The sequence below is a fragment of the Buteo buteo genome, chromosome 19, assembly GCF_964188355.1.
Source record: "Buteo buteo chromosome 19, bButBut1.hap1.1, whole genome shotgun sequence".
Lineage (NCBI taxonomy): Eukaryota > Metazoa > Chordata > Aves > Accipitriformes > Accipitridae > Buteo > Buteo buteo.
Window position 1 is genome coordinate 1,037,159 of NC_134189.1, and position 66,538 is coordinate 1,103,696.

Consider the following 66,538-nt stretch of genomic DNA (forward strand, 5'->3'; position numbering starts at 1 on the left):
ATCTGTATGGTAATGTCCCCAGTAGGACATTACTCAGTAGGCATCCAGGACATTGAACAAACATGAACACTAGGGCATATGCATACCAGAGAAATGTTAACATTCATTTTCACTTTAAATGACTACTGCAATATAAAATTATAGTCTTCCCACCTCAGCTGATGTCACCATGGGGAGATGGTTGCCAATGGGTAAAAGCCATGCAGCCAGCAATCATATGGTCTGGATTTATCTTGCTGTACCTGGCAGCAAACGGAATACAGCAATGCAGATCTTGAGTTAAGTCTTGCTAAAAAGGTGTGGTGTTTTCAGAAAAAAGATGACAAACGTGGTGCAGAATAGAACATACGTCTGCATGCTTATTTAATTAATATTTACCGATTCATGTAAGCAGATGCATAATACCAACAGTGGGAAGGAAGTGCATTAAGAGATCTCCAGCATGCTTCGCAAAGTGAAATTAGTGATGGTGTTCCCTAATACTCCTGCGCTTCATAAAAAGGTCTGAGCTACCCTCTTTACTGTACATGAAATAATCTGTTTTCTGGTGATTTTAGTGCCATCTCTGATTTCTTTCCTCCTTGGAAAAGTGCAGCCCCTCAGTCCTGTTTTCCCGCTCTTAAGGCTATATGTTATAGAGAGGTGTCAGCAGCTGCTGCAGAAAGAAAGGCTGCAGCTTTGAAAAGCATCAGCCTCAGAAGAAATGTAACACTGTGGTCCAAATTGCCAGGGATGCTTTGAAGAATGGATCATTTTTCAAATCACCAGGACACGCAGGGGAAAGAGAGGAGACTGCCAAGCTGAAAAGGCAGGGAGGGAGACAGACTAGGTGACACATGACAACTGCTCTGAATACGGTTAGTCCCAATTAAAATGAGACAAACTCCCTCTCCTAGTTGTCAAAAGCTGTTCCAAAAGGCAAGGCAACAACAACCTGGTGACTCTAGTGCAATTACCTTCCAAAACCAGTCATCTTGGTCATTGCCCTTCTCCTTTACGTTCATTCTGTCGGCAATTTTTTTTTTTTTTTCTGCAGCCACCAACATTCTCCTATGTGGGATTTATACCCTCCGGCCCAATACATGCCCCCTTTGAACGTGTGTGCCTGACTGGGCTGCCGTGTTGGTGCTGCTGGAGGGGCAGCTGCTTGCAGCCCCGGCTCTCACGGCTGCACCCACACGGGGAGCAGGCGGAAGGTCTGGTAGTGGTGGTACTGACAAAACTCGTCCCTCCAAGGCACCAGAACGGAGGGATCCCCACGGCAGCAGGAGGATCCCCCAGAACTAACTGAATCAGAAGGAAAATGCGCGCAGGGAAGGTTGCTTTGCTTTCCAGTCCTTGCTGCCCAAGCCTTTTGCATTCCGTGTCCCAGCCCCGCAGACAAGATGAGGGATGTATCCTCTGTTATCACGACTCATCCTCAGTGTGCACACCGATGGCACGGGATCTCTCTGGGGGACTTGGGTCACTCTCAGGAATGAAACTGTTCTGAAAGTGAGGAAAGAACTGCAACAATTTCAAACGCTCTTCAGAGCAAACCCTTTCTTTTACTGTGCAGGCAGGAGAGTGGGGATGGGCCTTCCAAGACTGCCAGGAGCAAAAAGTGGGGAAAAAAGGGAGGTGGCCCCTTTCTTTCTAAGTGCTTACAAACCTCAAGTTTTTCTGTTGCCTTTCTGTGCTTCACCCTCTCAGTGCTGCCTGCTTAAGGTGCGGTTTCAGTGGTGCCTCAAGCAGGAATTACCTGGTGTGTGAGACTAGGTCCCATTCAGTGGTTGCAAACCAGGGAGTAAAAATCAAGTGCATCTTACTACTTTCTAAAGAAGTGTAGGGCTGGCTGGCTGCCCTCCCTTCAGCTGCTGATGCTACTAAAACCATTTGAATTGACGAAGTGGGGATTTCTAGCCCCCTTTGCTTTTGGATGCCCAAACCCACAGAGAGCATTCACACATTACTATCAATCAGGACAAAACTGAATCTACTGTCTTTCCGTGCTGCCAGAAAACTTCTCAAAGTTCACAAAGTAAGCGAACAACCTCCCACCAAGGCTCTGTAGCATGCCCAGCTGATTCAGTGTGCTTGGCATAGGGAAGCTGAATTCAAAGAACAGAGCCAGAGGGGTAGATTAAGCAATATATCCCATAGATTTTTGGACCAGACTGTGCTTGGTTTCTGCAGAAACCCAAACCCCCTGCCTCTGTGCCTGTCTTCCAGATGGTGGTCACATTATAACCCGTATAGTACCCCTGGCTTTGCAATCCAGTACTAAAATCTCAGGAGAGAAATGGAGCCTCCAGCCCCCAATAATCTAGCTAGAAAGAACAGATGAGATTCTGAGAGAGGACCAGGTTGTAGCATTTAATGGGATGGTGACAAATTGTTACTCTTCCTTTCTTGTGGCATTTTACCTAAAGCTGCTTGATAACTTGCAGATAAAATAACATATGGCCATCGTGGCAGCCTGCAGGTAAGTAGGTGCTTGCAAAAACCGTGATACTTAACGACTGTGCCCAATCTCCTGCAGACAGCCTTTCCCCACACATGAAAAAAAGCAGCTGAGGTGTAGGTCTAGGCTCAACAAATGACCCTGTCCCCACAGTGGGCATCTCAGCCCCACACCACACCTGGCAATCAGCTGCAGCTGACAGAGAAACGCAATCAGGATAGACGGACCCCAGTGCATTACGGTGAGGATGTTGGGCTGATTCCACTCCCCCTCCAGAAAGGGTTTGAAGCTATCCCTCCTACGCAGCAACACCCCCGTGCTCCCCATCCTAATCCTCACCCCCAACTAAGGAGCTCCACCTCAGAAGGAATCCAACACCAAACCCACCTCCTCCCCTCCGCAGTTCTGGGCGCCAAGCTGCAGATGCTTGCAGAAGCACATCTGGCTGTGCTTGTCACCTCCCGAGAGAAACCAGCGTCCTGGCTTCTTCTGCTCAGAGGAGAGGACACGTTCTGCAGCCAGGCTCCTAGCCTGCGTAGAGGTCCCCAGGAGAGCCAGGGCTCTCCGTGCTGCCCGTAGAGACAAGACGAGTCACCATACCTCTAGGTCAGCTGCAGCCCGGCCACCTCGTTTATTCACAAGGCTGAAGAAGAGGTGGGAGGGTGAGACTGCCTACAGCAACCGAGACCAAAAATGCACACACGGGAAAGAGCGAGGGCTTGGGAGAGAAAGAGTCCTGCTTTAACCTGAGCAGGGATCCTGAAGAGATGTCGGAGACAGAGGCTGAGATTGTAATTCAGAGAGAGGGCAAGTCTTTCAGAGGGTAACAGGAAAGTGGTAGCAGGGGAGTGACTGTTTTTAACCTGAGCATCCCAGAAGAACTGCATGAGGTGACAAGAAGCTATGGGGTAGTCCAGGAGCAGGAGACAGCCCCACTAACCACACCAGAGACATCATCTGAATACCAGGTCACAGTCTAGATCTCCTTCCTTGCTTAGACAAGAGTATTCAGAGTGCCTTTTATCCTTTTAAGGAGGATGCAAAAAAAGGGAGAATGTTATGATAGCCCGATACAAGTAGTTCTATTCATCTACTACTGCATGTAAGCAAAGTTGGAAGATCTGCCAGGGTAATTAACAGTAGCCAGGAAAAACCACAAGAGTAACCAAAGTAGTATTGCAAGCTTGCCTGCATATAAATCCATGAACTCCTACTGATTTGGGAAATCCATGAACTTTCAGTAACACGAGGAGACGCAGTTCCAGACTGCTGTGTGGGAGACACTAAGACACTGTTTACAGATATTCTTATCTATGACTTCTCCCTGACAGTCTTGAATGTGGGGAAAGAGTCACAGAGAGGGAATAAACACTAAATCAGAAAAAAACATTATCAACAAAGGGAGGTCTGGAAGCTACATCCACTGAGTCCAAGGTTTTGATGCTGTTTGAAAGGAGGTGAGAACCATCAAGCTACAGCTTTGCATTTGTTATCTCCCATTAATTCTTTGTCCTTTTTCCAAAAAATATAGTATCCCCAAATTCCTCCAAAGATCTCTTCTAACTGAATCAGGTTCCTAACTGCAGGCCCTGCTCAACAAGACACAATTTGTTAGCCTTTGCCATCCTTCTTTGTCACAATGGGAGAGATGCTGCTATCAGTAAAAGCATTTTGTTGAAGCCCGTGGTAGTCATAGCAAAGGCACCATTTGGCAATTGAAAACTGTAAAAATCCAAATCCAAGCTTTTTTTTTTGGGGGGGGGGGGGAGTTTGAGGGTGCAGTGGGGCAGATTTGAAGGTGGAGTTCACATGTGATTTCACGGCAAAAAAATAACTAATTTTATACCACTACTGCTTGGAAAGACACAAAGGAATGGGAAAAACAAGTTAGGTGGCCCACAGACGTGGCAATTACTGGTGCAAAAACTATATGGATATTATAAAAGAAGCCAAGAGCGAGGGAGCCAGCAGTCCCCTGCCTGCCATACCAGCATAAGCAGGAACAAAAAATTGTGGTACCTGACTCAGTTCTCAGAAGACAGGATTTCAAGTATGTCTGGCATTTAACTGCTCTCTGTCATGAATGCCTAGATAAAGACACAATATACTGAGTTTAGCCTTACTTTGGACTCCACTGGAAAGTTCGTTATGGCATCTAGGTCAGTGAATCCCACAAGAGATGGTCTACCTGCCAGTTCTATACTGAACAATAAAATAAATTAATAAACTGTCATACTTCTCTGCAGGTTCATATACCTTGAACGTATCTCTCTGTGTCAAATATCCTTTCCTTTAATTTCAAAGCTCAGCACAACTGGATCTCTGGAAGCCCAATGGAAAGAAGGGCCATTTGAAGCAGCGAGCCTTCACTGATCAGAAAGCACAAGCTCCCCAACCCTGACAGCTTCAGAAAATGCAGAAAATAGGAGCAAGCAGAGAAACAAGTGTAAGGCGTAGGGACTAGTGCTGTGGTAATTTTTGCTTTTGGTAATTTACCACTGCAAAGTGATGTAGTCCCTTCTTCTCCCTCCTCCAGTCACTTTGGATTTTTGGGGTTTTTTTCTTTCTGCCTCTGCTTACCACACTCATAAATTATATTTCTCAACCCAGTTTAAGTATTCATTGATTCCTATCTGGGCTAGGAGAAAGAGGAAAGCGCCATATCCAGCACTAGGAATACTCTCCCACCTGCCTGCAGTATCAACAAGACTTAAAAAAAAAAGAACAGAACAAGACACAACAGCTTCAGGGAGGTTTTAGCAAGACACACAGAAAGTTCTACACTGGGTGAGAGTTTACCACAACTACCGAGGAATTAACTCCTTTACCTCAATATATAGAAATACCCATGAGTTTATCATGGAAGATCCTTATGTTCAAGTTCATTCACATCCCGTAACCTTCTTTTGCGCGTCTGCAATCATTCAAGACAACCAGTTGCACAGGTCTGAATGGAAATATTGTAATTAATTTTGAGGAACCAGGAAAGCTGGAAAAAGACAGGGGCCAGAGATTTGGCAATACCACACACATCCAAACCAACAGCAGTTACCAGACCCATTTCATTCCCTGGAGGATTAAAAACCAAGCCCCATTCTCTTACCTTCCTTTGTTCATGCAAGGAATGACAAAGTACCTACCTTTGCATTTAGATACCGTTCTCCTGCTGGGGGTTGGACTGGCAGAGACAGCTTCTGCAGCAAATGCCCATCAAACAGCAGCTGTTGGTTAGAAAGGGGCCTGAAGCCAAGGCAGAGCCCTTAAAACTCTTCTTTCACACAGCAAAACTGTCAATTAATTAAAACGTTTTGGAGAGTATAAGGAAAACTGTTCACTTTCTCTTTCTTCAGCTCTAGGACAGGGGAAGTTGGAGCAGATGACAATTTTTCTGGTTACGAGTGGGGTGGGGAGGTTGAGGGACCAATAGCCCCCAGAAGCTCAACTCGCAACTGGCATTCCCATGTTATCTGATTAATAATGTAGTTGCTTATGCTAAACCAGTTTTCCCTCAATTTACCTTACTGTTTCCTACTCTTTACTCCCTTCACCCCTGCTTTCTCTCACAGTGTGTGTTACTGTACGATTCTATGATTATATGTTTGTATGTCACTGTATTTTTAAACTCAATCATTAAAACCCAGGTTGCAGGTTTGCTGGTGTGTAGAAATTATCAGGTAATCTTTCCCTTCTCCAAATACCCATTTCATTCTGTCTCATTTGCATTACGAATCAATATGGAGTATGGTTCATTTCGCAGCTCCCATTTCTTTGCTGCAAGAGCAAAATCTCTGAAATTCCCCTGTAGACTTACGGGTTGTGAAGATAAAGGGGCTTCTCCGCAGTCCTGCGAAGGTCTTTGGTGAGGTTTCGGGAGGGAGGAATAACGAACGCTGCGAAAACATCAGAGCTGCTGTGAAGGCAACCTAACCTTTAGTGTCCCAAGCCCTAGCACACACAAACTAGAGGAGATTTCCTTTAAACTCACTTCAGATCTTTTTTAGCCTCTGCGATATGGAGGAGGCTTCCTCCTGCCAGAGTCAGGCGAGCGGTGGTATTCCTGATGCCACCCGTCTTGTCCACTGCAGTTAGAGCTGCCAAGAGAGACAAGTGAAAAACACACATCATTTCACAGTGAACAGGTTTAGAAAGGCAGCTTTCAGCTGAACCTCGGGTGTTTGTTTGGAAGCTCCTTACTGCGGTTTTTAGTCGCCCCCCCTTTCCTGACAGGGATAAGCAGATTCCACTCCATTAACTGTATCTCCCTCGGGTTCTCTGTTCAAGTTAAAAAGAAAGTTCTCAAAGAATTTGGAGGGCACATTTGGGACTCGCGTACAACACGACAGCGGTTTGTTTGCAGCAGCTTAATTTAAATTGGATTTCACATCAATTCGTTGAACAGCTGAGGAACCCTGTGTGGACACACTTACTTGCCTTAAGAGTTGGCTTAAAATCAGTTCCTAATCGATTTAAGCTCCACTGATCAGATTTAAATATATATTTAAAAGGTCAACACAACCTTTTGCATTGATTTAATGAAATGATATTGAAAGCAGTGCTTGAGTAAACTGGTGCAGCTCTGTGTAAAAGCTGTCCGAATTAGTGTAATATGGATTGTCAAAAGATGGAGAAACATTTCTCCCCCTCAAAGCTTGCAAATTCAATCTCCTGATTGAATGCTAGCAAGATAGAGGCTGATGGATCTCTCCTCTGACGGAGCCGTGCATTGATTTTATCATTAGATATACAAAACAAATGCCTAATTCAGTAATAGGCACATCTTATGCCTTTCCTTGATGGTGTTGATCCTCGCCCTACATATACGTATTTTAGCTCAAAATCACATTTAGTCCCTCTTCAATATGACAGTTCAAAATTCAGGCCTGGGAATGTTTTTGAAATTATGATCTTTAAAAGATTATAATCTGGAAAGATAGGACCTTTTTAAAAATTTAGATAAATAACAGCATGAAAGGATCATTTATGTCAGGAGCCTATTTCACTGTTTAACAGGTGCAGATATTCACTATAAATTAAATCTCATTTGTGCTGAGTTGTTGAATTGCTGAGGAATCACTTTATTGGTATGTGAAATATTTACTATGTATAGCTGGACAGCTTCCCAGGAATTCTGATGAAACACATTAATGCACAAGAAGGAACATCCTGTCTTCATAAGACTTGTGAAAACGTAAGCTTTGCTCCTCTCAGTATCTTATACAGAGCTTTTAAAACTATTTGAATTGTCCATACAAATTTACCTAGAATAACGGCTAAGAAGGATCTTTTTAGGTAGAAAATTATTTCTCCGTTGAGTAAAGCTGCTGTTATAAACATGAATATAAAAAAAAATACTCTTTTATTTAAATTACATTTTTCTTCACCCTATTTAGAAATTGCCTTTTTCTTATAGAAGGGTGAGAAATCACATACTGCTTTAAACAATTTCAGATGCCCAAAAGAGAAGGGTGATATTGGGATCACTCCAAAAAGCACATGAACTTAGAAGCCAATAACTAACATTTGGCTGGGAATTATTTGCATGTGTCCTTTGAATAAGAAGCATTATTTGCTAAGAATGATTTATTTAGACAATTCGGCTATGGATTTCTTTATCTGTGTAACAACCGAAATATGGTACAAAGGTAGGAGAGACTTCCAGCTACTACCTAAAAGTTCTTGGTTCCCACCTGTAATATGAGATCCGGGTTTGCTGTGTAGAGTAATGGATCTGCATGACAAATACAGACAAGTTTAGCTCTTAGAGTGTTACAATATGCAAGAAAAAAGGACATCAAGAGCAGGTTTACACAGACAAGAAAAGTTTCAAACAAGTGTAGGCCACATTCCTTGCAGCTGAGGAGCCACATAAAAAACCCAACCTAAATTAAACAGCAATAAAAGCCAATATGAACTGTGTTATATTAAAAAGCTAATACTGAGAGCCATGAAAGCTCAAGAGTTTACATGAGCAGCCTATAAAACACTAATGTAACTAACAGGGAACTCTGTTGAAACCATCCCTCTACAAATCCAAAACTATATTAAAAAAAAAAAAAAATCAAACTATTTCCAGGACCAGGAATAACAGATGTATACAAATTTGCAAGGTTAAAATTTGTTCTCTGTTCCTGATTCACAGGTGTATGTCACCAAAATAATTTTCAAGGCTATGTTTCTCTCAGATGAAAGCGAGTCCTCCGTCCCACCTGGTATAAACTGCCTCTGAGTTTAAGTTCAGGGAACCTGAACACCAGTAGTACAATCACCTTTCCATCCTCGAAATACAATGGCTATGCAGTGGACTGCTCACGATAGTCTGAAGAACTCCTCCAGACTGGCTGTGAACAACAGTATTTATGTTATTTTTGCACAGATCCTTGTAACAGTATTTTGAATATTCATGCTTTATTCCAGTTACATGGAAAAGCCCAGGTGCACAGGGCAGCGTGTGTATGTGTGTGTGGGCTTTGGCTCCAGAGTGAGGACACTTTGTTCTCTGAACAGTCAGGGAAAGAGTGTGAAAAAGAGGCAACAGTTTTTTATTTATTTACTATGATGCACAGAAAACTGCTGGGAAGCAGTCAAGGGTCAAATCTTTCAAGTTTTTTTTCCCAAGAAGATACAACTGCCCAAGTAACAAGTGGATGAAGCCATGAACACTGCATACATCAGGCTAAAACCATTGTGCTAGTTTATTTTGACTCTACAATTGCAGAATAAGTGAAGAAAGTGTCTTCTTTATTTTAACATTGAGTATTTTAATTGAAAGGGGAATTGTAGCTTCTGCCATTAGTGCTAGCACATTCACAGAGATTTGCAAAAAAGAACTTACTTTCTCACAGAATGGGAGTTTCTTTCCGGCCCCATATGCAAAAGCTCTTGTAGAGCTTCTAGTCTCAGTATATCCACCTAAGCCAGCAGCAGTCACGTGGAGAACGGTCCTTCGAGTAAAGGAGTGGCCAGATCAGCTGGGAGACATTTTTTCCATAACTCGAGTGCATCGTTAATACTTAACGTTTCACATACTCGTTAGAGCATGTCAGGAACATCAGTCACTTCCATCAAGACTGGAATTCACAGGAGCAAAAGTCCTACCCTACCAGCTAAACCACTGCTGGGATAACGCCGGGAACAAGTGTTCCTGTTTCCACAGGCTCAGCAATACCTCGGCTGGCCTTTTTACGAAGATCAGCTGAGGGTACGATATGCAATAGCAGACCATACAGGAATCATACTTCCAGTCAGAGACTGGACCACGCCAGCTCAAGACTGGTCTAATCTCAGCTATTAACTCAGGAGATTTTACACCTGGGAGCAGGGAAAAGGACGCTTTAAAACTTTTATATATTAAACAGTTACAAAATTAATTACAATTCGTATTGTTAACTTTTCCATATCAGTTCATCTTCTACTTAACATTTTGTTCTTTTTATAAACGTGTTTCTTGAATAAAAAAAGCTAGAAATAAAGAAACAACTTCTGTCTTGCCTCAGATTTTTATAGTAAAAAAATGTTTTTAATCTTCTAATTTATGTAACTATTTCAAAGTTGGGGGAAGAGGATATGACGTCTGCAACAAACATAAATTTCAAGAATGCTTCTAGTTGCCATGTGGCTGTTAAACAACACTTTTGAAAAAAATAACACACATAATAAAGGAGATAATGCGAACTGTTGTTCTTTGACACTGGCGACCTCTAAAAACTTCCTGAAACAGATTAAAAATTATCATCAGTCCAGTCTCCTCCAGATAAAATGAAATAATACTCTGCAGCATGATCACGTTACGAGAGACTGAATGGAAGAGCCTGAGCAGAGCAAAATTCAAAATGGAGCAAGGCACACTGAGAGCAAAATAACGATACGACTGACTTGAAAAGAGAGAGGAAATAATGAATTCAAAATAAGCAACAGAGACTGCCCATCACTGTGCGCTCACTTTGCAAGTGCTACTCAACCCAGTCACTTCTCTTGGATTAGTTACGGAAAAGAGGAAAGTCGGTGTGTATCTACTTCCCCCTGTTTGAATGGAAAAGGCAGCATGCAGGAAAGCACACAGCGCTGTGCAGGGCTGGCTGTACGCAGGCTCACACCCCTTCTCCTCCAGGCACGGAATAAAGCTCTCACGGAGACATCCTCCTGGTCACTGCTTGGGGTTGGGACAGGCTGCCTGGGTCAGTCTCCTCCAGACCTTCTCCAAACTTTTTTCAGGGCAAATCCAGGTTATGGACCCTGTAAAAGGTCACCTCTTCTTTTAACTACGCTCAGTGGCATTCGTATCTTCCAGCATGCAATCTGGAGCAAGCTTTCCAATGGAAACGTTGTTCTGAAAACATAGGGTGACAGGACGGACACATCTCCTGCCACAGTATGTTTATTCCCTGTTAGATACACTCTAGCTGGATCAGTACAAGTTTACCAAGCGGGATGGAAAAAAGTTGGAGGTACATGAAATCTGTATTGTGCCTGTTAGGCTTCAAATATGAAGCAAGAGCAGCAACCAGACATTGAGGATTTCAAGGGAAGACCTTTGCTGTTGAAGAGGTTAAAGTGATCGAAAGTAACAGCACACAAAGAGTTTCGAGGATGGGCCTTTTCTAAAACCCGCGATCCTGAGTCCAGAATGTAACCTAACAGGCAACCTCGATTCACAGGATGACTCAATTCTCTCCTTTGCACTTACTCCTCAGGATCTGGGTTTTTTCTTTCACTTTGCGTTGGCACGAGTAGTCCAAGCTCTGCAAAGCCAGGTGATTCAGGGAATAAATGGAAGACTTAGGTAACATCTGGACTATGCTCATGTCCTGCACAATTGCTTATTTTAAGGGAACAGACTTGGTGGCAAAAAGAGGGGCAGGCCCCAGTGTAGTATGGATCCAGGGCCAGAGGAGTCACTTTGCAGCCCCTTTTGCAATTTTACATTTAATTTTTTAAACATACAACAATTATATTAAGTACTGGGGGAAAAAGGATAAAAAGGAGATGGCACTATTTACTGGAAGAACTGATTTTCTTTTGTGTGTGTGTGTGTACGTGTCCAAGACCTTTTCTAGCAGAAGAGAGTCATGCGACGCGTATGTCTCTTCATCGCTTATCTTCTTCCTTCCCTCTCTGGTTCTTTGTCCTTCTGGGTTTGCTCTCCTTGCTAAACTGTGAATGGCCCCGTTGGGCAGCTCTGGGGACCCTGAGAAATGCAACTGAAGGAGGAGATGAAGTTCAGAGCCGTAGACATTTTTATAGAAGTACAGTCATCGTTCCACTGTCGAGGCTAAACTGAACCCACAGCAGGTATCCAAGCTGTTCATTAAACATATGAAGTTGCTCCTCATCCTCCTTATAATGCCTGTTGGGGCTGTAGGGGGCAAGCAAAAAAAGATGCATAGATTTTTAATCATGGGGTTGTTAACAGCTGGAGCAAATGACTGAAAGAAACAATTCTCCACCTCATCCTTCTCCCTCCCCCAACCTTCAGATCAAGGCTTGATGCCTTATTGAGGGATCTGCTGCCGTCACACACGGGCTACCAGGCTCAGCACTAAATTGAGGAGGTAAAATGCAATGGCTTTAATAGGAAGGCGCTCAAACTACTCGATCAAAGGGCCTCCTACCCTTTCATTCAGTGACTCTATTAACCGAAGATAGGCAATATTCTAGAGGATTTTCAACACTCCTCTATTAGCTTGTGACTCATTAAAAATGGAGTCCTTAAGAAATGTAGCATTTGGTGCATTTCTTGTCTTAAATGAGCTTAGAGAAACAGCTTATCAGTCGTTTAATTTATTATTAACATTCACTAAAATTTCAGAGAGAGTTGCACACTGGAGTAAAATAGCTCTCATATCTAATTGCTGAGATGAATTTGCAGTTATCAGTATATTAGGAATTCAGGTTTGCACTACAATCCTCCTTCCCATTAATCGCTACACTTGTTCTATTTTATTTCTCTAAGAAACTAAGTTAGAATGATACATTTGGGTTCAAAACTCACATAGTTTACAGTTTTGAATTTCAAGAGTAATAATCACATCTTACAGATAGCACATTCTCACCTTTTTTGGAAAGGCACTCCTCAGGTGAGAATCACAGAATGCCATCTCCTCAAAAGCCTCATACTGCAGGGAAATTACATTATAAAACTGAAAAAACCCTCGAAGATGGAGGCAAGGTTAAGGTTACGTGGCTGTGATTTTCAGTAAAATATATTACAGAGATAATGCAATTATTCAAACTGCAAGAATTATAAACCCTGGAAATTCTAAGGTAAAATCAAATTTAACAAGAAATCCAAATAAAGCATAAAGAAATGAAGAGTCAAATATCTAAACAATCTTAATTATGCTTGGAGAAAATCTCTTCTAAATCTCTAACTAGCTAGAAGTCACATCATTTGTTTGCATAATATGCGTGTATTTGCATATATAGACTAATACACACATGCTTCTGAAGATGAATCATACCTTTCCACTTTATAGTGTGGAACTGAAAGTTCATGAGAAACCTCTCCCTGTTCTGCAGCGAAGGGCAAAAAACACAGCATGCCTTTACAAATCTCCTAATCACATCCAAGTCCACAAATGTAGAACTATCTCAATACGAACTGTATGTTTTTGCCTGGTTACAGTCACCACAGTAACACCCATGTAGCTGTTAAAAAGCTTATCTCCTGGAAAAAAAAGAACAGGGTAAAAGCATAAATTAGAAAGCGATATACATACCAGATATCCGCAATGCATCACAGGAACCTCGGCGGTACCTTATGGAATCTGACAGCAAGTGAGAGGTCAGTGCAATGAGCACGCCGGAGGCTACGGCTCCTTCGGCTGCAGGCTGGTACCTCTGCAAGTCTGGAGGGAGAACTCAGAAGGACACTTGGAGATTTACGGCCTCCGTGACAGGGGCAGCTGCGTGGGGATGCCAGGACCGGAGATTCCCGAGCTGTCGGTCGGGCCGCATCTCTCTGCCCCTCTGAGAATGAGAAGACACGTGCAACTGGGCTGAGGGAGCGTAACTCTCCTAATCCCTGATGCCACACCAAACCTTGTCCATCCAAGAAGCGATGTTAAAAATGTTAAGCGGTTACCAGATCAAAAGGGGATCCTGATGGCGCGTTAGGACAACAGCGCAGAAATGCCAACGCAAATGACAAACTTCACGGAGGCCGCTACATAGAAACGATGGGCCTGCCAAAAGGGGGTACGGAAGGGTGTTCGTAGGCAGTATCATCTGCCTGCTTCTGTGGCCTGGTAAGAGACCCGCGCTGAGAAAGCTGACCCCCCCACCCCTTCTGTACCATTAACAGCTGCCCTGTCTCTGAACGACCACAATGCTGGCAAACATGTCCACGACCGAGATGCAATACCATTAATTACAGAGGTATTGCTTGTAGCTCCTAGAGGCAAAACTGATTTTACATGTTGCCCTTTGTGTGCACATTAGACTAGAAAAAACAAAGTACATTATCCCCAAACTTAAAGCATTACCTTTCTGAGTAAAAGATTCACATGAGAAGAAGTTACCTGACATCTGCTAACTATTTCCTGGGACAAGAGTCAGACTGCTTAATCTTAACTTGGGTCAGTGGCCAATCCCATTTTGCGTTAATCTCTCAAAAGGAGACATAGAGGCAGAAGCCTTGTTCTGCCTAGGAATAAAAAGAAGCTGAGCCTCCCTCCTCCTCACACAATATTGTTCCTATTGGCCCAATTTACTGACAAAAAAACCCGCAGTGAGCCTATTTCCCTGGAAAGAATTGCATTTCAACCAGTTTTTGCTGGACTGCCAACTTCTCCTAGTTGATCACTGAACGACAAGCTGAGTGTTCCCACCTTCTGCTGCCATGATATTCTGCCCAAATCATGAAAAAAAGAAATTCCTTTAAAAAGCCACAGGCTCTTCATGGCCTTGAGAAAACCAACACAGAGCTTCAACCACTGTCAGTTCTGGCCCACCACAGCATGTCTGAGACCCGCATTCCCAAGAAGCTTCCAAACCAAGACTGCACATCGCTCCTGCAGTGCTACTTGTTTCCCTATCATCCAAGAAGGAACATACTGAATCCTACGGTAGCCATTCTCGCTCCTGGGTCTACAACCAGCTTTCTTGTTAAATTTTTCTTTGCTCAAAGATCTAGTCATCAGGCTTACCCAGACAGGAATTATTTTTTTCTTTACCATTGTTAATGGATAACTCTGTCATGGTAGTTAAAAAGGCATACGTGGTATGAGTCAGCAAGAGAAGGTAATGCACGTGGAGGACCTGCCAATTCTTCCTTGTTCCTTTCTGCCCGTCTTCTGAAGAGTCTGGTTTTGGTTAGCCAAATATCAGGTGGTGCTTCCAAGAAACAACCTGGTGGGCTGAGGCACAACTTGTCCCAGCACATAGGAGTTCACTGCTCCGCTTGCTGCTGGCGAGGAAGGCTCAGAGCTGGCAGCCAGTTAAGACAGCAAGACAAACTGCAAGAAGGTGAAAGGAGCTGAGGGGAGAAATTGAGTGCCATTGAGCCCATCGTGCCTCACTATCCATTTTGATTATAAATTCTGCTTTAAAATGTAAGATATTGTTACACCTCTGAAATATAATAAATTGTGTAAGTCAGACCCACTCCTAGAGCCAGCGTTTTGAAAGCGTCCAAATGATGATTTTTAATCAAGTAGAGGCTGAGCGTACATGTAGGGAGCACATATAACAGCGATGCTGTAATGATCTCAGAAAATTATAAACTTAAATGCAGTTTAGATCTGCATACTAATGAAGAGATGCCTATATAGAGCCCTAGACAACTCAGTTTAAAAGAAATCAAAAAATGTCAATTTATTGCAGTGCAGAGTTTCGTTATCCAATTACACAAAGTATTAAGCATCTCATCATCATTAAGGCATTTTTGTCATTTATCTCATATAGATTTTTTTCTAAGTTTAACCCTAACTCTTTTTGCTTTATGGTAATTCTCCTGAGAGTAATTACTAAATTTCCATAGCAGCAATTTGGGTAGTATAAGAGCACGTAAACTCAGCCTTGCTCCCTCCATCATAATGAAGATTTTGCCTAGAAACGTACTTTTTCCCCTTCACATTATTTAAAATATGACACATGATCAATAACATAAAACTGCAGAAAACTTTCTCATATGATAGTTCTATTGATTTTTAAAGGAAATAATTAAACTAACTGTTAAGACCAAGTTCATCAATATAATCTGACTCCTTTGTTCCCCCCTCCTGAGCAGGACAAATCAATCAGGGTCTCCTGGTTAGCATAACCAGTTTCCTAGAGCTATTGCACCACTCTGACAACATACTGAATAGCCATTTCATACCCTGTTCTTCCCTCCTTGCTCTCACATCCACCTGCACGCATCCCCACAGCTCCAAATGACACCCCTCTGAATCTTCTCTATTGCACTGTACATTCCCAAAACCCTCCATCTCCATTCTCTTCTATGTGCTCCCTCAGTTTGCTTCTTCCTACGGCATCAGGTTCCTTTGCAAAATAACAAATGCAATTTTAGGAAAGACATACTGTATTTTTCACAGATAACAGAGATAGAATGCCAAATTGTGTTAAATGCCAAATTTCTTTCCACTTTGATGACAGAAGCATATCTGCAAATTAGCACCTCTGCTCAGACTGTACTGTACTTTAACAACGGGACTCTCCTACCAACTAGCTCTCTGCAAGGCAAAGCAGAGTAGAAGGTGAAATGGGAAAGCCAAGAAAAGCCTCCTGGGCTTCCTCTGAAAGCAAAGCAACTTCTCCACAGGGACGGGCGGCTCTCATTTGAAAATTTTCTCTCATACTCTGATGCCCTTAAGACCTGTGCCATCGTTGGAATGAAATCTCTCCCCAAGTTAACTTGCATATACCTCAATTTCTCTTTCACTTCCAGTGATCCCACCAACGCCTTCATCAAGCAGCTGGCAACTTGGGCTGCCACCGAGAGCTGCTCCTGCACCCAAGTGGTTGGAGTGAGGAACCTCTTCCGTGGCAGAGACAGACCGTAAATCTGGCAGGATGGGACTGGCGACTGGGGAGGTAAGCCACGGGAATGTGCAGCCAGAGATGGGATTCTTTAGAGTTTCTCAACGAAGGTCATGTAAAATCTTCATGGATTTGGTTGTATTCAAGGGACATTGCAGCATGTGTGTAGGTCCCAGATGATACTCTGACTATCCACCTCTGCAACAAGCCAGAAAAGGCCTTCAAAAATTTAGGTTGATAAGATTCAAATTTAATACATTCTGCAAAATGCACTTTTCTTTACATGGAACAACAGATTCCAAACATTAGCAGCAATTTATGCTGAAGAAACGGTGGAACACTGTGGAAGAATTACAGCATATGGAGCAATGCACAGCCTAAATCAGACACACTTAGCATGGTGGAGCACAGCAGCCCTAACAGATCCATTGCTCCCCGCTCAGCAGAGTCACAAACACTTCTTCACTGACAGAAACATTCGTCCGCAACATTCTTAAGATCTATTGGTGTTTGCAAGTTGCAGGATTTTCCTGAGAGGAGGAGGAATTAGTGTGTGCCTACAATTGGCAATGTTATTTCAAGTCCAAGATAGGTTACAGGTAATTCATAAATGTCCCTGAAAAATAATGCTCTTTCTGGAGGTGCTTATATCTATTCAACAGCCATGCAACTCGATGGCCCAAGAAATTACTTTCTACAAATTGTTTTATTTTAAAAATAACTTTTTTATATGTATTTCAAAAGCTTATTTACACTAAGTACAATCATTAACTCCATTAGGTACATGGGCAGATGTGCAGATCAGCACACACATGTAGCTCTCGGGTTAATGTTATTTTAGGCTGCTTACATAGTTCCAAAATCTAAGATTTGTCCCAGTTGACATGGCTCTAACAGGTGTAATTGGAACAACACACGTGTTACAGATCAGAACACTGAAAGTATTCATCAGTTCTTTGTCCACACGTAAAAGGCCTTCCTTCTAACAATTCAACTGTAACACATGAGCATCTAACAAAGGCTCCCATTAGAGATCAGCAGATTCTCTTGAACAGGTGAAACTTGATACACTAAACTCTGTAAAAGGATTTAATTTTTGTCATGTTTAGACAATAAAATTATTGCATGTCTTGGCTGCCTTTCAAGTGCCAAATTCAAACCCCAGTGCATGCACCCAGCTGCCATTAAAAGCAATGAGAGATGCAAGACACTGCACATTTAGCCTTCACTAAGTGAAGTGAAACACAGAAAAGAAAAAAAAAAAGCAAAAAAAAAAAAAGCAGATTTTGCTAAAGGTTACACAGCAGCAGAGTCAGAGGTTCAACTCAGGAACCCTGACCTCATCCCCCACATGATTCTGACAACGTCCACTGGGGGGAATTAGGGCAAACCAGGGAAGAGGCAGTGACATCGATTAGAAAGCAAAATGGATTAGGAAGCAGTGACGTTATAGTGGGTCAAAAATAGACAATATAGGAAGAGAACAGAAGAGAAAAAGAAAGAAAATTGAGAATAACAGTTGAAAAATACTGAAAGCTACCATCAGAAAGGATGTAAGATGATGTGATGCAACAGCAAGCATAAATAAAAGGAGATGAACTGATGAGAGGCACTTTTCAGACACATTAAATAGCTGATTGTCAAAATATTTTCAGTAAACACACAGATGCCACGTTTGCCTCTAGTAGGTGTTTTTACTACCGCATACAATGGCCTGGGTGGTAGGCTGATGTTGAGCGAAGACAACTCTTCTCTCTACTCCTCATCCATCCTAGCCCCCAATCACATTTGCAGCTGCCTCAAAAATATTATCACAGAGCATTAGTTACTGACTGCACTTGGCAAAACCCAAAAGGCAGCTGTGATAGTGCCCTCAGAGTTTTGAAAAGGAGAATTACTTTAAATTTCATACAAAAGCTGTATAAAGACTTGAGACTCGGGCAGACTTCAAAAATACACTGCTGAAGTTGCTGGCACTTACAGCATAAACCAGAAAGGTGCTGTGACTGTCCCAGAAGCAGGACACCTCACATCTAGGTGACAACCAGCAGCTCACCAGTGGAGTCCAGCACAGCCAACACAGCCCTGCTTCCCAGGGTAGAAGCGGGCTCAGAACTGGAATGGACATTTGGGACAAAAAGAAGGGAATGTGGAAGACGGCAAGAATGGGTGTGTTCAACCTCCTGAGCCCTACCTGTCCTTTCTGAAATTACCAAACATTCAAGTAAGCTGAAAGACCAGATGAGATGATTTTCCCTGCTGCTAGCCTATTTTGCATAGGTCTGAACAAGGCCCAAACACATCCTTATCCTTAAAATACTAAAAGCATTCTCCACAGGCTTCAGTTATAACTACCTCCCAACCAAACCCATCTTCCTGACTACCAAAACCCCTCCTTCCAGGGCTCTGTAAAAATCAAAGCTGTCTGACAGACTTTTATTCCCCCAAAACAGCATTTATCAGAGCTTCATTCCTCAAAATTTGACTGCTGTGAAACTACTGCTAAAGGGGAAAAAATGGGACCTTGGTCTTAGCAGTTGTACCTATGCATCTGTAGAGGGACCAGACAGAAGCCCTGCTGGTGGCATTGACAAAATTCATCCCTCCAAGGGCACCACAACAGATGGATCCACACAGCAGATGGATGAATCCACACCAATGTCCTACAACAGCTCAACACCAGCACTAATCAAATCAGAAGGAAAATGCACACGGAAAAGGTTGCTTTGCTTTTTCATTCCTCAGTACCCAAGCCTTTTGCATTCCACTTCCCAGCCCCAGCCTTGGAAACAGCCATCAATTGTCCACACCCTCCATCGCTTGACAACTACAGCCAGCTACAGGGATCGCATGCATCACTGGAGGGCTGCGTCTCCCGAGGAGGATGCAAGAGGCAGAGAAGGGGCATCATGAGCTGCGGCCACAGATCTGCTCGATGTGGTAGATCTCCTTGGGACAGTCAGCAGACAAGATGAGAGGTGCATCCTCTGTTATCACAACATCATCCTCAATGCGCACACCAATGCCACGAAACCCCTCTGGCGCACTCACATCATCCTCAGGGATATAAATGCCTGAAAGAAGGAAGGGAATTAAAACATACAACACTCTCCAGGACAACATATTTCCCTTACTGCACCACCATGAGAGCAGGGTTGGATTTTCGGCAATAACATGAGTTTGATCCCGAAATTTTTTAACAAGGAAAGCTACTCTTTCCCCTCACCCATGGCAGCTGGCAGGCCAAGAAAGGAAAGTGTCCCTTAGTGCCTAAAGACACTAGCATGTTAATAAAACCCTCCACAATTATAGCTGGCCTTTCCGCACTTCTCGCTCTCCATGCTATGTTCACAATGATGATTTTAACAATGTTCTGAATAGAGAGAGAAGAGCCAAGCATTAAGTATCAGTTTCCAGCTGACAGCTCCAAATCCAGTGACAAGCAGAAAGAAAGATTCATGGTGAAATGCCTAATTTGCAAAGCTAAGTTGTGAATGCCTGTAATTGCAGACTGCAATGCTTGAGACTTACACTACCAGTGACTGGTAGTAGTTTAGTCACAGTAACACAAAACACAGCACAAGTGAATTTAGCCTGCTTCTCTGCACTGCAATTGACCTGCACTGCTGTGGGTCAAACAGCAGCAGTCTGAGGTCTATAACACTCTGCCTTCTGCTGCACAGACATTTTTTGAGAGTTTACTCCCATAATTTGTTACCTTGGCTGTGCTTGGGAGGGAAATAAGGTTTTCTAATACTGCAATCATTTTAAATTTCACCAGAAAGGACCTGAATGCTTCAGTCTGAGGGATCAACTAACTACTCAAGCAATACTGTTATCCTCAGTGTTGGCATGTTTTTGTCCACCACTGACTGCATCACTTTTTACCTGGTTCAATGGTTATCACCATGCCTGGCTGGAGCGGGAGAGATCGGGATATATCTGGGGTATCATGAACATCCATGCCCAAGTAATGGCCCACATGATGTGGGCAGTACTTTCGAACAGCCTAGCAGAAAACAAAACAAGCGTCACGGAGGCAGTTAAACACAGCCTAACCTGTTCTAATACAAAAGATGGGGAGAAGAGACAGAATAGTTATGTGCTTAACTACCAACCTTACTGCCACGACTAGGTCACCAGGGGCTGCCTTCCACTTACCAGAACTGGATGGCCCTCAAAACCCACCAGCATCATGTGCCTATTATGAGCATATTGCCCACTGCCTTTCCCCCTCACTGAAAAGAACAGCCCAAGGCCATCACCACCTCAGCATGTCAGGCAAGACTTCAGTTTTCAGCTCACTGAGCTTTGCTACCCCAACCCTTTCCATCCCTTACACATCCAAGCCCTGCGTTGCTCCCATCAGCAGACCCAGACAACTGGCAGCAGCTGACACAGCTGCTATGTGATGTGGCAAAGACGTCTCCTATGCACGACAGAGCAAACGCTGTGTTGATTTCACTCAGCAGCTACAGCAGGATTCTAATCCACCTCTACAGGTCACAGATACTGCCTCACCTGCACACCCTCCTAATCCCCCTCCCTCCAGAGAGGAGCTCCCTGACAGCAGGCATCAAAGAGCTAATTCTTGCTCTGCCCCATGCTCCTCACATTCACTGGGGAGTGAGCTGCTGACGCTGCTCTCGTCTGGCTGTGCTGCCGCCTGCCGAAAGAAACCGGCATGATAGCCTCCGTTCTCAGGCAAGAAATTGTGCTGTTGTTGCACTGACGCTATAGGACAATTAAACCTGGCAGAAATCTGTCCTGCTGCCAAACAGGTAGCTCCCTCACTTGGTTCCACCATCTTTCTTGTATTGGCATCAGCAATCATGAAGGTTTGCAGTGAGTGGGACCGGATAAACTTCTCTAACTGCAAACCAATCCTATTTGATCTGCAGGTTCAGCTCTAAGGCAGACCAGTTTCCTGGTCTTATTCACCAGGTAGCTCTGTGAATCCCAATACTGACACAAAATGGTGCAGAAGAGGCAGCAGGTGGAATGACTGAGAAGAATGGGCTGCACGTTTTGGTGGCACTGCAGATTTATGCTATGTTAAACAGATCACAAAACTATGACTAATTGCCTGCAGCCAGCCCTGGACCCAGAATTTTGTGTTAGTGCCACTGTCTCTATAGGTCCCTTCAGACTGTCTGTACTCTAAAGGTGCATCTACACTAACAAGTAGTGCAGACCAATGGATCTGCAGAGTGTAATAGCAAGTGCCGAGGAACAAATGTTCACACTGTGCATGTAAGACTGGGGAGTTACTTCAGACGAAATTGTGTGCTGAATGGTTAAACACATCTTCAAGTTCAGCCTTATCTGAGAGAAATCCAGTCCTGGGCTGAGACCAGCCCACAACATGAATTAAAGCACAGTGTGTGGTGACAATTACAAGATACATCTCAAAAGCACATTCCTGAGCCAAACTAAAGCCACTAACATAATCCAAGGAGAAAACAGTCAAGCCTAGTAGAGAGAAGCTGTAGTAAAAAAACTTCAGGTACCTTGAAGAAGTGGCTCTCAGTGATGCTGTTCTTCAGGATCCCCAACTCTTTCAGTTTCTGTCCAATAAGGCTCAGCATGAGGCTGTAGATATTTTCTAGGCTCATGCCTGGGGAGCAGAGGCTCAGGCAGGACTTCTGGATATCCAGGACAGCCTGGTATAGTTCTGCTTGGGGTTTGGTGAACCTGAAAACCATTGAGAAAAGGAACAAAGGACATTTCTCACAATTTAACCTCTCCCCAGAACCTATTTTGGGGATAGATTCAGTTCTATGTTGGAGAAGGGAAAGTCAGAAAGGAACACAACTGGCTCCTTACATGAAATGCCAGACAAGGCATCACTGCAACATGCCCTTCAATGCACTGGGTAGAGGCAGGGTTTCTCAGCTGACAACCTAACCCCAAAGCAAAGCAAGGCAAAGCTACCACAGAAAAAAGAATGCACTTGAGCCAAAACATCCAGGAATCAAACACACAACCACAGGGACATCACACCAGCAAATTCACAACTGACAGAGCCATGTACAGGTCAACTAAACTCCTGTTTTCTTACATACAACCAGAGTCAGCCACAGCTGAATGCACAAAAGCCCTCTCTGCACTTTAAGCATGCTGTAAAAGCTGAAAATAGCAGTAATCACACATATTCATCCAGTAATTAATGAGGCAGTGGGGAATACAGCTTCTCATGCTGAAAGATTAGTTTATATAATTTGATTACTCTGAAGAACCACAGAATGGGACACATTAAAACTACTCACACAGAGATTAAACACACATACACTCAATCCATCAATTATCTAAGAGCGTCTCAGAGTTCTTCAAAACAGCCTTATTGCAGCATACCTTCCATTGACGGGCCAGGTGCGTGTGATGTCACTTACATAGCAGGAAGACTCACATCCACCATCTAGCAAGACCAGTTCACCATCCTGGAGAATAACAGGAAAAAATGCCCTGCAGGTCAGTCCAGCTATTAACTGAATTGATTTTTCTGTCTGAGAGTGGGAGAGGAGATTATGTCTTTATTTTTGCAAAGCAGCTGCAGAGATGTGAGTTCCTTTTGCAGAACAACACCCCGGGTGCTGCTGTTTATAAATAGGCTATTCCAGCTGGATTGTTTCTCTGCAAGGTAGTCTCTGACTGTTATGCTTATCTACAGCCTGAACTCTTAACACACTGATTTTCAAACACTTTGGAGTAAAACCAGACATTTTCCTTGAACTATTCTGTGCTCTGAGACACCAGTCCCATTCACACCTGGATTGCTTACTCCAGCAGATTACACCAGTGACTCCTTTCACTAGAAGTTCTCTGCTAGTGACTGAGACAGAAGGGTTTTGCAACAAAAACATAGATTTCGGAGCTACCCACAAGACCACTAACAGCTAAAGATTTAGCCTTGTCACAAGGTAGGAGGACCCAGCAAAATCACTTCTCTGACAGTGTATCATTACTGTAAACGCACTATTGAACAGCTTGTACCATCTTGCCTGTTCTCTTCCGGGTCTTCCCTGACTGCTCTAAGATATACTTCTGAATCTATCTGGTGATGGAAGAAAAAACTTTTGGAGATGTGAACCTCCAATTAGCTTCAGCAAAACTGTTCCATGTCATTTAAATCACTGACCGCACATCTTCCAAAAACCCTGACAAAAAAAGACAAAGGGCCAGGAACAAAACTACTGCCTTGCTTTTCCTCCTTAAAGAGGCTAACAACAAACAGAGCAGTGAGATCTGTAAAAAGTTTGGATTAAAGTCTCTATGGATTTACACTACATGTAATCCAAGGCCTTTTACAGATATTCACTCCACAGATCCGTGACTGTGCCAGCAGCCATGATGTGGCATGACAAAGAATAATTCTAGCACTTTAAGGAAAAAAAGAAGCAGAATTTCACTGCTAGCACTACTTCCAGTGCTAGCTACTATCATTGTATACAGTTAAGTGCCACAAACACTTACACAGCAAATAAACTCAGACCTCACTATCCCACTGAATAGACAGGCCATTAACTATCTATTTAAATTGTATTTTTAGCTTCTTCAGAATAGCTGGTTTAATTCTTTAAGTAAAATATGAAATTATAGCACCTGCCCTCTTCCAAGCAATTAAACAAGCTAAGTAGCAATTTATTGGCTAAGGGAATTCGGCCTGTGGTTTGTTGCCCAGTAAGTGCCTTATGTTGTGCATCGTGTCCTCTTTCTTTAAAGCTGAGACCACTAAGTGGTGGACTGAATGAAGTCCACATGTGACCATAAGCAGCCTTCAGATACCTTTCAAATTAGACACTCTGTTAGCCTATTTGGCAACAAGATCTGTAGGAAGTAGCACACAAAGGAAAAGAAAGAGTCAAGTTCATGAGTTTAACCTCCTACTTAACAGTTTTGAAAAAAACAAGTGACAGTCATTTAACTGAACAACTTTATCAGAAGCAACTGGAGTTACATGAGCATGCCTGACCTTAGACGACAGTACAACAAAGGAGGCTTCTTTCTGCCAAAAGCAGCCTGTCATATCTTTTGTATGTCTGTCTCTGCAGATCATTTCAAGGTCTGCTAGCATGCCAGCTTCAAGAACAGACAATGCTAGTGGGAAAGTTTCTTCCTGCATTAAGACAGAGAAAAAATATGCTCCTCTGAAAAGTGAATCATGAGTAGAGCAGTGGGGGAATAACTGCTCCTTAAAATACTTATCTGAATCTAAAGGTGTATTGTCACAAAAGCTGGAGAGGGTTCAATTCAATAATATGGATCTTCAAAATAAGACATTCATTTACCTACAGCCATCTAATCCACCTCTCAACATTTAACACTGATCCTTTCCCTCCTTGTTCCCCTTCCCTGCTTTGCTAGCCTACACAAAATCTGAAATGCTTTTCAGCCTCCTCGCCAGAGGAGGAATGCACTATTGCACCTTATGTTGCAAAGCAAGGCCAAGCAATGCAAGTGACAGTAGAAGACCTCCCCAGAGCCTTCACTCTGCCTGCTGCAGTGGTCCCTCTCTTTTGTGAGGTTAGCAATCCACCCATCACTGCACACTGCTGCACACGGTGTGGGAGCAGATATGCTCGCTAAATGAAGTTATTTCCAAGCTTGTTTGCAAGTCCTTCCACTGTTCAGAAAATACTGCAGAAAGTGCAAAGAGGAGAGAAAGAGACTAGACGGAGTGAAGTTAACCTGTCACTGACAGTAAAACTAACCAGGGCAGGATTCCTTTCCCCTTCTCACTTGAAAATATGTATTTAAGTGTTTTGATCTGTTCAGTCAAAACAAAGAGCAGCTACAGGGCACATATGGGTACAGTGTGTCACAGCGCTGCACTGTAAGTTACTGGACATCGTATTGTTTACCTTGATGAGCTGATTGTTCTTCACATAGTGCAAAGTGTTTGATCTATTGCCACCAGCAACAACAGGAGGGTAGGCCAAGATGTTAGCACCACGAGCCCGGCACTCGAATTCAAACTGGAATACCAATTCAGAGAGGAGGAGGCTGTTAGCACTGATTCAGGCGATTAACTGCCCTGGGGCTATTATAATTCATGTCCTGCAACTGTTTTCTTAATTTGTACAGCACAAAGTGAAACTGGAAAGTGAGTTCACTAAATGAAAGCAGCCTTGAAGGTTTTCCAAAACACTGGAGGAAAAAAAATACAGAACTACCCACTTTTCAAGATAGTGTTTTAAGTCTGCATCTGGTCTCATGGAAGCTCCTTCTGGTGCAAGCTGTTCAATACTGTATCAAACATTCATTACGTTGTCATAAATCACCATAAAGGTGAGGATTTGTTCTTTTATAAAGTAATGCTCTTAGTTGCCATAAAACTTTGCGAATTTTCAAAGATCCTAAGTGTCAGCATGACAACAGTTGTGTTTTGCTGTTGTCTTTTAAAATTACAAAGTACCAGCATATTTACAGCAGTATCTATTTTCATGACTCTGTTGAACTAAGAAGGTTTGAAAGCATGCACTACCTTGATGTCCGAGGGGGAAAAAAAAAGGCACCGTAAGCCTCAAGATCTTTATCTTTCTTGAGTGACGAAGCTGATGAAAGCATGGAAATGAATAAACTTACGTCTGTAAAGATCCTCTATATCCTCAATATATTAACAACCTGTCTTTTCTATAATTACCAAAACCACATGGGACAGAACACTCCAGGATGCCTACGTGTAGTAAAGTAGGTTTTACAATCCTGATCTGGAGTGAAAAGTTGATCTGTAAAATACACTTTAATTAAAATAATTTTCTCTACAAGTTAGTACCGCTGCTCAGTGCCATGTCAGCACAGGCCCATCTATGTTGTAATACAGGGTCAAATCCTGCTGATGTTTCTCAAACAGGCATCTCACTGCAATTCCTTATGAAATTCCTTACCAAACGCAGAGGCCAGTTAGTGCTTATTTTGAGATGTGTCTACACTGCTTCAAGATAGCTGTGGTAATCTGATGTAGTAAGAGGCTACAGTCAAGAGAAGCAGGCTTTACAAATAGGTGTTATAACTACTTAAATTCTGTACAATAGAACTGTATTATAGAATAAGATAATAACTACATCTCTGATGGTTTAGCAGGTTTTGTATTTAAATACAGTAGAAAAAGAGATCAATAGCAGATAAACTTAAGACAACCACTACATTCCTTGAATAAGGGTACAGGAAGTACAGCTGAGGAATTCCTCACACTGACTTTTCTGCACGTCCTAGGAACCACAAGAACTGGCTGAAGGAGGAATGTGCTACAGCAGGAAGCCTACATTATAGAGAGATCTGACATTTCTAGTTTCGTGGAAGGATAACCAACATCCAGACCTTCTGTCTCACCTCCACCCACAAAGTACTCACCTTTGCATACAGAAAGGCTTCATCCACTGGGGATTTGCTGGCAAACATTGTCTCTATGAAAGCCTATGAAAAAGAAGGGCCTTTCAGTTAGCAAAGGAGCCTGAACTTGAAAAAAGTTCTTTTTTTCACTTGCTGTCTTTTGAGGAAGGCCTAAAATCAGCTGGCCCAAAACATCGGAACCAGAGGCAGCTTTTCCTTCGAGAAGGACAAGCTGTGCCTCTCTTTTCTACTTGGCTCTCTATTTTAATAATATTTACAAAAACATAATTGCATTTGAGGTCATCTGTCAGATTGGTTTAAAATTGGCCAATGAGTTCAAAAAGTATTTGAGGGAGAAGGGGGAAAATTGAGACATACACAGGCAAGGTGTTCACAAAAATCCTGTTTTCTCAAAAACAACAGGATAAATGGGGAAGAGAATGGCGCGGGGAAGGCTGAGAAAAGAGTGAAGAGGCCTACCCCTGTTCCTGAATAGGTATTGCTTTTAAACAAAGTTTAACATCTGCTGGCTTGTCTTTGCTCAAGTTACACTAATTGAGAGAAGCTGGTAGTCCAAGCAGTCTTCCTGTTTCTCCTTGTCAAGTGTAGGGAACTGAGCCCAGCCAACAGTTGAGACACAGCAGTTCAGCAGCAGGTTAGACCAAAGCTATCCTTCCAACACATGTCACCCCATCAACAGCCCTCTCCCCTTTCTTCTTTAAAGGAATGCACTGGTTCATCTGGAGAGCACACGAACCCATACCTCTGCTGTCACCCGTCCAGCTATTTTCATCCTTTCAATCTCTGCAGGAGATTTGATCAGCCGAAGGTTTTGCACTAGATGTCGGATGCCCTGGATGTGGTTTTTGTTCCGAGCTTTTATCTCAGCCAGGGGCTGCATGTAGTCAGAGTGCAGCTCCGTATGCACTGGTTTCGTCAAATCATACCAAACAATGTTTGACTCACCTGGAATACAAAACAAAAGCTGACACAGACAAAAATAAATGTAGACATGTCCTCCCCATACTGAACAAACTCACTCCTCCTAAACTAGACCTGTTGCTATATTTGAGAAATTAATTTCCTCTGAATCTGTATTTACAGACCATATATACACTTTCACTGTCACAGGATACTAGCATTCTCTTCAAAATCTGGAAGATTACCAATTCACAGCATGTAGATTTGACAGATCCCCACTTCTATGCCAATATTAGGTTTTACGATCATCACTGAAAATATGTACTTTGCACAGATCCATTCACAGTTTGCATATCAAAGTTGCACTTGTGTAAGCTAAGTAGCCATTGCGCTGCAGTCGTGCATGTTCTGAATCATTCTCTCATTTAGCCTGTCCCCCCGATGCTGTAAGGCAATTTACCTTTTACCCATCGCATGGAATCAGGGTCATTATCAACTACGCTTCAGAGTATCTTTGGGGAACAACTCCTTATTTCAGCCATTCAGAGAAGATGACTTACTGAGGACAAACTTATTTACCCATGTGGAAATTTATTTAGAACATCAGAGTCAGCACCCACATTCTCCCCACAGGAGCATTTTAAATGGGAATGAGTAGAAAAGCCATGCTGAGTCACAGCTAAGGTCCACCTAGGCCCTCCTCCTTTGGTGGCAGTAGCCATTAGCAGGTGCTAACAAAAAGTCTCTAAGAAACTGGGCATTTATGAAAGAGTATTTCCCTTAGCACATCCTCCCCACTTCTGGTTTCTTCATTTCAAGGCTGCATCTTCGTAACACTGATTAACTGCTTTTCATGGACCTCTCCCCCATAGAACCAAAAACTTTTGAATCCATTTATACTTTCGACATTCCAAACCTTCCATGGATGATCTACAATTTAAAACTTAAAAGGTGTCAAAACCTGCCATGTAATCATTTCATTCAGTGTTCCCTTTGTTTTTAAATTATGAAAAATAGCAACTAATCATTCCTACTTATCGTCTCTATGCTTTCCATAATCATACACACCCCTCATACCTTACCTTCTGTTTTCTGCTGTTCAAACCGAGCAGGTTTGTCCAGCATGTATCTCACACACACTCCATGCTTTTAACCATTCTTGTTGCCCTTTCTGTGACTTCTCTACTTCCAATATATCCTTTTTTGAAACAAAATAACTAGAATCCAAGATGTGATTTAAGACTCCAGAATTCACTCTATTTATTTGTGTAATCCCCGAAACGCTTGCCCTTTTTATATTGTCGTAAGCCTCCAGCTTAATTTTATAATGCATTTAAGTTCACTCTGGATTATAAGTATTAAGGCTACCTGGTGATGTTAGATGCAGAACACCATGTCTAAAGGACAGCAATTTTCTTATTTCAAGAGTAAGTCAACATCTATCTAAAAAAGGTGAGTGGACTAACAACCTCCCTGTGTGGATCATTTTCCAAGTCTATTATGAATAAAATACCTTTAAGTTTCCTATACTTCATCTGGTTCTGGCTCTGTCAGCAAAAAGTTATGACTAAAACGGTAACATGGTTTGCAACGCTCTCTTGTTTATCTGGTTCCTTACATTTTACAGATGTGCACACTGGCATTCACATGGGCACACAAGAAATTCAGATGAGAGGAAAAACTATTATTTTCAAAACTACTTTTCCACTGGTGACCCTCAAGAAGCTAACAAGAACTCCCAACTGTCTTTGTCACACTGTCATAGACCCCGCACCTCCCCAAGTTCATGATGGTGTCACAGACCACCTTCCAAACCCATACCATTCAGACCCTGCAAATCACATCTCATCCCATTCCCCCTCCATTTTTTGTTACCTTTCAGCTTGGCCACCAAATGCCTGAACTCCTCGATGGTGTAAGCTTCGTCAACTCCTGTGAGAGCGATTGCCCCGTCTGTGCCTGATCTGGGCCCGTCCCACAGCTCCCGGCTTGGATCTCTCCGGGGTACAAAAAGTATGGATTTGTGGGAAGGCAGCGCTTTGCCAGGAATGCTCTGCAGCACCAGGATGCTGTCAGGCTCCTGGAACCCACAGAGGTAGAGGAAGTTAGTGTCCTGGTGGAAAATGTAGGGGATGTCATTGCTCATGTAGTACGTGGGGTTGGATAGCAGAATCACTGTGTGGTCCAATCCATCCCAGCCATGCGCTTCTTTCTGGATCAGTGCCATCAGTTTGTGTCGGCGAAGAGCGTATTCCACCTGTGACAATCCTGGGGTTACCTCTCCTACGAATACAAAACAAGTCAGATCAAGAAATTCAAGGCACTCATGATATTTTACTAGTTGCATGCCTGATTCCTGCCTACTCCCTGATGCCGTTCATATGCATGGCTTCGTTGTGGTCCCTCATTAGCCTTACCATTGCGCTCTCATGCATCCCTTCAGCTTCCACCCCTACAGCACATCCTCACTCAGTCTGCTCCTCCATCATGCAAAGACAGAAATTTATTTTAACAAATCTGATTTTCTCTTATGTATTTCTGTGCAAAAGCAGAAATCACAAAACCTGGTAGATTTAGACAAACACCCAAAACAGATGGATGTTTTTGGAAAGACATATAAAAAAAGGGGAAGGGGCAAGGCAAACTGGACTTTGACTGCTGAAAACCGATGGGGTTTATAGCACCTGGACATTGAACAGAAGATTACCTCCCAAGGTTGAGCATTAATTTCCTCAGATAAAGCTAGAATGTCTATTCAAATACACACTAAGTCAACTCATAAAGTAACTAGTTCTAAACCATAAGGGGAGATTGAGTGTTACAGATACTGGGAGATCAGGCAGAAACACAGAGGTTGCAGAGTCTAACCAGTCACAAGATTCCAGGCAGAAATAAACCACGAACTGCAAGCTGGAGCCAGGCCATGATTAAGAGAAAGAATCTCCTCCAGGGCAGATGTAGCTTTTCTCAATAATTAACAATTCAGATTTTTCCAGAGCTAAATACTATATTCCCTATGACTCTAACTAAACAAATGCTCTCTTAGATGAAAGTGTTTTAAACTGCTCCAGTCACGAAGGATACAAAGCACAACGATCAAGATACTCAACAAAATCAGACTGAGGTTGGAGTAACAACCAACAACAGCTCAAGTAAGTATTTTTAAAAATGTGAGACTCTTTAACTATGATTTAAATTAATACATAAGCCTTAATCACTACTTTGGCTAATACCCTATTTTAGCATAGATTGCATTTTCATACAGTTAACTTTCTACTTTCATAATCTTGTCTTCCTCTTTAATGTATTACGCAATGACAATTCTAGAATAAAAATTGAAATTTGGCTTGTACTGTAAGTGGATTCTTGCATGGGTGGGATGAGAGGGGGAATTTCTATCCAGAATGTTTTTCCTTGGCAAAAGAGAGTTTAAAAAAATCACATATGTTGTATTTGCATCAAACTTTACACCTTTTCAACACCATACATCCCCAACACCTATTTGGTGTGAAAGTCTTTTTTTGTAAAGAAAAAACCCAAAGCACCAAATTAGTTTTACTCTGTAGATTGAGAAATGACAGAGAACACAGAAACTATTTAAATGCAATCTGACCCCACATTTCTGCGATATTATACTGCAAATTTCCTATGCTCCGCTGCATTCCAGTCAGCTTTCTAACTACCACAAACAGCCCGGTGAAATTTAGAAACTGCAGTAGGGTGGAACATGGGAATCCCATTTGTCTTCTGACTGCAAGGCCTGGAAATTCTCTTTGCCTTAAAGGCATTTGCTTTTTAAAACAATAATTGCAATAAAACAATGTTGTATTATTTTACGGAAAACACCACTCCTTTATTAAATGGAAAATTACTATGGGCAGCTAGGATTAATCTCCAGTGTTTCAGCTGTGAGTACTTTTAAAGCATCAGCCTCATTTACTGTGAGCTGTTAATCAGTGCCCTGAGTAACCTGATCTAATATTGAAGTTAGCTCAACTTTGAGAAGAGTGTGGACCTAGTAACATCCTGAGGTCCCTTCTGACCTGAATTATTCTACAGTTAAATATATAAGTCCATGGTTACATATTCATCTGTTCTCTCTGTATACCCATCTATAGAAAAGAACACAGAACCAGAATCTGGTTTCCTGGACATAATCTTGAATATATCTTTACTTCAAAGTTTTTAATCATGGTCACCTCATACCTACATGCTCATTTTCATTAATCTCATTAAACTGCACAACCTTAGCTTCTCTTTCATCACTACCTTCTAACTTTATAGTCACAAGTCTATTTTTCTTCTTTTTCTCACAGCTTGAATACTCTTCTGAAGGAGGCATGTTCTTTAGACAAGTGGTGTCCAACCCTCAGCAAGTCTCTCCCTGATTTCCTTTTCTGAATGACACCTTTATTTTGTGACCCACAAGACATTAGATATGAAGCATTCTAGCAGTTCAGCTTGCACAAAGGACTCCTCCTTAATATAAACTGTATTGTATTTGAAGGACAATGAGCTCCCAAGATTCCACTGCCATGAAAGGGCTGCAGTACTGAAGTCAGTGACACCAACCACTCCATGAGAAAAAGGTAAAATGCTAACACGTGAAGCCTGTTTTTGGAATCAGTATCATCTCGGACAAGGAAATTAACTACTAAATATAATTACTGCCTAAAGAAGTTAATCATAAACAGCTGAAATCATGGACACCTGTATGATGCAGTAAATCAATACTCTGTCCTAGACATCTCAGAAAAACAGAAGTAAGAGAGAACAGCAATGATTGGCTCATACAGGGCCTGAACCTAACCTGGTTTGAGAAGGTGTGGGTGTGTGAAGGGGCTGGGCTGGCCCAAATACCGGTTTGGAATCTTCTTCTGCTGGGCAGGCTGGATGGAAAATCTTCGGAGAGCACATGACTTGCAAACTAGAGGAAAAGAAATGCACCATGTCAAGGTAAAAGACCTTTCTAGTTAGCAAACTGCAGAATTATGCTCCAGTCATCTGCCTCTTCGTAGGACTCGCTTCACTTACATGACATAAACATCCCTCCTTAACTTCTCAATTTGTTGTGCACCGTAATAGTTTATGAAACAATGTGCACACAACTCAACTAACGATCAAATATTCACAAAACAGATTGAAATAAATTAACATAAGCTAAACCTGACAATTCAGCACAAAAACCCAGAAAGCTATGTCAGTGTGCACATACTCCAATTTCTACACTTGGTGCTCACCCTCCCTCGTGTCCCTCAAGCACCCCAGGGCTTGAAGCACAACACCTGTATATCGTCTTTTCTTGACGACATCTTCAAAAATACCACTCATATGGAACAATTATACAGTTTTCAAGGCCTTTCCAGTTCTTTTTTTTACTAATAACACCACAAAGAAGCCATAAAATACCACAGGTTTATGCAGCAATGCAGGGTTTTTTTCTGTATGAAAGATACACAAGAGTCCCCGTTTATGTATTTAACTTACTTGAGAGTAGCCTTAGCCAAATTGAAAACAGTTCCTCAGAAGCATACAGTTATGTATCCCTCTTCACATCCACGCTGCCAAAGCAGACAAGTTTCAAAGAGAATTACAAGCGTGCATTTGGGAGCTGGGGGTGTGCACGGTAAGACAAAAGCTAAAATTAAATACTATTGTCATAAACTTTACAAACTTTGCAATTTTTAGTCACAGCCTTTTGCAGCTGAAGAATTGCTTGTGCCGAGATACAAACTGGACACATGGAAGGAGATGGTAATCGGTTTCCTAACATCCAGCAGCTGATGTTTTGGAAACTGGTTCTCTTTTGTGTCACTTACCATGTGCCTACTACAAAATCAACTCATGCTGCCATAGCACGGCGCTGGGTTTTTAGAACAAATGATAATCAGCTCTTCACTAGCATAAGCGAGTACAACACAAGCGAACCAGCTGCCTGCCTTTCAGAGAGCCGAGACTCAGAGACTTATAGCAGAACATATAGACTCTGGACTTTCTGTGGGAGCCAGTACGATTAGCCACTAATTTAAGATTACTTATGCATGGCAACTGACAGTCATAACATAAAGCATTCACTACGGGATGACTGACTAGAGTAACAGTCTGGAAACCCGGGCAGTGAAATATAATTACAGCTTTTTGCGCAGTTTAAAAAGTGAGCGTTGTCACCGTTTCTCTCCGCCTACACAAACAGGTCAGCTTGCAACGAGACAGGAGAACACAACGGGCATTAAATAAAGCAGTATTTTGAAGACAGCAAGGAGCTTTCCACATCGTTGCTTTATTTTTCAAACAACAAGCCCTTCTTCCCTCGGATCCAACCGCGACCGGGGGCTACGACCCCGCTGCCGCAGCCAGCCGCCCGCCCGCGCCCCCTCAGCCGAACGGGACACGCCGCAGCGGCCCCACAGCCCGCCCCGGGCAGTCGGTTACCAGAGCCCACCCCCCCCCACCCCACGGGGACGGGGGCAGCCACGGGCGCGGGGCCGCGCCGGTGAGGTGGAGGCGTGTGGTGAGGGAAGGGGGAGTCTCTGACCTGAGAAGCCGCGCCAGCCCCTCACCGCCGCCACAAGCCTCCGGGCCGGAAGGCGCGACATGTCCGAGGGACACGGCTACCGCGGGGATCGCCCCCCCGACCCCAGACTCCCCCCTCCCCTCACCCCTGCACCGGGCCCGGCCCAGCCCGCGCGCGGCGGGGCCTTCCCCGGCCGCGGCGCCGGGCGCTGACACCATCAGCGAGCGCGGCCGCCCGTCCACTCCCCGCCGCCAATGAGCGGCGCCACGCCGGCTTAGGCGCCCGCGGAGGCCGCCTGTCTCGCCCGTAGGGGAGACGCGAGGAGGAACGCGGGACACGGCGGGACCCCGGCAGCGGGGGGCGGTGGGTGGGTGGGTGAGTGGGAGCCGCTGAGGCGGGGAGCGATGCCGCGCCTGGCGGGGCTCGGCCGCTCGGCGGCCACCTCCGCTTCTAGAACGTTCCCGCCGCTGCGCGGCGGCGGGGGCGGAGCCCGGCCTTGGGGTGGGCGGGGCTGGGCAGGCGGAGGCGGGGCTTCGTGGGTGGGCGGGGCGAGCTGGAAGTTTCCACGGCGCCGCGCGGCGGTTGGGCCGGGAAGCGAGCGAGCCAGTCAGCCAGCCTCGGCCGGTGCCGCCGCCTCACCGCCGTTCCGCCATGGACTCGCGTAAGCTGAGCGAGCTGCGGGCCTTCGTCAGGCTCTGCAAGCAGAACCCCGGCCTGCTGCACACCGAGGAGCTGGCTTTCCTCCGCGAGTGGGTGGAGAGGTGGGTCACGGGCCGCGCCGCCGCTGAGGTGGCCGTGAGGGGAGGCGGGGGGGGGGAGGGGCGGTCTCCACAGAGCGGGGGGGCGGCGGGTCTCGGTGTGAGGCCCGGTTGAGGGGCGGGGGGTGGGGGCTGTCGCCGGTGCGGGTCCAGGCCGGTCCCGTTTAGGCGGGCGTTCGCCGGGGGAGCGGCTCCGGTGCGCTGCCGCCTTCCCGCCCTCCCCTCCCCGCCGCGGGGCGCGCCGGGGTTACAACTCGAGCGTTAAAAAGCCTTGTTGTTTTTGTTTTAAACTCTGGCTATTCCCGTGGCAAAAGCCTGCCCGCCGGCCATCTCGGTGGCTCAGCTTTCCAGGCTGGAAAGCCCCAGAGTAATACTTAGCGAGTTAATTCTCGCATTAATGCAGCGGAGTTGGCTAGCCCGGCTTAAAAAGGAGCGGAGTTTGTGGGGAGGTGAGTGGCGTTGATTTACATCCTGGTACCCGAAAGCGTAAAACAGCTGACGGTTGGACAGGCGGAACGGTTCCTGGCCAAAATGTGGTTTGCCCCTTGATGCACCAAGCAGTTGAGACCTCGCTCCCCTGCGAGGCACTTCAGGCGCCTGCTATGGAGGAGCATGCACATCGTCTTCTGTGCACGGGTGGCCTGTCACAGCAGATGCTTCTCAATATAAAAACATCCTGGGGTTCTACCCCGAGCGCCCAGAAACACCAGGTCGGAAGGGTTGAGGGGCTTTGCTGCTGGCAGAGCATCCACAGAAGCCCCGTGTTCGGCGAGGCTACCTCTGCTTGGCTTTTGTAGCTGCAAGCCTCACTACTCTACAGAACTCTGAGAAGTGAGGAAAGTCCTTGCCAGTACACCCTTTTACAAAAGGGGAAGTTAAAAGGCTTTTATTTAGTGACAAACTGGGATTTGTTTTAGAAAATTTGTTTTACATTTTAATCTTAAAGTATTTCAATTGTACTTTCTGCTATATAGTTCTTGCAACTAGTTGAAAAACTAGTGGGGCTTTGTGTGCATATATATATATAATTAAATACTGGCATTTCATGTAATGAAAATGGCTACAATGAACTATTTGGGGTTTGGTTTTTTTTTTTTACAGTGGCGTTTAAACTTTTTTTTCTGCATCTGAATATTAGCATGATTGTAAAACCACTTCTGTTTAACTTCACTTGGTTTTTGCAGTACTGATAGTAGCTGCAGGTATGCCTAGGGAGGAGGTGCCTGTCTATCTTATCCTACTGCAGGTCTCTAGTTCCTTTTGCTACTGTGTAAAAGACTTCAGTGCCTCACCCTAGGTCACTTCCATTCTTCTGTTGCGTCACTCTGAAGGTGTGAACAGTATTTTGGGAGGGAGAGGAAGAACACTCACTTCTTTTGGTCAAAGCATTAGGGAATGGAAAAGCGATCATTTGATTTCTTACCTTCCCCCTGTTAATGGGGAGGGCTCTAACTTCCAGTTTAATTTTTAGAGTTTGTATTTGGTTAATAGGAGGTTGCTTGTATTGTAAGTATAAAAATTAGCTTTTGAGCTGTGGAATGTTTTTTTCCATGTAAAATCTTCACTGGATATCTCTATCTCAGAAGTTAAGAAGTATTTCAGAGTAGAACTTCCTACAGCTTTTTAAGTTTTCTGATTTTCCTCGCATATTTGAGCTAAATATTGGGTAAATTATACACTTGGATGTTTGGAGTGGTATTTACTTTTCATGTCAAACTGTCTAGAAGTCTGGTGGGTTCCCCTCTGCCCTTCCATAATAGCGCTGTTTGCGGTAGAACTATTAAGTGCATTTATAGGGTCTTCTCACTCTTTGGAAACTACTTGAAACTTAGCATGGCCTGGCTTCAGGTGGAAATAAACTAGATGAGTCTTCTATGTCTTGTCAGGCTTTACCTGTATTAATCCAAAAGATATAGATTTAGTCACCAAGGTAATGTTGTGAGTGATTACAGAATAATGACTAAATGATATTGAAATCAATCATTAAAATTATCAACTAAAATTCTGATGATTGATTTGATTTTTTTTTTCTCCCCTTAAAGCTAATGATTCTAACTTAAATGGTGCTAATCGCTCATAAAGCCAGAATGGGATGCTTTATTTCTGACTAGCTATTGATATTGCATCACAAACCTTACGTCTCTTCTGTTTTCATGCACCTTTATTCTGTCTAGCTGTTGTATTTAATTTCTATATAGATGCTCTCTCTATAGAAAGCATATGCTAGTGTATGATTATGTTTGGATAGTGTTTTAACATCCCTTTTAGTCTTGCCTGCTTTTTCATAATTGCATAAAAATACAAATATTTTGACTTGAATTGTTATAAAATGTATTGTTAAAGGGAACGTGTTTCAAAAACCTACAATTGAGCAAAGAAACAACAGCAGTCCTTAAAAGTAAAGTACAGAATCCCTAATTGATGAGCAGGGCTTTTTGCCCTTTTTTGTTGTTGTTGTTGTGCTCAAATAGATTTTGACCCTTTTGAATTCCTGGTAATCCGGTTTCTCTCTGAAGATGACTTTGCTGTCAGTGATGAAAGTGGATGCAGAAAAATAGCAGTTCTTTCAACAAGTCATAAAAGCAGCACTTCTCATTGCTGTGATGAGTGGAAGTATGGAGTCATTGTTGCAATGGAGTCCTGACAGCTCCCAGGAGTTCTTACTGGAATTGCACAATTCCATTTTAGCGCAAAGGTTTAATTTAAAATGTCTTTTTGTGTGTATATGCGCTATTTATATAGCTCAGTACCTGCCTTTTTCCTACAAGAGTCTTGTGTATCTATATACCATTGAGGTTAAATACGTTGCAAACTTTGCACGTATCCTTGCTGTGCATTTAATAGTAATCAGATAACTGGTTTAAGGGGTTTTAGCGTAACTTGCTTTTGAATTGTTCTGGGATTGTAACTCTGGTTTAAATAGAGGATAACTAAGAGGATAACTGTACAAATATTATGAAGGACTAGGAGTGAAACCGTTTAGCCTTGGCAGTTCATGCAATAGCATATTGTAAAACATGCATATATATCAGTTAAACATATCTCATAGACTGTTCTAAGCTTGGATGGATTTTCGGGGGGATGTGGAGAGGACAGAGGAAACTGACCAAGCTGTTTCACCCTTGAGGTGATTCAATGTAAAACCAGCTGATCTTGAGACTGATAATTTGGAATTGCTCAAGAATTTGATTCCTGCTTTTTTGTGTGTGTGTGTGTGTGAACTGTTCTTAAATACATAATTGGAAGGTGGGAATGTTACTGACCTTTTTGAGTTAGAGGGTTCTCAGTCTTTTTCCAGTAAGCCAGGTTTTGAAAGAGTCTTATTTAAAAAAAAAAAGTGCTGTCAACAAGCATTAGATGGATCCTAACTTGTGAGCATTGTGTTACTTTGGATATTAGCTATTAGCACTACTAAAATGCTTTGGAATTTGTAGTTTCCTTTGTGCATAAGAAAAGTTCCAAGGCTTCCCTAGACAGTCCCTATAGTCCTAGAGAAAACTCTTTGATATTTACAGACTGGTAACAGAGAGTTATGTGCCCCATTGTCAGCCTACAAGAGTAAAATTTTAGGAGGAAGAGTTACTAGTACATGTACTGTGTTTTTTTTGCCTAGCTCTGTAACAATTTATCAGACTGCAGTTGTTTAGTCCTTGCAGTATAACTTAGATTAAGCAACATCAACATTCCAGGGACACATCTAGATGTTTGCAGTAGCTTCAGAAGATGCCGTGTTTTGTAACTTGTGGTATTTTTTCTCGACAGTTTTGTCCTTGAAAACTAGAGGCAGTGTCGTGCTTTTTGCTTGCCTTTTGCTCTAGGGCCTTGTGCCAGGACCTGTCAGTCCTGCCACCTCCTCTTCCCTCTTCTACCCTCTCTCCCCCAATTCATCCCTGTCCCCATCCTGTCCCATCCCATCCAGGTTTGTGTTCAGCCAGTTTGGGGCCTGACTGTAAGATGGTGCTGGTGACGGGAGGGAGGAAAAAGGGGAGAAGGGGACTGCAGCAGCCTGACTTTAGAAGCTGTAGGATCTCACCCCTAGGATATAGTTTTATGTTGCAGTAATTCCTGAAAGCAGATGGTCCTGCACCCTTGCAGTTCCTCCTGCCCACTCCTGTTTGCCCACTTCCTTCTCTCCCCTGTATCGTGTCTAACCAGTTGCGTGGGGCCCCAAGGAGTTGGTCGAGCCTATTGAGTTGATAGAAATGGCTTTTTCCCTTTGGAGCGCATATGGCAAGAGCAACTGAAAGCTATCAGTAGATGGGAACGGTAGTCCTTGTGGCAGCCTGCCATTAGGTATGATTAGATATTATATGAAGCAGCTGGAGAATTTAGTCTATGCCTATTTCTGGCTGCTAACCAAAGTTGATATAATATAGAAGTTTATTCTATATTGAAAGAATGCTGTCTATATGGAGAATGCTCCTTAACTTGTAGCTAAGGAAAGGCATGAGTATTGCAATACATAAGAGAAATGAAATTTTTTCTAGGCAGCAATTTTTTAGTTGCATAAGCATTTTAGGCCATTATGGTTCTCTTCACTTGTTTGACCTCTGTTCCAAAAATAATTCTAATTTTAGTAACACCTATAAAAATAATATTTAGTTCTGACTTATGTTTTAAGTTACATTTTTAAGGAGAAAATCCATTTGAGCCAAAGAGGCAGCTTTTCCTTGTGAGAAAGGGTGTGTGGGTGATACGTGATGTGCGTGAGTACAAGTCGCAGTGGAGTTCTAGGTGAAAGAGCCAACACACACAGTGTGTGCATTATGTTACACTGAGAAAAGCATGGTGGATGCGTGCTTTCTATTTGCTACTTTTACAGTGAATTGGATCATCATGTTTTGTGTCACAACAAAAAGCTGAGATTATCAGCAGGATTTGAATCAGTAAAATACATGTCACTATTTTGATAATCTTACTGTTTTGTTTTTTCTCTTCTCTATTTTGCTGAAAAGTATGGGAGGCACAATACCGCCTGCTCCAGCCAATACCTCCACAGAGGAGACAAGTAAGGTGAGATACGAAGAATTTATCATTGAAAACTAACATTTGGACTCTGCAAAAATTACTGAGGAGGGGAAAAAATTGCTGTCAATTTTCACTCAAGTAGGGTGGGTGAATATGCTAGGGTGAGTGAGTGTGACAGTTCAGTCTGAAGCCTGTCCATTGCACGTTGTAGATGACTTGTTACAGATGGCTTCCTAGTTTATTTCAAGTGTTATCATGCTCCATTTCCCTAATCCTGAATGCCTGATGTTCTGTGCAATGCAAATGCTGAACAAAGTCTTGATTTCTTTTTTTATGTTCACGTTGTCTGTTTATGCACCTCTTCTGTAGTCATAGTGGATTAAATTATAATCCTTGCATGAGAAGAAATATTAGCAAGCATGGTAAGTAATGAACAGGTGAACTATCAACTTTTTAAGGCAGTATTGTGGAAGAGATTTTTGTTGTCTTTTTTTCATGTGTTTTAAGGGAAATAATAAAATTGGCTTGTAGATATTTATAGCAGGATTTTCCCAAGCTTGAAATTCTTTTGGAAAAAGTAGATTTTTTTTTTTTTTTTTTGATTTAACAAGACAGCGGATGCTGGAATTACTGGCTAGTTAGAACCGTATGGAGGGATTGTGTGCACGTAGTGAGTATAGTCTGTGACACTGAGTATGAAGACAAGCAGCTTACGTCTGTGATTAAAGCAGGATGTGTTAAGTTACAGGATTCAGAGGAAATTGGTAATGTAGTTAGAAGCTGGTAGGAAAACATTTGGAAAAAGCATTCTAAGTATGCGTAAGTGGCAAAAATCTCTGACCTTGGCAAATAGAAACAATATTTTAATCCTTGATACCAGCGTATTGTTCACTGGTAAAGGACCTTAGCTTAATAGTCTTAAATTGAGAGAAGTTTTGATCCAGAGAATGTGTGAGGGAAGGCAGGAAGATTGGAAGGATTGGTTAGTAATCATGGCAAAACTGGTTCTGAGTTGATTGATTATAAAATTACACAATTTGAAGGACAATAGTAGACATTCATGGGTCAGATTTTGGGCTCTGAATTATTTGCATGCACGATAGACTTAATCTGAGAGGAGAAAAAAGATTTGTATCTTAAAAAAAAGTTTAGCTGTAGAGCAATCTGATGCTTTGGAGATTAATTTTGCATTTTCTGATGCATTGTTGTTTATTAGAGTGGGAATAGAATATCAGTCAGAAATAATGTATGCTTACAAATACATTTCTCTTCCAGGGCAAAGCAGAGGAACAGCCAGAGGAGCCAGTTAAATCACCTGAACCAGAAAGTGAAGAGAGTGACTTAGGTGTGGAAAATAGATGACTTTATCCCATTTCACCGATTTGAACATGATTCTGGAAATCCTCTCTACGTTTGTAGATGTAGCTTAATCTTGCTTTTTGTTTTTCCCTCAGAAATTGACAATGAGGGAGTGATTGAACCAGACAATGATGACCCTCAAGAAATGGGGGATGAAAATGTGGAGGTAAACATGGTGTTTTCAATGTCTGTGGGAGTAGGAAAGATAGGGAGAGGTTTTGAGTTTAGAGAAGGGTAGCAGCTGAGGGGGGATGAGTACTGTATTAGCTAAGTAGCCAGCTTTTGCTTTGGCTCTTTCTCCTAAATAGAAAACTTACTGGCTTAAAACCACAGTCTTTTCTTATTCGAGGTTAGAGTCTGTCAGAAAGTTCACTGAGGAAAATCAGTTCAGAAAATACCAAAAAAATTTATCAAAATGCCCATGAAAACTAGATATGTAGAAATCTGCCATTATTCAACTTACTTTTAGCTAGAAAATGCTCAAAAGGTAATGGTGGCTAATGTCTCCAAGCTGAAAGCAAAGTTGGTTGTTTTTTTGGGGTGTTGGTTTTTTGTTGTTTTTTTTTTTTTTTAACTATGATTTCAATGCAAATTAAAAACAAGATTCTAGAATCAGAAAACTGGAGCTCCCTTCTTTGGTGCTGTCTCAGCATGGTAATTCTGGCTTGGACTCTGCAGCTTTTGGGTTTTGTGTGCATCTTTAATTTTCTTTATTTTCTTAGGTAACTGAAGAGATGATGGATCAAGCTAATGAGAAGAAGATTGAAGCAATAAATGCTCTAAGTGAAGGTGATACTTTTTTAGTACATATTCAAGGACATTAGGTTTGGTTCTCGTTATTAAAAAAAGGAAATAAATATCTTGGACCATTTTGAATGCTTTCAAGGAAGAGAAGACCCACTTCCTGCTGGATACCCAAAACTATCTAGAACATGAAGGCTTCTTTAAGTACTGTCTTCCCAATGTAGCTATAGTTCTGGGCAGGGCCAGGGGGAATGAGGTACTGCAGCATCTTAATTACAAATTGATCATTATAGTACTTCCCTACATATTATGATTAGTGTCTCTAGTGGTTTGTCTTAATGCAGTGAAAAGCTGTGTAATGAGGAGGTGACTTCCTATTTGATTGCGTACAAAGTTAAATGCACAAATTTAACTGGGAGAAGTCTCTCCTCCCCTCCAGCATTAATTTTGGAGTTCTTACTTCAGTAACATAGCAAGAGGAAGAAATTGATTTTGCTTTGTTGATAATGTTCCATTTAAGAAGTGCCTAGGGACACAACACCCTGTAAGGCAAGTGTGGCAATTTGGATGTAATTTCATTGCGTAATGATTGAAACTTTACTGGTACTCCTTTTTAGGTGAACTTCAGAAGGCTGTCGACTTGTTCACAGATGCTATCAAGCTGAATCCTTGTTTGGCCATCTTGTATGCCAAGAGGGCAAGGTGAGTCGTCATAAGCTAGTGATTTATGTTTCGGTCTGTTCTGTTATTTTCCTTAAGGAACCTAAATACAATGGCAACGTGAGGATCTATGTAAACTTAAACCACATGAGGGAAAGAGAAAAGTACACTTCACGCATTTTCTCTTATATGTGATTAACCAGTTTTGCTGAAGCAGCCATATAAAGAATCTTGATAATAGAGTAAGTAACAGAGTGATGTTCCAAAATGCATTATGGTAATAGAGCTTTTGGTATGTTGAGTTAGAAAAATGTTGGATAACAAACACTTGCAAAATCTGAAGTTTATTCTGGGATTAAGATGATGATTGAAATTGCGTCCTGTTTAGATGCAAAGTTAATTGTGGATCATGTAAACTGTCTCCCTATTGTACCTCCTAAATGAATTCATTCACTGTGAAGTAGATCTTTTTCTGTTCAACAGTTGTACATTTGAACAAGACACACCTATTTCTCAACTCATTCAATAACCACCTGACTGCTAATTACATCTACCAGACTGCAGATGATGCATTGGGAACACTGTCAGATCTGATGTGTGGTAACCCTAACTTAATAATGCACAAACATATTTATCTTCCTAATTCTTGAGGAAGGCTGGGCACATATGGGTTGCAGAAGCAGAAGTTCCCACAGATTTTTTTTTTTGTCCTCCTTTTACACAAAAACCCCACTAACCCTGGATGATTTGATAGTTTAGTGGATCTTTTGCATGGCAAGGTATAATTTAAAAGTTCAACTTTTGATAACTTTCATGTGATTAACTAGTGTTCTATTCTAGTACACCTTAGCTGGTATGTGCCTTGCTGGTTTTTTTTCCTTTCCATATAAAAAGTTTTGGCATGTAATGCCACTTGTGTGCCTTAATAGACTGTTGTTGCCAGATCTTCTCAGGACTGGGATTAGCAATGAAAAATAAGAGTGTTAGGAGAAGTTTAAAAGTTACCTCAACTTGGTCTACTGAAGAAATAAGCAAACAGTATATTAGGATATTGTAAAACCTGCAGCGTAACAGCAGTGCTGATCAAGTGCTGTGTGTAATCCACTTCTCTGGACTTTGGTTTTGGTTCTGGGGTGTTTGTGTGTTTGGGAGACTAGGGGTTTTGGGCAGCCAGCAGCATCAGAATGTCTCTCATTGGTGAGGTGTAGCTTTGAGATGGTTTCCTGACACGTTGTCCACCTCTGTTTCTAGAAGAGAATGTGTGACTTTGCTTAATGATGAAGTTACTTACAGGCACTCCAATTGCTGATAAATTGTTTCCGAGTAGATGTAAAAGGACAGAAGTTCTGACTTGGAGTATCTTAAGTATGAAGTGCTGTTGTCATTTCAGGAATGTTTTTTTTAGTGTTTCCTTCAGAGATTTTTAATTTGAAATGTGTGAACCTCCTAAAGTACTGCTCTACTAGTTAATCTGATATTCTTGTGTGTTGTAAAACTTGCAGTTATTTCGCTTAACTGAGAAGGGGGATTGGGGCTACTTTCTGGGTTTGTGTTATGTTTTGCCTCTTGACTCATCTCCTATCTGCTTTTGTAGTTTCTGATGATTCTAGCCATGATCCTTGTAGCTTGCATGATAACTTGTGCTTTCTTTGTCTTGCTGTTTTAAAGACTGTGTAATATGGCATGCATAGTATTATTGTTTTGTTGAAATTGCCAGTTGCTGTTGGCTGTAGACTCCAAACACCACGGAACTGAACTGTCCTTTGCACTTATGCATCCTTTCCTTGTACACTGGAGTTATTCTTGCTGGCAAGGTTTGAGTCTGAACGATGAATGCTTTTGCTGATTCCCCTACAGTGTTGGGGGTGGAACTAAATTTCAGTGACTTCATTATCACTACGAAATCTTTTTGAACTCAGCTCTTCCAATGTATTATCTCGCTAGCTTGCCTGTTAGTCATCCAAAATTATTTCCAGCTTAAGTTAGTAACTTGGTATTTCAATATGTACAATAAATGTTCTCTTGTTCCTACAGTGTTTTTGTGAAACTACAGAAACCAAATGCTGCCATTAGAGATTGTGACAGAGCCATCAAGATTAATCCTGACTCGGCACAGACCTATAAATGGAGGGGGAAAGCGCATAGGTAATGAACTGCACCTGTACTTGATATTGTCTTTACTTACTTGGGGGGGAACAGTTTTGTTTATGCATTCTCTCCTTCTCTGTGTCTCTGAACTGTCTGTCTTGTACCTGAGAGCAGTAGCCATGAGCCAAGAAACCATTGTGCTGAGTGTATGGCTTACAGGAAAGAGAGGATAATGATGATTTATTGATGGCAGTTTGAGTAGTCCTTCTGGCACTGTCTTTTCTTCTCTTTTTAAACATAACTTCTAATGGCTTACTGCTGTTCTGCGTATCATTTTCTAATCATTTGCTAAAAGTTCTAGGACTGGGTTTTAGTTGTCTGGATGTCCTTTGTTTTCACTTGGTTCAGTTTTTATTTACTAACCTATAATTCTTAAAACATTTTTCTGCTGCCCTTATTCCATTAAATCCTAGAGCTCTTTCACATAGTATATTAAACTGCCTAGTTATTAAGGGAACCATTTGTTGCAACTGAAGAGTGGTATTAAGCAAACAGCGTAATTATTTAAAATGGCATTAGGCCAGTGTGCATCCCCGCAACTAAACTTCAACTTGTTGTTTTTTTTAAATGACAATAAATTAGCTCCCTCAAAATAAAATGACACCTCTTATGGTCTGTATAAAAGTGGAAGGAGTGAGTGCTAATAGCACTTACCAAAGGAAAAAAGGCATCTTAAACAGTGTTCAGAGAGTAGTTTGTTAATTTCTACAGTTTTAATAAATGTCACGGAACCTAAGAGTGAGAAGACTGGAGCATAGTTTAGACTAACAGCTGTCTGTAAGCAGAATTGCTTTGACCATTTAGGAATACTGCCATTTTCTTAAATTTTTCAAGAGTTTGTATAAATGAGTAGTGAAGAAGTGCACGCGGTAGCTTGTATGACCTCTTCAGCTAAGACATGGTGCATCCAGTTAGCTAGGATGTTTGAGTTCTGAGTAAAGAGAGTCCACTTAAGCTTGAGGTAGTAGTGGTGTAGACCTGTACAGGACACTGAATGTGTAGTTTTACACTGAACATGTGCCTAGTGGTGCAGAGTATTTTAGTGTGCCTCACGTGTTTAGGTAGAGTACCTTCTCCTTGTGAGACCAGTCTTGTTTATAGCAAACAATGACACTAGTTGATTGAGGGGGGTTTTTTTCCCCTCATTGTTACTTCAAGTGAAAGTTATTGTAAGGGTATGAAGCAAGCAAGTATCCAGGAAATTAGGGCATCATAGTGTGCAGGTTACAGAAAACATCATGATTATTAAATTCAGACTTCTGCAAGTCTGTATAGCTGCAGGTAAAAATACTGAATGCTGCATGGTTGTAAATATTTTGAAGAATTGTAAGAGTTCGGTTTGGTTTTTTCCTTCTGAATGTTGGTGTCTTCTGAATTCCAGACTTCTGGGTCACTGGGAGGAGGCTGCTCATGATCTTGCATTAGCTTGTAAACTGGATTATGATGAAGATGCTAGCGCCATGCTGAAAGAGGTGCAACCAAGAGTAAGTGGGGAGTTATAATAGTGGTCACTCCTCTATTTGTTCAAGTGACATTGCTGCCTTCAGATTCTTCCAATATGTATTGTCTTGTGGGAATGTGTTCATGTGTCATCTGACACTTCAGACTGAGTTTATAAATACTTCTGTCTTCAATCATAGCTGTTTATGGCTGTGTGTAGAGAAATTGAGTCTCTGGGGCTGGGCATGTAGCTGAACTATGAAATAGTAGGTTCCTTTTTTAAAATCTTAACAGCAGACTCTGAAGCAGTTGAAGTTTGCCAGCATTTTAGAATCTAGACTAAAAACATTCAGAAGAGCAAGAGAATGCTGATAATGGATTTTTCCAAGACGTTTCTGAATTGATCAAAGCTTCATCCTAAACACATTTTACAAAGGAAACATTCTTTGCTGTGATTTGTACTTTCATTAGTCTACCCCATGAGGGCAGCATAATCTCTTAAGACTGGTTTTCAGCTTTTCTCAAGCGGTTGACCCCAGCATTCTTCTAAGGAAGAACTTTTGTATAACAAATGTAAGACTGTTGATAGCAGGCTTTTTTTCATCTGTTTTGCATATTCCTTTAAAGTGGTTGACAGACCACAGCTTGCAGCAGTTGCGTTGCATTGTATTGGGTTCACATGGCAAGGTTGGGGGGAGGTGGAGACTGCAGGCCTGGCCTCTTGCAAGAAGAGACATGGAGCTGCCCCTGTGTCAGACAGTCAGTTCCAGGTGGCTCTAAAACAAACCCACTGCTGGCCAAAGCTGAGCCATCAGTGATGTCGGTGGTGCTTCTGTGATAACGTATTTAAGAAAGGTTAAAAAATGCAGCACAGCAACTGTGAGAGGGAGGAGTAAAGACAAAAAAAATACAAGAGAAGCAACCCTGCAGACACAAGATCAGTGAAGAAGAAAGGAGAGGAGGTGTGGCAGGCACGGGAGCAGAGATTCCTCTGCAGTCCATGGAGAAGACCATGGTTAAGCAGGTTGTCCCCCTTGAGCCCATGGAGGTCCACAGTGGAGCAGATACCCACTTGCAGCCTGTAGAGGACCCCATGCCAGAGCAAGTGGATGTGCCCTGAAGGAAGCTGCAGCCCATGGAGAGTCGACACTGGTGCAGGCTCCTGGCACAAACTATGGCCTGTGGAGAGGAGAGGAGCCCATGCAGAAGCTGGTTTTCTGGCAGGAGCTGCAGTCCATGGGGGCCCATGCTGGAACAGTCTCTTGCATAAGGACCATACCCTATGGGGAGGACCCACACTGGAGCAGTTCTTAAAGAACTGCAGCCTGTGGGAAAGACCCACACTGGAGCAGCTTGTGAAGGACTTTATCCTGTGGGGGGGACCCCATGCTGGAGCAGGAAAAATGTGATGAGGAAGGAGTGGCAGAGGTGCAGCATTATGAGCTGACCACAGCCCCTATCCCCCTGTGCTGTTCGGGGTGGGGGGCGGAGGTGAAAGAGTGGGGAACAAAGGAGCAAAGTTGAGGTTTGGGCAGAAGATGGGTTTAGTTTTGTCTTTGTTTCTCATCATCCTACTCTATTTTTAATTGGCAATAAATTAATCTTCCCCATGTTGAGTCTGTATTGTCCATGATGGTAGTGGATGAGTGATCTCGCTGTCTTCAGCTCAAACCAGAGCTTGTCCATCTTATTTTCTCTCCTGTTGAGAAGGGGGAGTGAGAGAGTGGCTTTGTGAGCATCTGGGAGCCAGCCAAACTTCACCCATCACATGCATAAACATTCCTGTGTCTAATAGCTTCACCTTTCAGTTTTCCTACCATGTCTTTGTAGAAGACACTGTCTCCAGCAAAACAACAATGGAAACCATCTTGCAACCTATTAGTCTTCTGTATTGGAGAATATTGATCCATGGTAAATGTAATTAGGTCTTAGGTCTCAACCTTTTTTATAAGAGGTATACTTAATGCTTGACTGAAAGGGAGCTTTTTATTTCCCAGTTAATCTGCCCATGCACAGAAATAGCAGAGTATGTTTGTGCTATATTGATGTGTAGTTGCCAACTGTATGGGAATTTGTGTATGTAGCTCAAGGAAAAACATATGATCTTTTAATGGGTGATTTTTTTTATTTTTAATGAGTGAAGATGATATGTTCACCTGATTTATTCACTTGCAGCTTTCCTGGCACTTTTTAGTTTGTAGCGCTTTCAGCTGGAAGTCTGAGTCAAATTCTAAAAACGCTTAGTTAATTTTGAGAAATCCTTAGAAACAATGAAAATCAAAACTTTGAAAACTCTCTATGTTTCATTAAAAAAAGAAAACAAACTAAAACACTTACCTCTCTCTTAATGAACTATTGAATGGCTGTAACATAAGGTTCTGATAATGTGTACTGCATTCAATATCATTCAGTCTTGCTGCCTGCAGTGTGCTTTCTCTGGCAGATGTACTTCAAGAATGATGTGGAATGGAATGACTGTCTCCTAGCTAAAATAAGTTGTATTGAAACTTCACTACTTATAAAATCATTTCTTCATTTAAAGAGTATTCTGAAAGAATAGAAGAGTATCCCTTGTAGTAGTAGTTAGTATCTCTGTTCTTGAACCTTGATTTTGCTATGTTTTTTAGTCACAGAAGTGTTACAGGGTAACCATCATACGCAATTTGTGAAATCATGAACTGTTTTTGCAATGCTATATAAGGGTATGTTCTGTTTTCAGGAAAGCTGTGCTACAGTTAGTGCTCATTGTAACAACAGAACACTGAGTGAGGAGCCTTGGGGAGTTCATTGCTAGCTACTCTCTTCTGTTGGGGCTGCAGATTTGATAGACTTGAGAAGCAGCTCATATGGGAAGCAAACTTTCTGCCCACCAGCCCTGTCTTGGTTTGGTTCAGGAATTCTTTGGTCTGCTTATGTCTAGCTGTATATGCTGCAAAGGCATCTGGAACAGCAGTAACACTATCCAAAAAGTGTGTGTGTGCAAGGGGAGTTGTAATTCCCCCTGGTTGTGCCAGTGGAAATTCCCTTTTCTGGGGCAGTTGCTGGTTTTAGCCCTGGAGGAATTAATATTTCAGCATAAAAGCACATAGGGATATGGAATGATAACATATTTAAGTTCTAACTATGGTGAAGTCCCAGAGGTCTATAGCAAAAAAGTATACTAGAGTGCATGTTCTGGTGGATCCAGTTAGGGCTGAGTAGACATGAATAACTGATTGCCATAGAGGGAAAGGAGTAAATGGCTCCTAAAACAAAGGGGCTTTTAGGAATTGAAGTCAGATCTTGTTTTTAAGAACTGGTAAAAGCAGATAGTTATGCTTACATGTATTTTGTATTGAAATACATTGTGTGATATGCTAGAAATGTATATGAAATCTTGGTATTCTATTGTAACAGGCTCAGAAGATTGCAGAGCACCGCCGAAAATATGAGCGGAAGCGTGAAGAAAAGGAAATCAAGGAAAGAATGGAAAGAGTGAAGAAGGCACGGGAGGAGCATGAGAGAGCGCAAAGGGTGAATATTTAGGCTTTAATATTTCTTAATAATTTGAAGAGTGTCATAGTTATCTTGGTTAAAATGAATTGCAGAGGAGAATTACTTTTGTTTTAAGTCTTAGAATAAAATTTTAGAGAGTTGATTTCTGTTTTGGTTACTTGACCAATAATGAAATCTGAAGAGGGCATTGTACTGCATCTGCTTTTATTGCTTATGACAAAAACAGGCTCTGGAATCTCTACTAATCCTGTATTTCAAGAAGTCAGTTATTGTATGACTGTACCAGAATAGTTTTCACTTACAGCTCCCGAAGTGGGAGGCTTTAAATTCAGGATAATACTTTGCTTCTCTTCCTCACTTCCTGACACAGTTTGCTTGCTTTTTCTTTATGCTTTACTGATATATTTTAATATGTTGGGTGTGGGAGTTGGTTCTAAAAATGTAAGTTGAGGAGCTAAAACAAATCATAGAGTTCATATTCAGTAAAAACATACTAAAGTAAGAGTAGCCACTGCTATTTCTTGTCAGCGGTTTTGTATGTAGTGAAGTGCTTTCTTTGTTGCAAAAGCCTACCTGCCTGAAAGAGTCTCAGCTATTATTTTTTTTCTCCTAAAACTAGTTGAGCAGTAGAAAACAGGCTGCAGTTCCATTGCTTTGTGTGGAATGATGTGCTTTCATCTGCAGGAGGAAGAAGCAAGACGACAGGCAGGAGGAGCGCAGTTTGGTGGTTTCCCAGGTGGCTTCCCAGGTATTTTATTTTTAAGCACCAATACCTGCAGTAGAGGTGGCTGTTGTTTCCATGTGGAATATTACAACCATAGTTTTTATAGCATTTGTTCTCAAGACAGAGAAAAATATTTTAGGAAGTTTAGAACTTGTTGTGGTGGGTTGACCCTGGCTGGATGCCTGGTGCCCACCAAAGCTGTTCTATCACTACCCCACTACCCCTCCACCCCTCAGCTGGACAGGGAAGTGAAAATATAACAAAGGGCTCGTGTGTTGAGATAAGGACAGGGAGAGACCACTCAGCCAATTACTGTCACGGGCAAAACAGACTTGACTTGGGGAAAATTAACTTAATTTATTGCCAATCAACCAGAGTAGGGTAATGAGAAATAAAACCAAATCTCAAAACACCTTCCCTCCGCCCCTGTCTTCTTCCCAGGCACAGCTTCACTCCTGGATTCTCTACCTAGCCCCCCCGGCAGTGCAGGGGAGCAGGGGTTATGGTCAGTTCATCATGTTGTCTCTGCTGCTTCATCCTCTTCAGGGGCAGGACTCATCACACTCTTCCCCTGCTCCAGCGTGGGGTCCCTCCCACGAGAGACAGTCCTATGCGAACTTCTCCAACATGGGTCCTTCCCACGGGCTGCAGTTCTTCACAAACTGCTCCAGCATGGGTCCCTTCCACAGTGTGCAGTCCTTCAGGAGCGTGCTGCTCCAGCATGGGTCCCCCCTGGGGTCACGAGTCCTGCTAGCAAACCTGGTCCAGTGTGGGCTCCTCTCTCCGTGGGGCCACAGATCCTGCCAGGAGCCTGTGCCAGTGCAGGCTTCCCACAGGGTCACAGCCTCCTTCGGGCACCCACCTGCTCTGGCATGGGGTCCTCCCTGGGCTGCAGGTGGAGATCTGCTCCGCTGTGGACCTCCCTGGGCTGCGGGGCGACAGCCTGACTCATCATGGTCTTCACCATGGGCTGGAGGGGAATCTCTGCTCCGGTGCCCGGGGCACCTCCTTCCCCTTCTTCTTCACTGACCTTGGTTTCTGCAGGGTTGTATCTCTTACGTGTTCTCACTCCTCTCTCCGGCTGCCATTTCTGTGTGCCCTGCAACTTTTTTTCCTTAAATATGTTATCACAGAGGTGCTACCTCTATCACTGATTGGCTTGGCCTTGGCCGGCAGCGGGTCTGTCTTAGAGCCAATCACACTGGTCTACAGAACTGCTTGAGCACTAATGGGAAGAGGGATGGGATTCTTTCTCTTAAGAGGATTGATGCTGGGTAGGGATTGATGGTAGGGAAGACAGAAATCAGTAATGGTGGATAACGGAATGAAAGGATTTAGGTCTGAGAAAACAAAGGTGCAGTATTTGCTTAATAATATGTGCTGCAAAACTAGTATAAAAATGTTTTCTAAGTTACCCAGGGTGCCTTGGACCCATTCTGCTTAAGAACAGTAGTTTTAAAGCTGAAAATTTGGATTGAATACTAGGGAAATCTGTGCTGGTTGCAAGCTATTGTTGAACAGAATAGTTTCTCAAAGGCGGTAGTGCAGTTTACCTTCTAGAAAAGCTGTCCTTGAACAGTTCCACAAAAATGAGGCTTTCAATGTTATTTCTGGGTGCAATAAATGGGGAAGAAACAAGAGTAAGTACTAATGCTCTTGGAAGATCGAGATGTAGTCGAGGTAGGCTGTATGCACGCTCTAGCCCGATCAGCTTGTCAGGGGAACCAAATGAAGACCGTATGTACCCTGCTCAGCACAGCTGGAGTAGCTGCTGATTAAGGATTCAGAAACAGAACCTCAAGTGTTTTGTTTCAGGGATTTATTTTTTGGGGGGGGGGGGGGGGGGGAGTGTTACAATTTCTGGAAACCACAAGTTCTTGCCAAACATGGAATGTGCCTGGGACATACTACTACTGATCTGCTTTTGCCCTGAATTGTTCACCCCAGGCATTCAGACTCCTTATGTTCCTGGGCTTGAGACCTATCTGCTTTAACCAGAAAAATAACTGCATCTGCATACAAGGTGCTAGAACTCATGACAAGCCTCGTATTGAATTGGGTTAAAAACATGGATGAAATAAAACATAGGCCTTCACAGAAAGAGAAGGTGAAGACCCCGCTTTCTGTTCAGCGAACCAGCTGTAGCCTTATGGAAGATGTTACTTTAGAGGTGTGGCAAAGGAAGTATGTCTTGGTCTCTCTCTCAGGCTCCTGTATAGATGAATAAATGTTTTTCATCATGCATTCTTTTGGGTTTTCAGGTGGATTTCCTGGGGCTATGCCTGGAGGTATGCCAGGAATGGCAGGTATGCCAGGTCTCAATGAGATTCTCAGTGATCCAGAAGTCCTTGCAGCCATGCAGGTGAGTATTTGTTAAAATCAAAGCTAAATGTTCTGAAGGAGGGAAGAACAGTGCATGTGAGCTAAGGGAAGGAAGAAAGATGTGACCTTCTGGATAGCAGTGGGAAGCTTGCTTATTTATGTTGAGAAATTCGCTCCTTGTGGGTGTGGCACCAGACTGTCTGGAATCAATGTTAGCTATTTTTCAAGCTGTGATGGGAGCTTAATTAAAGATGTGCACCTTCCCCCCAGACCCATAGATGCTTATGATAGGCAAAACTATGTGCTATACAGAGTTATTCATCTCTTGAGTCTCTTGAGTTGTTATTTTCCGCGCAGTATAATTCACTTGCTCCTTTTTTGAATGCACACACATTGTAGCAAGATAATTATGCACAAACAAAAAATGATTGTTAATATTATTGCAACACAATTTATTACAATAATATTGAGATGAGAATTGCCTTTCTCTTAGGGGATTAAGTGTTTGGTTTTTGCCAGAAGCAAAGTAGTATCAGAATAGTTCTGCATCTGGCATTTTCTAAATTCATGTTCAGAGAGCTTACTTCCCCAGTGGGATTGATTAATTGCTCCATGTCATGCCTACTTTTACACAAAAAAAGTATTCCAGCAGATTAAATAAAACTGATGTTGTCAGATATGTTCTATGGGCAGGTGGGCTAGGAAAAATCTGAGCTATATAGTACTATTTATGTACTAATATGATCAAGTATAAAAGTGTCTTGTTGCTCTTTCTGGATTGCTGTGGTTAAACTAGAGTTATGTGTTGTTCTCACCTTGTTGAACAGCTATGGTCCCCATCTCAATAACAGCATCACAAGGGACCTTTATTTGGTATGCCCTGTAGTTGCAAAGGTGGCATGACTTTCCATGTAAAAGTTCAAGGGTTCCCTTAATGGTTGCTGGTGTTTGGGAACACACCTTTCCTTAGGCTGCCAGAGTCAGCAATGTTGATTTGCATGCAAGTCATCCAAAAAAAGCCCATGACTTGTAGTTGTATTCATTACCTTGCTAATTATGCTGTAATACAGGAATTTGAAATTGGAGTTGCCAAAAACAGAGCTTTGAGGTTCAGCTAAATATTAAGCGCTTGCCACATGGCTTGTGAGAAGACTCCACTGCATGCTGATTATATATACCCCAACATACTGTAGGACTCTGTTGCAAGGATGTGTGTTGGTGGTTTTTTCTGATAATGCAGGCAGGCTTTAACATGTAGAACCTGTCAGCAAAGCTTTGAGTCTCTTGCTGACCTCCTTGTACAAACCTTACATCTAGATATGATTATTCAGTGTTTTACCTATGTCTGCACTGCTGCCTTTTCCTAAAATGTCCAACTGACTATGGTCTGGTCCTCTCTGAATTGGCAGTGTAAGCTCTAGTCTTAAAAGACAGTAGTTTCTGCTGCTTGGCTACTGCTCAGTGCAGCTATGGAGTATGTTGATGGATAATGGTAGCTGCCAGCTCTTACACAGGTTATCTGAGGTATTAGGAAAAAGTCTGCAGATACTGCATCACACAAGTCTCTCCCAAATTGCTAATCTTAAGATACTATTTTAACTCTCAGGACATAGAAGCTTTTCATAGTGAGGAGTTCTTCCTGAAACTGGAGTATTTTGAGAGTAAAGACCTCCTTCTCGGTCTCTTTAGACTTAGTGACTATCATCTCATCTTTGAGACTGTTGTCCATGAGCTAACATTGAAATATGCCTGAGTCTGTTAACATCTCAGTAAACCTACAAGTGTGTGTGCCTGAACATGAGCTAGATAAAACCAGTCATGCTGTCAACTTCAGCTTGTCATCTGTAGAAGCAACCAAAGAACCAGATACAGCTGGCTATGGACATCTTTATAGAAGTCATTGCTCATCATTGGCATAAAGATAAGAATCTTTGCAAACTAGTATAAAAACTTGTTTCTTGATGAAGATTTCAGGTTCTGTTACCTGAAGATATATTGTCTTCAGGATATTTCCTTTTTTCTTTTTTTTTTTTTTAATTGTGGCTGATAACTAGTCTTTTACATAAAAAAGACTCCAGAGTGGCAAAACTTCTGTTGCATTTCTTTTCATAGCTTCCTAACAGTAGCAGTTGTGACATTTTGCAATGACTTCTAATGCATGTTGGTTTAGCTCATTTGCCCCTGAGCTTTCTAGTTTCCGGAGGAATTAGCTGAAATTTTTGTGTGTGTGTTTCTCTTATTTTACTGTTTTGGTTGTCTGGAGGGTTCTGTGGTACTTCCTGTCTTGCATGTGCAACTGCTTTCTCTGGACACAAGGTGATGTTTGTGTTTTGGAGAGCTGTCATGGGTCAAATATAAGTTCTTTTCAAAAGGAGTGATGTGCAAGACAAATGTATGGAGTCCTTATTTGACATGTAGTCATATGTTAGACCCAGATTTCCACCAAAATGTGCAAGTTGGAAAAAGTTACCACTATTCTTTTTTCCTTCAAAGTATTTTTCAACCTCCTGTAACTGAAGACCTAGAGCATTACAAAACTGAATGTTTCACTAATGCCACTTATACAATGGTTCCCATTCTGCCTTATGTACTAAATATTTCCCTATGGAAATGTTGATATCCTCAGTCTTAAACTTTATTCTGATAATATTGCTCATCAGTGTGAAACCTTGGATGTGTTAAACATTTTTATAAACACAGTCTAAGGTTTAGGGCTTCCAGGGAGTTGCACAAGTAAAGAATATTTTACTTGCTGTGAATTTATAGGACCATAAAACACATAGCATAAAATTGGATATTTAACATTCATTTAGGTGTGCTTTGACACAAACCAGTGACTCAGCTTAACTCGGCTTTTTGTTCCGGATTCATATACATGTGAAAACATAGCTTTAATAACACGACACATTCTTTATAGTTTTATGCCCTATTTTGAAATAAAAAATACAAGAAGTTTGAGGTTGTGAAAGTCTGCTTTTTTTCTTTGCATAGGAATCCTGTAAAGTGGAGAAAATACATCTAGTGTCTGTTTTCTGAACTTCAGCATCCTATTTTTCTTAGACTTTGCAGATTCCCTTTTGTGAGGGAGACGAAACACTTGTAAATCCTTCTAACAAAAGATAAGATTTGACTTGTGGTTCCCAACATGTATAAAACATGACTCAACCATGTGAGTGATTTCAGTGGAGTCCACACCTACCAAATGCAATTTTGGATCAGACTTGTTAAACAACTTTTGTCTGTCTGATACTAGAATAGATACAGGATGGTGGTGGTGTAGCATAGGCAGCTCTGAGGACACCAGTTGGTTTTTGATGGTTTCCAGAGAATACAGCTGTGGTAGCATTGGGCTAGAAGTCTAGGGAAGATGGTATCCTTCAGTGAAACTACTTAAATGTGCTAGGAAGAACAGCAGATGAAATTTCAGATAATGCAGATGATCTGTATTGGATGTAATAAACTGCTTGCACTTCAGCTGAATTAAAGATGACTTTTGAATCTTTGCAGAAGTTATAATAGAAACATTTTTCCAGGCTGAGATGTGAAATTGGTCTATACAGATTAATTCTTAAAGGGCACTGTTCAAAACATACACATGTAAAATGAGTAAAACCAGTTCTAGTTCAGTGAAGGCCAAAGGTGTACTAGAAGTATAAAAAAAAAAAGTACTAATGCTTCTCATACTAAGTAGAGAAGATTAAGTTGTTATTTTTTTGACCACTGACTTCATTGTGTATATGAGTGTATTTATCAACTGCAACATAGTAGTGTGGTGAGAGATAACAAGGTTCTCTTCCAAGCGTGATTTCTCAGAGGAGGTGGGGAACAACTGAGAATAGATGCATTTTTAAAAGCCAAACATTGCCACATCATCTGCTCACAGTTCAGCAGATTAAAGTTTCTGCTGCTAGAACGAAAAGGGTTGAAAGTGATGAGCAGCAGCTGTTGCTCGGAGGGTTATCCTATCAGGCATGCCACACACAGCTCCCGCCTCCTTCAAAAAGTGTTTGAAGATGCTTGAATACAAATAATCCAATAGGTGTGGCTGTGTTTGGTTCCTGTGAACTCTTACCCTTATTCCCCCTTCTCACACGTTGAGTTATTACTGTCACAAGGTCAGTAATGACTCTGGTGTTTACTGATGCAGGGTTAACAACATGTACTATATAATTTTGGTTTTCTTTAGAGGCCTCTCACCCAAAACTCTAATCTAGTCTTGCCATGTTAAAAGCAAGACTAGATTCGTGTTGGAACCAAATAACCACTAACATTTGTAGACTCGTTTTATAAATGCCCTAATTTTTTGCTCTTTGTCCTGCAGGATCCAGAAGTTATGGTTGCGTTCCAAGATGTTGCTCAGAACCCAGCAAATATGTCCAAGTACCAGAACAATCCCAAGGTCATGAATCTCATCAGTAAATTGTCTGCCAAATTTGGCAGTAAACCATAAAATCCTTGGTTCTTAAAAATCATATCTGAATGGGAAGGATTGGATTTGGCTAACCAGTGTTGCAATAAAACAAACCATTGTACCTCTGATCCTCTTAAGAGAAATGGGGTGTTGTAAGGAGAGCTGCTCTCTAGCCCCAAGTGTTGACTTTATTCAATGATTGGTTTATAGCACTCAAATTATATTCAGATGACCTAGTTTCAACCATCCCTCCTAGTCCAAGAGTTGCAACCTTTTTATAAGTGTTGCAGGCAGTTCCTTTGAATGAACACTCTGGTAAGAAATTATAATATTCCAGGAGTGTAAGATAAAAACCTGCTGTTGTGTTGTTTTGATATTTTTTTTTAATTACTCTCAGTGAGCAAAGAGGAAGGAACTTTAACAGTTGAAGTCAGTCTTAATCCCCTTAGGACAGAGAAGTTGGCCTAGTCACAAATAGCAAAGATGGGACAAGTCTGAAGAATTAACTGGATAAAGCAATTGTCTGCAAATACCAGTCTTTTTTTTTTTTTTAATGGGTGACTGACTTTATGTAGCTATTAAAATTATCAGTATAACCATGCTAGCTAGTTACACACTGGAACTTCTGGCAGTACTGCAAATAATGTAATGTTTTGATCACCACAATTGTGCAGCAAAGGTATGGTCCTATCCTTTGCACAACCTGGCATGAAGTACATGTTGCAGAGGCCACAGAGGTTTTGTTACTTGCTCAATTCTTGTCCAGCACCTTTACGTAACATTTTGTTTATCAGTCTGGGTATGGGAGAGCAGCTTACTGTCTGTGCTTGTGCTCTTGTCCTTTCCCAGTTGGCAGGTCCTCCACTGGTTGCATGTGCCCTTCCTTGGGGCCATGCTTACCAGGTTTCATTTATTTGGAATCTTTAGGGAAGGAATCTTGTTCCCATCACTACCTCTGTCCCACTGAATGCAAGCCATCCAGAACATGTAAATGCAGAGTTATAAATCAGTGAAGGGGAGAATACCCAATGAAATTGCAGCTCTGGGTTCTGTGTCGGTTTGAGTCCTTACATGCTTACTGATTAAAATTTCTTGGCCAAAGTCCTGCTGTCGCTTTAGAGGTGATGATTCTTCCTTCACCACATACTGTAGTCTTCCATCTTTTCTTGTATCCTTTTCTTTAAAAAAAAACAAAAAACAAAAAAAAAACACAACAAAAAACACCAAACCACCCCCACCCCCCCAAACAAAAAGCTGTTGTCATGGTTTCATACTTCCATGTTTTTGAGGCTTGTGATATGGAGGAAAAGGTGAAGTAATTGGAGCAGACAGAACATTCTTCTAACATTTGTGGATTAAGAGCATGGGTATCCTTGAAGCAGTGTCTGTGCTGATGATGTTCACTTGATTTGTCTACCAATAAAGACAGTTGTTGCTTCTGTTTGTCTTAGCTAAAACATTGTCTTTGTGTGGAAAAATGACCATAGCTACCTGTTCACCACTCAAGTCTCAACATTTGTGTTACTGTTTTGTAATCCAGTATCTTAAGCCATAACTGATGTTACCATTGTTAAATAAATCTGGATTGGTGTAGGAACTCAGCAACAGTTGCAAAAAATAAATCCCCAAATGCTTTTTCTCATACTAATGACCCTGCAGAATGAAATGTGAATCTTTTTGCTTAAGAAATATAGTTCTGAATACTTCTCTTAGCCTTTAAAAATAAAGTATGGTTTTGAAAAATAAAGCTTTTTGGGTTTGTGTAACTTTCTGATGAAACCTATTTTGCTTAAATTAAATGTGGAAGTGCTTTAATTAAACTGTATATATGACTTCTGGTTTAAATTGGAACTAAATGCTTAAGGGCTTGTCTTCATGACTAAATGAACTCAAGTTATGATTGAGTGTTACTGTGTGCCTGGCTTTTGGTCACGCTCTTGATCTCCTGTTCCCAAGAGGAGATACTTGAAGTAGGTCACCCCTCAGTATAGGCTGAAACTCGACTTCTTCATATGTGCTGTGCATGAATTAGCATACCTTGAATATAGATTTCTTCCCTACAGTTTCCTGTTACTCCATCTTTAGCTGTTTGTGTCTGTCTACCCCTGACAAGGCAAAAGTAGGAAGTTGCCCCTAGCTAGTAGAAATGGTCCTGTCTGTGTCCTGCCTGCTTGCTTGCACATCAGCTGCCCTTATTCAGAGCTGATTGACTCAAGAAAAACATTCTCCCTAATTTTGGTGTTAGCATTAGCAGTCTAGTTGAATTCTTGTTCTTTGGGAATGCACATCCCATGACTCCCTGGGTGTGTGGCGTTTTTTGGTTTCTTAGTGTTATCCAGTAAGGTAATGGAGGAGAGGTCTGGACCTCATCTCAGTTCCCCAAGTTGGTGTGTGGACATCTAAGCAGCTAAACGGGTTTGAACAGAAGTGCAAGTGCAGAAAGTTAACTGCACAGGAGATGAGCAAGGATGATAAGTTTAAAATGTGGGCTATAAGTAGCTATATGAGGAAGTTACTATTTTCAGTGCTTGCTCCGGTATTTAGTGGCAGCTCCTTCAGGTTATTTCCTTCCATTGCAGCACAGAGTAGGGGTGGTTCTTGTAAGTACAGTGACAGTAATCTGCTCAGCTAACTGTTTGACTTGCAAAGCAGCCAGCCTGTACGAAGGGTTCAGCTAGCGCAGTGCGGCGTCGGAGGTGCTGACCCGGGTCTGGGTGCGCGTTCTGCAGTTTGAAGGAAGTGGCATGTGGCGCTGTTTGGCCGGTCCAGTGCCATGGATCAGAGGACCTGGTCTGCCGGAGAGCACGATGATACACCTGCAGCTGACTGGTGGTAGAGGGTCATAGCCTTGTTATTGTGCGTGTGAGTCTGAGGGGCTTGTCTGTCCTCTGTGGTTCAACTGCTGCCCCAAGGGAAAATAAATGTCGGGTCAGGTGCTGCTTCCAGACTGTACTACTTCAGTGAGCCCTGTTGCATAGTAACATGGAAAATGCAAGGCTTGGTGCCTTTACCAGAGTTTTTTTGAAAATTTATCTTGCTTCAGTGTCGGGCTGTGAATAAAAGCTATTTGTCAATGTGGCTTGGTTTGTCGTGGAAGGCAGTGATCAGATGGGCAGGAGCCAGACTGGCTCAAAGTTGGGTGAAGGCAGGTGGGACAAGACTGGGCAGAGCAGTGATAGGCCAGAGGCTGAATGGGTCAATAAATTGAGTATTAAAAAGCCACATAAAGGTAAAACCGTGTTGTAGAAATAGCTCGTTGCAAGTGGCCAGCAGTATTATCTGTAGTTTAAAATACCTGTCTTTAAATGCCACTTTGTTTTTCTTCAGGGCCTTTGCATAAAGCTTGTACAAGACACACCCTCGTATATGCCTGTACATCCCTCTTCTGTGAGATGTAAGAGCGAGCGGTATTGTTACGGGAGCTCGTAGCAACTGCTGTCCAAGCAGAATCCTTCACCCAAAGGGGTAAGAGGTTATGGACCTAACGAAGGTGAGTTGGAGCCAAGTCAGCTTTGGCATATACCTTGCTGTGGATCATGGCATGCTCCTGACTGGAAGTGTTCGGAGCCCCTTTGAAATCCCACAGGGCATCTAGGCTGAGGGATACTGCGGTGCTTCCAGGGTTGTAGAGCAAGTGGGTTGTTGGAATAGTGGTAGAGGTTAGAGGGTTGTTTCCTTTCATTGGCTGCAGGGTGGTCTGATAGTGGCTGGTACTGGTACAGAAGAGGACTGGCATCCGCGAGCAGGAGGGTGATGCACTAGGAAAAGGGTAGCAGTATTTTCTTCCGATGTCTAGAGAAAGGTGTCTGGTGAACCTTATTCAGAGCTTTGCAGAGGTGGGCCTCAACCCTACTTCATACATGATGGAGCGAGGGCTGCACTGTAGAAAGTAGTTTTGGATTACCAAAGAGCTGAAATAGAGTAAAAATGGCAGCTTCCAAGTGGATGCAGAGACCACTATGTTGAGTACTACAGGACAAGTCATAGGGGGTCACTAGTGTGATATAAGCAAATGCAAATACAGAGGAAGCAGGAACAGTTTCCATGTGACAAAGAAATTAAGTCAGGTGGTGGCTGGTGGATCTGTGCTGTGGAGCAACAAAATATTCAGGTGACTTTGGGCTGCAAGTTGTTGATCACCTTGTGAATCAAGAGCTTAGGTAAGTCACATTCTGGTGTGGTCCTCATGAACAGGAACTTTATGTGAGACAAACCTTTCTTTGTCCCCACTGACTGGAGGTCCTACTGAATGTAAATACCAAGGACTTTCCTGTAAATCTGAATCTTGAGGACTACAAAAGTCACGATGTTAACTTGTAATCTTGCTAACAAAGTGTTACTACTGAAGCTGTCTTTCATGTACAAATATGCTTTTGAAATGTATATTGTAGATGGAGGTCTCAGACAAGCTTGAGATCTTGTCAATAAATAAATGTATTTGCAGAATGTGTTATGACTCTTTTTGTTAAGTAACTGGGTAACAAACTTTGGCACTGTTGCTGTTGCACACATTTACTAAAACCAGGATATTTTTAATGTACAAACATTTCAGTGGCTACAAAGAATACAAGTTGCTACTAGGTGTGAAGAAATTAAATGTGAAAGATTACAGGACGGGGGCAGCAGTTTATCTTGGAATTTCTTCCTGAAGTAGAGCAGCGGAAGCAGTCAGATGGTAAGCATAATTTTTATAGAACAAAGATATTTGGAAAGACAAGGTACTCAACTGTAAAGTAAATGACAAGGAGGTGAGGTCTAAATCAGTTAATAGTAAAGGGAATTCTGTTATTGAAACCTTTAGTTTCCTAAATCTAATGTTCTCACTCTGGAGGATAAGAGTTTCTAGAAATGAGTTAGTTTGCATTTTGCATTTCAGAAAGAAAAGCATCATAGCAGAAAAATCAGAGCAGTCACATAACCACCAGTGCAGTGTTTAATAAAATGACCTTTTAAAATAGGCTGAAGGTACAAGTTAATTAGGAAGTCATCAGAATTAGATGGAAAAATACCAAGGTATTATATGGAGAACGAAGTGGCTGAGCTGCTGCCAACTGCACTGCCTCTCATTGGAGAAAATTCACGCTGAAGCTCACCCAGTAGTGTCTAGTTCTCTTGGAAAAGTAAAGCACCAAGTGCCACCTGGGCTTTCTTATTTCAGATTTTAAAAAATTTATCTAAAAAATGGCTTATTGCTAACAGTTTATAAGGAAAAATGAACACAACTATTGTAAAAGAAGATTTGCTCTAGCTTTTTGGGGTGTTATCCTACAATAAGGAAAAGTGCTTGAGAGAAATAGATTTTCAGAAGTCACATTGTAATCCATGATATTGTTTCTTTAGTCTCTTGTGTGAAAACTTTTCAAACCAGAAGTAGTAAAAATCAAAACTGGAATGAATCACTAGCCTTTTCGGAAAAAACAGATGACCACAAAAATGTGCAATTAGAACAGATGTTAGATATTTAGGAAGTGCCTGGGAAAAAAACCAAAAACCAAACACCAAGGCACCAAAATTTGTCTTTGACAATTGCTTAGTCTATGTAAAACTAGAGGTGGCTAAGGAACATTTGGTCTGAACAAGTAAGGCTGTTAAACAAGTAGCATAATAGGAGATTAAACTTAATAATGGCAAATTCAAGTAATTTAAACTGAAAAGCATTTCAACTTCTCTGATGTCCCTGAGCCTAAGTGAAGTCTGTAGGGAAAACAGTGGCATTCCAAAGGCTCAGTCGAAATTGGTTCAGGCAAAGCATGAACACACACGTACTTAAGCAATGGGCTTTTTAATGTGTTTGTGATTACAATGCTTGCTTCTGGAACAGGCTGGTCTTTCCATGGCCTTAGACTTAAGTCCAATCTTGCCAAGTTTGTGTGATCAAACACTGCGCTATTTAATGAATTCAAATAGTCAGCACACACAGACTCATTTGTTAATCTCCAGTTGCTTTAATCTATGATGTACTGGGAGTATGATGCAGTTTATCAACCTTTTCTGAAAGATAAAGTTTTGCAACAGATTCAGAAAGTCCTTTTGAAAGTAGTAAATCTGTCTTAACATGTTTTCACTCTCTAATGAATTGAATTTCTAAGCCAAAAAAGGAGATGTGCATTTCTAAATTTTTTTTGTAAATTAATGTTAGGAGAGTAGTAGGGTAAAATTGGTTTAAGTTCAGAGTTCATCCTTTATTTGCTAAGGTAAGACACAGTGCAAAATTTGACCTCTGGAGTCACCAACAGTGTCCTCATTCTTTGTCATGAATCAGAAGCAAAGCTGTGGGCTGGCCGAAGAAAATCTGTCAAGGTTAAAGCTTCTCAAGACCTGTTACCTCTTTGTACAGGAATCTGCAGAATTAAAATTATGTAAACAAGAAATTACTGAGATGCAGTTCATGTACAGAGAATGTGTTCATATTTGTAGTTGCTTAACTTGGTTCACTTCTTCTAGGCTTTCTAAGAGAATTGACACATGGGAGGAAAAGGAGGTAATTTGGGCCTTCTGTCCTTCAGTAAGCTCTGCGTGCACGTATTACATGTTTGCCTGGAAACTTGTTGAATTTGCAGTGTTTCTGTGGAGACCTAAGCCCATGTCCTCACGAAACTTTTTATAGGTAGGTTCCATTTTTTTCCCTACAGAGCACACTGGCATGTCTTGTTTAACTTAATCTGTAGCGTTCTCCTTGTTTTTCTTGGACAGCTGCACTAGGTCTGTATGTTCCAACAATAATATCAGTTGGTTTTGGAATATTGCAATTGTTGCGTTACCTGTTAATATTCTGTTTTGCAATATGTGCAGGGCGTAGTGTTGTATGTAAAATGTTGCTAAATAGAATACAAATAGTATAGAATGGTTTGGGTGCACATTTATGATGGAAAACCAATCTTCAGTACAAACTGACTCTTGGTGAGAGCTTCCCTCTGCACAAGAGGGACAGAATCACAAAGAACAGCAGTAATGTGAGTTTGTGTCCTGCTTGAGGCATTTCTTCAAAAAGCAGACGTACCTGATTGTGCAAAGTCACTTTGCATAATTGTTCCCTGGTTTTGTAAAACCTAAGCTGCTCCTGGCTGCTTTAGTGACACGAGATAACCACTGAACTGTGTGCACCTTAATTCTAAATTAAAGTTTGAGTCTTCTGCATGTAGGGGGGTGTCACAGGTGAATTTATTAAGAGAAGTCATCATTGTGGGGTTAACTAAAAGGGGTTTATTAATGATTAAATGATGATCAAATGATAATTGATGACTGAATGAAAATTAAATGGTAATTGAATGGTTATTAAGCAATAATTGAATGGTAATTAAACAGTGATTTGACAATGGTTTAAATTACAATTTAAACAATAGACAATGGTCAAACACTCTACTGCTTACTACACTTCTAATAATTAAGCTATAGCTGGATATATATAAACATGCTGCTAGCATACAATATACTTTTAAGCCTAATGTAAAACGTCACTCAGCTCATCATAGATATCAGAAGCCGGGTGAGGGGGTCTCAACCTCAAGGAGTAACCTTGAGAAGCGTCCCTGCTCAAGGGGGAGATCATCGCCAGGCAGCCCGCTGCTGTGCAGGAGAGCTCAAATACAGATATTTATAGCGTAAAGTGATTGACTCATAGTCAATCCCCTTTTGGTCTATGTGCAGCTGTAGTGGTTTCATTTTGTCTAGTCCCAGCTCTGGCTGGTACTGTTAGCTCCTGATAAGACATGGCCTGAACTCCTTAGTTCCTGAGGAGATACGGCCGAGCACAATTCTCGGGGTTTGCACGGCAGGGCTGATTTCAGTCAGGCATACTTTTCGGTGATGCCTGAACCGAAGTACTGCTCACTCAGTCAGAGTGGGTGCATGTGTCGCAGGGGATCCCGTTAAATATATATATATATATATAAATATTGGGACTACCAGTGGTATCAGCCTCGCATAAAGGAATCAACAGTTGTGGCCTCTTAGGTTGCTGGTGTCAGCATCTGACGTTGGAGCACAGGGATTCTGGAGTGCTGCACTGGAAGAATGTTTTCTCAATTCTCAAAGAATGTTTCTCAAACCGAAACGCTTGCCTTCGGCAGAGCAGCCTGCGTTCCTTAGAGCCCCGCTCCCTCGCAGAAATTCATGGGGATTTTCCTCACAGAAGGGTAAATAAAGACGAGTGGTCTGTTATTAGGCCACCTGATGAAGGCATGCCTTCCCAAAAGGAAATGGCTTATCTGGCGGTGTGGTAGTAAAACTCTTGGGAACGGTGTAACGCGCTCACTGCCCTGTCCGTGTTTCGGTAATGGCTGGCATGGTGACTCCTACCACTACTGTAAGTGCTAGAAGCTCTTGCAGCTCAAGCAAGAGGCAGCTGGAGAGTTGTCGTCGAAGAACTAAGAGCTGCAAATATGAAGAATGAGTTATAAAGTTATTTTGTCTGGTCAGAAAGGGACAACGAAAGATGATGGAGTAACAATAGAAACAAAAGAGCTCAGGAGTAACATGAGACAAAGCTAAGGAGAATATTCATTCTTTAATTATAGTTTTTTCTGAAGTACAGGTGAAGCTAAGGAAAGGGGAAGGATTGTTAACACAGGCAAAACCCTGAAGCTATCTGGAAACCAGTATGTGACATGAGAGTGGGGAAAAAAACCAGGACAGGAACACACACAGATGCCGCCCCAAGTGATTTTACGAATTGTGGCACATCCAACCTCATTCCGTTCCCTCAGCTGCTTCCTACCCTGCAGAACGTCTTCTACGTAAAAGATTACAAGGAGGCTATAGGATTCTCGGCATTTTCCATACAGCATATTTCACAGACTTGTTGCCGTGTGCCCTAACTGCTGCGAGCCGTGGCTACCACGTCCTTGAGCCGGCTACTCACGTCCAGCCCTGTCTTTGCAGCACTTCTCCTTCTGTCCCCAGGCAGCAAAGGAAGCGACGAGCCCGGAGATGCTGTCAGTAACGGGGTGCTCCGGCTGCGGGTGCTGGGAAGTCTCTCAGCCATGATGGCAGAGGAGGAGGAATGGGCTACGGGACGGGGAAAGGAGCAAACACAACAGTTGGGAAAACCAACAGGCTTGACCGGTCCACGTGGAATAAGAAGTAAGGAATGATTGGCCTGAAGAAGTGTTATTTTAAAGCTACTGGACTTCAGGTAGAAGGAGAGGGGCCGAAGTCAGAGAAGGTAGAAACAGTGTTAAGTTAAATATGGTCTCCTCTTCGTAATTAAATGCTTATTTTAAATGTTTGGGAAAGGGAAGCCGGTGGTGGAGAGAAAAGGTGTTACTGTCGTTTCAGAGGAAGGAACAACGTATTTCCTCTGTATCTACACTAATTCTGTATT

The 66,538-nt window shown here is 42.2% G+C and overlaps 2 protein-coding genes across 7 annotated transcripts; one reads left to right on the forward strand and one right to left on the reverse strand.

Annotated features, from left to right (window-relative positions):
• Nucleotides 1-8,985: 8,985 nt before the first annotated feature.
• On the reverse strand, nt 8,986-34,568 carry XPNPEP3 (X-prolyl aminopeptidase 3). 6 transcript variants are annotated; one of them, XR_012653573.1, is made up of 14 exons: nt 34,209-34,568; nt 32,484-32,600; nt 29,549-29,956; nt 27,516-27,718; nt 26,774-26,836; nt 25,282-25,395; nt 24,393-24,536; nt 22,775-22,860; nt 21,931-22,114; nt 20,309-20,429; nt 16,306-19,494; nt 13,159-14,895; nt 12,493-12,555; nt 8,986-11,795 (listed from the first exon to the last, which is right to left on the reverse strand). XR_012653573.1 is itself a non-coding variant. In XM_075051064.1 (12 exons), the coding sequence occupies exons 4-12, from the start codon at nt 29,898-29,900 to the stop codon at nt 19,328-19,330; spliced, it is 1,434 nt and encodes a 477-aa protein (XP_074907165.1). In that variant the 5' UTR covers nt 29,901-29,956; nt 32,484-32,600; nt 33,161-33,234; nt 34,209-34,299; the 3' UTR covers nt 15,759-19,327. The 6 variants fall into 6 exon arrangements, 4 of the variants coding, with proteins under 4 accessions (XP_074907163.1, XP_074907165.1, XP_074907164.1 ...); XR_012653572.1 differs by lacking the exons at nt 8,986-11,795; nt 12,493-12,555; nt 13,159-14,895 and adding an exon at nt 14,897-14,915; XM_075051064.1 differs by lacking the exons at nt 8,986-11,795; nt 12,493-12,555; nt 13,159-14,895 and adding an exon at nt 33,161-33,234 and having other exon boundaries at nt 15,759-19,494; nt 34,209-34,299.
• Nucleotides 34,569-34,724: 156 nt separating this feature from the next.
• Nucleotides 34,725-59,041, forward strand: ST13 (ST13 Hsp70 interacting protein). The gene is made up of 12 exons (XM_075051066.1): nt 34,725-34,948; nt 39,901-39,958; nt 41,189-41,258; nt 41,368-41,438; nt 41,995-42,061; nt 42,634-42,718; nt 44,711-44,821; nt 46,206-46,308; nt 49,661-49,777; nt 50,444-50,507; nt 52,745-52,845; nt 57,127-59,041. The coding sequence occupies exons 1-12, from the start codon at nt 34,839-34,841 to the stop codon at nt 57,253-57,255; spliced, it is 1,086 nt and encodes a 361-aa protein (XP_074907167.1). The 5' UTR covers nt 34,725-34,838; the 3' UTR covers nt 57,256-59,041.
• The last annotated feature ends 7,497 nt before the right edge of the window (nt 59,042-66,538 follow it).

Excerpts from the sequence above, each read along its gene's own strand:
- XPNPEP3 (XM_075051062.1), bottom strand. The coding sequence starts at position 34,269 with ATGTCGCGCCTTCCGGCCCGGAGGCTTGTGGCGGCGGTGAGGGGCTGG. Across the intron at positions 25,396-26,773 it reads AAGCCTTTCTGTATGCAAAG|TTTGAATTCGAGTGCCGGGC; the intron begins GTGAGTACTTTG and ends TTGGTATTCCAG. Across the intron at positions 20,430-21,930 it reads CTGAGAGCCACTTCTTCAAG|GCTGTTCGAAAGTACTGCCC; the intron begins GTACCTGAAGTT and ends GTTTTCTGCTAG.
- ST13 (XM_075051066.1), top strand. The coding sequence starts at position 34,839 with ATGGACTCGCGTAAGCTGAGCGAGCTGCGGGCCTTCGTCAGGCTCTGC. Across the intron at positions 39,959-41,188 it reads CCACAGAGGAGACAAGTAAG|GGCAAAGCAGAGGAACAGCC; the intron begins GTGAGATACGAA and ends TTTCTCTTCCAG. Across the intron at positions 42,062-42,633 it reads AATAAATGCTCTAAGTGAAG|GTGAACTTCAGAAGGCTGTC; the intron begins GTGATACTTTTT and ends ACTCCTTTTTAG.